Source organism: Ylistrum balloti, unplaced genomic scaffold (genome assembly GCF_031769215.1).
Source record: "Ylistrum balloti isolate Yb309-2 unplaced genomic scaffold, AGI_CSIRO_Ybal_v1 Utg370690, whole genome shotgun sequence".
NCBI lineage: Eukaryota > Metazoa > Mollusca > Bivalvia > Pectinida > Pectinidae > Ylistrum > Ylistrum balloti.
Window position 1 is genome coordinate 32,158 of NW_026782415.1, and position 72,089 is coordinate 104,246.

The 72,089-nt window shown below is 36.0% G+C and overlaps 2 protein-coding genes across 2 annotated transcripts; both read left to right on the top strand.

Annotated features, from left to right (window-relative positions):
• Positions 1 to 25,455: 25,455 nt before the first annotated feature.
• Positions 25,456 to 28,062, top strand: LOC132557541 (uncharacterized). Its single transcript, XM_060222037.1, has 2 exons — positions 25,456 to 26,151; positions 27,646 to 28,062. Exons 1-2 carry the CDS (start codon positions 25,456 to 25,458, stop codon positions 28,060 to 28,062), a joined length of 1,113 nt encoding a protein of 370 aa, XP_060078020.1.
• Positions 28,059 to 28,793, top strand: LOC132557542 (zinc finger CCHC domain-containing protein 10-like). Its single transcript, XM_060222038.1, has one exon. It carries the CDS (start codon positions 28,059 to 28,061, stop codon positions 28,791 to 28,793), a length of 735 nt encoding a protein of 244 aa, XP_060078021.1.
• The last annotated feature ends 43,296 nt before the right edge of the window (positions 28,794 to 72,089 follow it).

Consider the following 72,089-nt stretch of genomic DNA (forward strand, 5'->3'; position numbering starts at 1 on the left):
CCAGTATCCAACTCCATGTTCACCTCTACACCATTTAGCTTTGGCTTTAACATAATCGCGTCATGTTCAGATTTCTCCACTGACATCACTTCCAGGGATGCGATGCAATCCTCATCGTCCTCATCGTCAGTAATCATATGAACCTTACTGTCCTTTTTCTGCTTACAGACTTTCCTACAGTGTCCGGTTCTGTGACAGTTAAAACACTCCTTATCCTTAAAATAACATTGGTTAGGATGGTGCGATGAAGCATTGCAGCGAAAACATTTCTTCTTTTCCTGACTGTTAACCTTGTTTTCCTGACTGTTAACCTTAGGATTTCGTTTCACATATTTCGTAGAAACTTTATGGACAGTTGCTGCACCTCCTGAGCGTAATTCGCTAGCGTCCCGTGCGGCTGTCTCCATTGCCAACGATATTTCACAGGCAGTATCTAATGTCAATGTGGCCTCTGATAATAGCCGTTTCTGTATTTGTTCAGAACGCAAGCCACATACCAAACGATCTCGTAATGCGTCGTTCAGGTTGTCAGCGAATTCACAATATTCAGCTAATTTCCTAATTGCTGCCAAATATTCACGGATATTTTCACCTTCTCGTTGTTCCCGTTTATGGAACCAAAAACGTTCTGCTATGACTAATGGCTTCAGGTTCAAATGGTTCTTAAGAGTTCCTACTAACACGTCATAGGTTTTTGTAGCGGGCTTCTCTGGTGCTGTCAATCCACGCAACAGCGAATATGTTGACCCACCCACCAAACTCAGTAATGCCGGTACTTTCTGTTCGTTTTTTATGCCGTTACAAATAAAATATTGCTCTAGGCGTTCACTGTAGCTATCCCATGTTTCAATGAAACTGTCGAACATGTCCATATGACCGATTTTTCCTTTTCCTGCCATGATTGAACTATAGAGTAAAATGGTGCACAGAAGTAAATTTTCCCATGGCCACGAGGTTTTACAGTGAGGGGGGAATATATCAACGACACTGCTTCAAACACTTTAGCTCACCGCTTGACAGTTTTTTTTCTGACGTCCTGGCGTTGTTCACACAGCGTTGATACAGTCATTCATTCATCGCGTGGGTTCGAATATTCCTCGTCGCCAGATATGTTGTGTATTTACAACATGAACATGACAGCATGACACGGAGACCGCCATTACTTCGAAACCATTTATTCAACAACCCACAATGCTTTGCGCGGCATAGACTAATACTCAAACAAAAGGATCCGGAACGCGGTCCGGAAATTATTAAACAGTTACAATTATAACAAAATTAGTGCAATATAGACTTTCGTTTCCAGAAAGTCAAATGATCCATAGAGACTGTTATTGAAAGTCAAAACAGACTGATAAGCTTATGAGAACAGGAAAGTCTAATGTATTATCATAATCCGTATTAATATCATTAGAATAATGGAAAAGTGTTGTATTTTATGCAATAGATTGAACATATGAATGCATAATGTTTCCAGAAATACATTACTTTTACTATACAAAATATATCAAGATGGTTATTAATGCAGTAAATGGTACAATGTATCGAAAAAATCATTGAAAGAATAGCATATACACATGTTTGATTGTGATTAATTATATGGAAAATAACACAACCCAATAATGAAATGCAACCATAAAATGGCAAAAATGTGATTATAATTGTGCTTGATACATTTGTTTAAATTAGCAAACCATAGTTATTACTTGTACATAAAACGTATTGATTTTCAGTTTCACTGAAGCAACACAATTGACTTGAAACTTGTATACAGTGTCAAAATAAGCATAGCAAGAAACGCCAAGATAAAAATGTTTTGTTGGAAAACTCAAGCATGATCATGGCAGTATTTTTAGTTATGATCTTTTTGTTCCATGTAGGAGCGTCGAGCACACCGCACTCTATCAGCAATTTTTTTGTGGTCCAGTTTCAGGAGATCTGGGACGCCATCGATTCCGCTTCTGCTAATTTTCTTGATACAGTCCTTCATGCGAATAGGATTGTCACTTTCAATGATATCTTTACATGCTATGGTGATTATTTCCACTTGTGCAGAAGTAAAATACCTTCTCCCATGGGAACCCAATGGTTTAGTGATAGACGTAGATGTGGTGTGCCTGTCTTCCGACGATGATGTCACCTGTTTTGAACAAGCCCCCTCGCTTTTTTTCCGTGAAATGATAATGTCGGACAGTGATAACAGCGAGTGTGAGTGGTTCGAAGACTCAAACAATTCGGAAGAATGCAGCCTGAATTTAAGCTTTGAATCTTCTGATTACGACACGGAGGTTATAGAGAGACAAGCTGGTATTCAACCATACCAATTTGAACCCGAGGTAGATGGTGAAAGCAGTCCATCTTCACCTGCGTCGTTTACACGTAGCGATGATAATGCTGATCGCCTGGGATCCTTAAGACTGGTATGTTCAGAGATGTTAGCTATCGAATAATTATTTTTTCCCTTTTCAAAATGCATCGTGCATGTTAACAAATGCGGATTTTCATGAAATTTTTCTCCACCTGCTCAACTTCACAAGTCCGACTTTGTCGAGATAACAACAGCCAATGCCTTTTTTTGCATTTACAAATATTTGACTTTTACATATATTTGACTTTTACATATATTTGACTTTTACATAATACCCACCCCTAAATATTTTGTGTTACATAAATTAATGTGCATGTCTAAAATACTGCAAAAGAACCAATAACCAGACAAGATCAAATAGATTTTCAATACGAAGTCAACATTTCTGAAAATCTGGTTTGGAATTGTTAAACATATGTATTGTAGAGTAACTGGTGTTTACCAGAATTCACTATTGCTTGCATCCTCCACAGATTAATGGCAAACTTGGCATTAACAAGGATTACAGAATATATCATTCTTGTTTTATCAGGAGATACCGCTATACAGACAATTTGTGAGATGGTGTTGAGGGTACTTGGGGGGAAAAAGCATAAGAGTGCCATTACCTGCGTGTGCTGTGAAGATTACTAGAGACATTTCCTGCACCAAATGGAAATTTTATAGGTTTTAATTTTGTGCATTAAAAATACGTGTCGAAAACATTGAAAGAACGACATGAAACAAAATTATAATTAATATCTGATTGTTGTTTTTTATTCATATATACACTTGAAACTGTAATAGGATCTGTAAGTCTCGTCATGTGACCTACTAGAAAATACCACTTAACTTGAACAATCATAACTATGAAAACGGAGGATTACCAGTAGGTACGTTTTTAAAAACTCCTTGGGAAATGTGCATTTTGTCGAAATTGAAAATACTTTTCTTCTAGAAGACTACTATCTAAAACGTCAGTTGGTACACAGAAGTAAAGTAAAACAGACTTGCAGACCATGTTAAAACAGATGAAAATTCATGTACATGTATGGTATTTTAAATGTTCACGTTAAATCTTGATTCCATCAATGCAACAGCTTCCATTTTTACAGGTCTGACAAAAGCACTACAGAGTGGTGGGGGTTGGTCTTTAAGTAGCATATCCTCCACTTGCATCGTACTTTTTTTCTGCCACTTGTAGCACTTCTGCCATCAGTTCATGTACATAGTCTGTAAGATAAAAAGTACATATACAAGTACACTGGTTTTATTATTTTTTCCAATCACTATTACACAAAATATGACACTATTGCTAGTAAAGACTTTAAAAGTTCTGTATACATGGACATATTTTCTTGCAACTAAAATGCAAGTTGTTAATTGAAAAATCATGTACTGCAATATATAGAATACTGAACCTAACCTAAAAGATTAAACTCGTCTTCATATGCAACATAATACTTACCAAATGTTTGTTTTGTTTTGACTTTTCTGACAGTGTATCCACCTTTCTTCTGTTAACGGTAGATTATCTTAAACATTTTCTCCCTAGCAGATGTCATGGCTTGTTCTCTTCTCACATTTTCATTGTGGTGAAGTGCAGCTAGAATCACCCTATTCAAAGAGATGCAACAACATATAAACTTTCTTGATTAAGTATCATCAATATCTTAAGAATTAAGACTGGCTGCCTAAATCTTTTACATAATCATTTTAACATATCTTACATCTAGCTACGACACTAAATCTCTTTTAACATTGCAATATTCACCACAGGAGGTTTGAGACTGGTAGACTACTAGTGACTAATGATATTTCCACAACATGTTCATGTTAGATCTTGAGACAGATATACATATACGATCAACTTGTCTGTACAAATTGATGTCTAAATAAATAATAGTCTTATGAGAATCATGTGATAATATACCTGCACAACATTCCATTGAATGAAAAGCCATGCATTTTAGGGGCAAATTGGTTAACTGTTGAGTGGTACCCTTCTAGTTCTGAAGTTTGGTGATTTGTGGTGACGTCAACATCAGTTCTAGCTTCTCCATTACTTTACTCTCTGAAAAGTGAAAGTGAGGATTTCAAATGATGAAGTAAAAATATAATATGGGATCATAAGTAATTTAGAACACGAATATTAATTCCATGCTAAGAACAAGAAACTAAAGATACCATTTTCCTGGATGTGCTTTTCATTCTGGTGAAAAATGTCATTGCTAAAGAAATTAGGCACTTTAAATGTTTTTTAAGCAAGTGATAAATGTCATTCGTAATTTAGTTATGGTTTGAATTATTGATACGTCGCCAATTTCGAGCCAAATGAATAAGTAAGCAAGTTAAAGGTAGGATACACAATAATTGTTGTCATCTCGAGTCAATGCCATAACAGGAAAAATACCTGGTTTTATCCATTTCTTCTTCCTTTCCAGCAAGGAAACAGATCACCATGACCATCATGGATATTTTGGACATGGTTTACCACAGAAACCCACTTCTGGTACATCAAAGCGCCATCTGCTGAGGGTGTTGATGCAGGAACCCAGTATAAGTGATTGGTTATACTTCTTATCCAGCTTTCAAGTTCACCTCTTTCTTTTGACAGTGCCAATAGCTTCTTCTTCAAACCTTAAGAATATTTCATATGCATTTTAATACAAAACCTATTATATTTTAACATAAAAAAATATTCTAGACTTTAAATTAAGTTGTGTCTTCATACATTTAATATTATTTGATATTTATTTAGTCCCTAGGACATGGTCTACAAAGTATCTGAAGTAAAGCCCTTAGCAAAACAAAACAAACTGAAATCAAACTATTTACTACGGTTAATACTGATTGGGCTTCTTGTTTTGTTATGCACAAACACAAACACTTAAAGAAAATGCAATACCTTTCGCAACATGCCATACATCAACGCAGTGATTGGTCTTTGTCATGTTCTCCCTCACCCACTTTCTGATCTGGATATGTCGGTCGATGACTAGGGTATCTATGTTGATCCCATGGCGTTTTAGATTGTCCACGCTCCGTATTAACCCTTCCTTTTCCATGTTGACACTATGTTTGACTTCATTGCTCTGAAATTGATCAAAATCTTAACATTACACAATGTACCAAAAGTAACATAACTCATGTTCTGGAAAGTACATGTAGATTGTAGATATATATATATATTGAAATTGTTTCTGTATGTATTCATGACCACATTTTCTATCAGCAGTTTCAACATATAAATTTACATAAAATTAACGGGGGCCACAGTCGTCCAGTGGTTAAGCCTGGTCTCAGAAATTGTGGAATTATAACAAGTGGCATTTTTTTTTCAATACCAACCTGAACCAACTGTATATCTACGACTGAATAACTGCAAAACTTAGCACAGTGTCCCAGAGTATCGTATCGGCCATCTCCTATATAAATGTCATTGTCACTTTCGCACATTTCTGCAAAATATTTTACTTGTTTTTCTGTCCACATCCTTAGAATTGTAGGCTGTAAATAATGTCGCTGATGCTTGAAAAACGTGTCATGGCATATTACCGGGATGTCCCTAAAGTTAAAAATTCTCAGAGTCTTTGAGGGAAACGATCCAGAAAATAAAATGCTGGCAGACAGCTGGACATTTCCTCTTGGAAGGGATCCCACCATTGACTGGCTTCTCCATTTAAAGGTCCTACCACACATGTCACATTCTTGATGCACACAACACATGGTACCGATCATTCGTGTCATTTCTCCTTGGCATGGTGATAAACAGTGTCTACATTTATCAAAAAGTTCAAGCAGTTTGCTTTCTTCAATTATGAGGAGTCTGTCTCTGCTCTGTCCACTGTGTAGCACATCTCTGCAATACATAAATGTTCATGACATTCTACATACATAATTGCTATAATATGAATAAGGGCACTATGACATGATATTATTATAGAGAAATGATATAAGCAAGACTGAGGTTAGGGTTCTATTCCATCTTGGGACAACACCGTTGGATCAAAGTGCCACCCAAAAAGGCAATGCAATGATGTTTTAGTACACAATGGATTGATATGACTGAGAAAGCATGCCATATCAAAGTCCTGAAACACAAGCCAGAAAGTATCAAAATAAATTATTTTTCTCTGCAAAATGTCAGGCATGTTACAACACATACTCATTTTCTTCCATATCTAACTCTGTGTTCGAGTCGTCTGGACCAGAATCCGGATGATAGGAGTCGTCTAGATCTTTACTGTTGGTCTTGAAAAGGTCTAGATGATCTTCGTGCTCACTATCACTTTCCAAGTTGGTTTCTTCATCTTTATCCACCACTGGCTTTAGAAGATTACATTGAACTTCTGCATGTCTTACCTTTGGTCTTGGAGCATGTGTTTGACATCCTATAAGATAAAACAAAATCACAATGCATTAATGCAAGTGTTCAGCGACAAATCTCTTTCTTCATACTGACGAATTAAGTGAAACTGTAAACAAACAATGAAATACATCAGCTCAAGTATGACTGACGCAAAATGCGTTATTTTGCAAACTGAGATGTACAAAACACATAAAACATGATATACTCAGTAAATAGGCATAAAGCTTAACCGATTATATTACAAAACTTACAGTGTATGGGGCCACAAACCACATTGAACGGAATGTATGCATTCGAAGCATGGAAATGTGCTTCATAGCACAACGTACTAGCAACGTTTTTATATAACTGAAGAGCAAACTAAGGGGAGTAACTCTAATCGACACTCGTTATATTAAGGCTGCACGATCCGTGACAGCACACTCCACGCCTGATATTCTAAAATATCACAATATCAAAAGGAATTACAGTGTCATTATTATCTAAAATGTTCAGATGTAACACTAATGAAAACACAAGTTGAGGAAAAAAGTTAGTTCGCCTCTACGAGTTTCACGAGATCGACCACTGGACAGATAAAATATGAAAGTTCTACGTTTTTGCTGATTCTCACTTCCACTTTCCTGACCAAGTCATCATCACTTAGGAAGATGCGGGAGATTACACCTAATGGCCACTCATTTCTACACAGACCTTTGTCTTGCAACAAGACGACGTCGCCTTCCTTGATGTTCGGTTGTTCATTGTACCATTTACAACGCTGTTTAATGGTGGGTAGAAACTCTTGTTTCCAAAGTCATTCTAAGTGGTTGGAGTGCGTGTTTATGTCAACCACTACGTCTGCAAAGACCATCGATGTCTTGCGTTCGCTATTTGGATCGTACGGTCTTCCTGAGGAGATCGTGTCTGATAACGGACCTCAGTTCGCATCACCCGAGTTTGAACAGTTCTTAAGGAACATTGGCGTGAAACATACATTGGTGCCTCCATACCACCCAGCCTCTAATGGGGCTGCCGAACGAAGTGTACACATCCTAAGACGAACATTACTGAAACAAGTCTTGGATGGAGACCAGTCACTCTCCGTGAAGCACCGAATGGCAAATTTCTTATTGAAATATCGTGCAACACCCCATACTGTGACAGGAGTGTCACCAGCCGAGTTATTCCTTAAAAGACAAATTCGTACTAAACTCAGTCTTCTGAAACCTGATCTAGGGAAACGAGTTGGTCATCAGCAGGAATCTCAGAAACGGCATCACGACAAAGGCCGTGTGCATGCTCGAACTTTCTCTCGTAATCAGTCAGTGCGCGTTCGTAACTTTCGGGGAGGAAAGGAAAAATGGATCGCTGGGTCAGTGGTAAAGCAACTTGGACCACTGACATACTTGATACGCGTCGGTAGAACTTTGAGGTATGTGCACATTGACCACATACTTTCGACAGGTGAGGAGTACCTTGTACCTTGTGTTGATGAATCACCGACTGCAAGTATTCCAACACTGGACCCAGAGTTGGTCGAACCGCAGCATCGGACAATATCGACCGAGCTCTCAGATTCTTTGGTTCCGTATGAACCATTTGTCGCGTCTCCGAAACCCATTGAGGAACAAACGCATACACCTAAACCTAAGTCTGTTTCCCAGGAAAGTCCAACTGTGGTACCGAGGCTCCACAGCCAGTGAGGCGCTACCCAGCCAGGGAACATCGTGCACCCAGGAAACTTGATTTGTGACTTGATCTTATGTTGCAACTTAACTCTTCGGAGTAATGTGTTCAGTGATTTAGTTAATTTGTTTTTGGTTTAAAATTTGAAGTTAAAGGCTGCGAAAGACAGAACTAGTGAAATAATGGACAAGGCTCAAATTTTATTCATTTTCCAAAATCTGAAATCCAGGTGAAATTTAGACATGTTCAAGATATCAGTTATAATATTTCAAGTGTTGAATTGTCAATCTAAACAAGAGGCCCATGGGCCTTAACGGTCATCTGACAAAAAGCAAGCCAAACCTAGAAAGTGGGTTGAGGTCATTCATTTGAACAAACTTGGTAGCCTCTCCTCCAAGCATCTTACAGGCCCAATATCAGCACTCATGGACGTTTGCTTGTTGAGAAGAAGTCGTTTGTATATTTTAACATATTTGACCCCTGTGACCTTGAAAGTGGGTTGAGGTCATTCATTTGAATAAACTTGGTAGCCTTTCCTCCCAGCATGCTACAGACCCAATATCGGCACTCATAGACTTTTGCTTATTGAGATGAAGTCCTTTGTATATTTTAACATATTTGACCCCTGTGACCTTGAAAGTGGGCCAAGGTCATTCATTTGAACAAACTTTGTAGGGCTCCATGCCAGCATGCTATGGGCCAAGTATTAGCCCCCTAGGCCTTCTAGTATTTGAGAAGAAGTTATTTAAAGGTTTTGACATATTTGACCCCTGCGACCTTGAAAGTTGTTCAAGGTCATTCATTTAAATAAACTTGGTAACCTTTCCTCCCAGCATGCTACAGACCCAATATCGGCACTCATAGACTTTTGCTTATTGAGATGAAGTCCTTTGTATATTTTAACATATTTGACCCCTGTGACCTTGAAAGTGGGCCAAGGTCATTCATTTGAACAAACTTTGTAGGGCTCCATCCCAGCATGCTATGGGCCAAGTATTAGCCCCCTAGGCCTTCTAGTATTTGAGAATAAGTTATTTAAAGATTTTGACATATTTGACCCCTGTGACCTTGAAAGTTGTTCAAGGTCATTCATTTAAACAAACTTGATAGCCCTTCATCCCAGCATGCCACAGGCACAATATCTACACTCTGAGCCTTTTGGTTAATGAGAAGAAGTTGTTTAAAGATTTAACATATTTGACCCCTGTGACCTTGAAAGTGGGTTGAGGTTATTCATTTGAATAAACCTGGTAGCCTTTCCTCCCAGCATGCTACAGACCCAATATCGGCACTCATAGACTTTTGCTTATTGAGATGAAGTCCTTTGTATATTTTAACATATTTGACCCCTGTGACCTTGAAAGTGGTTCAAGGTCATTCATTTGAACAAACTTGGTAGTCCTTCATCCCAGCATGTCACAGGCCCAATATCTACACTCTGAGCCTTTTGGCTAATGAGAAGAAGTTGTTTAAAGATTTTAACATATTTGACCCCTGTGACCTTTAAAGTGGGTCAAGGTCATTTATTTGAATAAACTTGGTAGCCTTTCCTCCCAGCATGCTACAGACCCAATATCGGCACTCATAGACTTTTGCTTATTGAGATGAAGTCCTTTGTATATTTTAACATATTTGACCCCTGTGACCTTGAAAGTGGGCCAAGGTCATTCATTTGAACAAACTTTGTAGGGCTCCATGCCAGCATGCTATGGGCCAAGTATTAGCCCCCTAGGCCTTCTAGTATTTGAGAAGAAGTTATTTAAAGATTTTGACATATTTGACCCCTGCTACCTTGAAAGTTGTTCAAGGTCATTCATTTAAATAAACTTGGTAGCCTTTCCTCCCAGCATGCTACAGACCCAATATCGGCACTCATAGACTTTTGCTTATTGAGATGAAGTCCTTTGTATATTTTAACATATTTGACCCCTGTGACCTTGAAAGTGGGCCAAGGTCATTCATTTGAACAAACTTTGTAGGGCTCCATGCCAGCATGCTATGGGCCAAGTATTAGCCCCCTAGGCCTTCTAGTATTTGAGAAGAAGTTATTTAAAGATTTTGACATATTTGACCCCTGTGACCTTGAAAGTTGTTCAAGGTCATTCATTTAAACAAACTTGATAGCCCTTCATCCCAGCATGCCACAGGCACAATATCAGCAATCTGAGCCTTTTGGTTATTGAGAAGTTGTTTAAAGATTTTAACATATTTGACCCCTGTGACCTTTAAAGTGGTTCAAGGTCATTCATTTGAACAAACTTGGTAGTCCTTCATCCCAGCATGTCACAGGCCCAATATCTACACTCTGAGCCTTTTGGTTAATGAGAAGAAGTTGTTTAAAGATTTTAACATATTTGACCCCTGTGACCTTTAAAGTGGGTCAAGGTCATTTATTTGAACAAACTTGGTAGCCTTTCCTCCCAGCATGCTACAGACCCAATATCGGCACTCATAGACTTTTGCTTATTGAGATGAAGTCCTTTGTATATTTTAACATATTTGACCCCTGTGACCTTGAAAGTGGGCCAAGGTCATTCATTTGAACAAACTTTGTAGGGCTCCATGCCAGCATGCTATGGGCCAAGTATTAGCCCCCTAGGCCTTCTAGTATTTGAGAAGTTATTTAAAGATTTTGACATATTTGACCCCTGCGACCTTGAAAGTTGTTCAAGGTCATTCATTTAAATAAACTTGGTAGCCTTTCCTCCCAGCATGCTACAGACCCAATATCGGCACTCATAGACTTTTGCTTATTGAGATGAAGTCCTTTGTATATTTTAACATATTTGACCCCTGTGACCTTGAAAGTGGGCCAAGGTCATTCATTTGAACTAACTTTGTAGGGCTCCATGCCAGCATGCTATGGGCCAAGTATTAGCCCCCTAGGCCTTCTAGTATTTGAGAAGTTATTTAAAGATTTTGACATATTTGACCCCTGTGACCTTGAAAGTTGTTCAAGGTCATTCATTTAAACAAACTTGATAGCCCTTCATCCCAGCATGCCACAGGCACAATATCAGCAATCTGAGCCTTTTGGTTATTGAGAAGAAGTTGTTTAAAGATTTTAACATATTTGACCCCTGTGACCTTTAAAGTGGTTCAAGGTCATTCATTTGAACAAACTTGGTAGTCCTTCATCCCAGCATGTCACAGGCCCAATATCTACACTCTGAGCCTTTTGGTTAATGAGAAGAAGTTGTTTAAAGATTTTAACATATTTGACCCCTGTGACCTTTAAAGTGGGTCAAGGTCATTTATTTGAACAAACTTGGTAGAGCTCCATGCCAGTATCCTCTGTGCCAAGTATTAGACCCCTAGACCTTCTAGTATTTGAGAAGAAGTCGTTTGAATGAAAAGTTTACGGACGGCGCACGGCGGACGACGACGGACGAAGCATGATGACTATAGGTCATCGGACCCTTCGGGTCCAGATGACCTAAAAAGGAGGAGTGTAGTGTATTAAGACAGTCAGTAATCATGGGGACAGTATCCTTAATATAAACCGTCTTCGGAACTCCTCTGTTGTGTACTTCGTAATGCTATGTACTATGCTGTGTGTTCGGAATAAAAGAGTTTTGAGATGGGTAGCCATTTTCTTAGTCCATGTGGTTTTTCGGCAGCACGGTAGTCGAGCCAAATATATTACAGTAAGCTACTGAGTAGGATTTATATAAATTAGGGGTGTTTGTGCGTATATTGACAATTCTGTATCCGATATTAATATGGAGTTGATTGATTACATATACGCTAATGTTATGTCATATAAACATGCGATGCTTCACTGATTTATATGTATTGTGTACACGTAGTCAGCAGACGACGGTTATATTTATGGGTCGTTGTACTTAACAAGGAGAAGTGCTGGACAATTTCGGTTATAAGGTTTTTAGTTAAATTGTATTTGTGTGGAATATACAGTCGAGATATGATACATCGCGAAACTGGGAGAAAATACAGGACCAGTTTTTCGTTGCCACAAATGAAATATTTTTACAAAAAATAAATTTGACATATATACTACTCATATAGTATTTAATTTGAATCGGTATTGTGACTCTTCAAATTCAATGAAGAGTAATAACTCTGAATGGTATAGTACTTAAATGCTTAAATTAATTTGCAAGCTTTTTTAATAAACATGCATTAAGCCGTATTGTTCATTATCATTTATCATTTTGTATTCAACAAGATAAATTGGTCTTGGTAAACTCTTTTTGTCATCATAAGGTTTTTTTACCTGTCAGTTCCTCAATATTTTGGTTTTCCTGAACAATTAATGGATTCTTTTCACTTGGTATCTTTTCCACTTGGAAAATATGCATGACACCAATTAATGGACTGTACACACAACTGGGTATGTTGAAATAATAGTGCCAATTACATGTATAAACGTGAACGTCTGTCACATATTAGCTTTAATTTGTGTGGCAATTTTCATTTTCAGAAAGTTGATTTTAATAAAAGAAAATCAGGTTAAACATGGTAATGCAAAGCGTGACATTATCCCCTGTCTTGCAGTTTAAAAGAAAGACACACATGACATTCAACTGAATATGCTCCATAAAAATGAAAGTATTCTGAGTGGCCTATCTGTTTCACTGTTATTACAAAAAAGTTAGATGGTGAACTTCAAAGCAAAAAGGACCACTAGTGTACTAGCTTGATAAGTGGTACTAGTTCTGAGTATAATCTTGAACATTTTCAGAGCAGTCTGGTAAAATTGAAATTTGTAATTCTGCCTTTGGGTTTTCATGGTAACAAAAAAATGTTAAAATGAAAAACCTCTCCATAGCAAAAGACACTACTAGGGCACTAGCATAACTGTACAAAGTTTTGAGTAGTTATCTTGAATGGTTTTATAGTTTGGAAAAGATTTGTGCATGGACGGTGCTCAATTTAATATCCCTTGCAAACATGGTTTGCGGGAAATGATAATGAGTGAATCCCACAGGAATTTTTTAAAATTTTTTCAGAACTGATTTTTTTTCTGAAACATATAAGACAAAAACATAGGATGATGATGCATTTCTTTTCTGTTATCCAAACTGTATATCTGCAGAAATGTTATAATCTTTGTTTCTATCAGTCTACATGTATAATGATTTAGGATTTATCCATTTAGGATGATACCACTAGTACTCTGTACAGAAACCAAATTTTTTCTTTCATTTTAGAGTGTCTTGTGATGTCATACTACTGATCAAGATATTGTTACATACGCCTATTGAACTGTCCATTGATCCATTAACTTTTCCTTGTTAGCCTTTTTAAATCTTGATTTGTAGACAGATTTTAATGAACTTAGTTATATGTAATTCATGCCTGATTTGTAGACAGATTTATCATTTTAATGAACTTAATGTAATTCATGCCACAATAGCTTGAACAAATTTGTGGGTTCATTATTTTGCAATTATTTTTAGCAGCGTTTATGGCCATACCATATGGGCATTTAAGACGAATGCGCTGTTTTACTTTCATTTACATCAATTTTGATGAAATTTAGATCCAACAAGTTTGTATTACAGAATTATATTTTACTAGTTATATTTACAACCAATTTCAATATTGCTTTATATCTGGTTGGATGTTACTGGTGTATCTATTCATACTCCTACTTGCAGTGCTGTTGTTTTCAATGGTACCACGGTACATATTTTGTTGAAGCCAACCTTTGGGAAATGTTTTAATTATTCAATTGCTCTTCAGAACTTATTTATCATTCTATTTGTATTACAGTATACAACAAAAAATATGTCTTGTTTGTTGTATGCAGCTGGAAATAACTTTTTGTCTTTAATTATATTTAAATCAGACCTGTGGTGCTTGGATAGATGCCTTTTTATACGCCCGTCCAAAAATTGGTATGGCGTTGTCCGTCCGACCGTCGTAAACTTTTGTTTGTTCGGAGTTGAGATCTACTAGTTTTCAACAGATGTTCTTTCAAACTTTGTAGGCTTAATCATCATGACATGAAGTTGTGTTTTCCTGAAAAGCAGTTTGATTTGACCAAATTTACTAGAGTTATGGCCCTTTATGACTTCATAAGGGCAATATATTGAAAACGTCAGAACTTTTTAGCCCACCATCATCAGATGGTGGGTAAACAATTCTTGTTATCGCTATTTGTCACAAACTTCTGGAGGGATCTTTCTGAAATTTTATATGCAGGTTCCCCATGAGCCTTAGTTATGCATATCATGTTTTGAAACTGATCTGACAACAACATGGCCGACAGACGGCCATCTTGGATTTTGATATTTAAAGTTTGTTATTGCTATTTCTCAGAAACTACTGGATGGATCTTTCTGAAATTTCATATTTGTTTCCCCATAGGCCCTAGTTGTGAATTGTACCTTTTTTCAGTGGATTCCAAAAACAATATAGCCGTCAGGTGGCCATCTTGGATTTTGACAGTAATAGTTTATCGCTATTTCTCAGAAAGTACTGAATAGATCTTTCTCAGATTTCATATGTAGGTGGTTCCCCTTGGTCCCTAGTAGTGCATTGTATCATTCTTTGGCGAGTCCCAAAAGCAATATGGTTGCCAGACTGACCTTACTCAGATTTCCTGTTCCCTATAGGTTCCTTAGGTGTGTGTTAAACCATGTCAAAAAGATCCAGGAAAAAAAGGATGACAGGTGGCCATTTTTGAATTTTACTGTCAAAATCTTATAATTTGAAAGATAGGAAAAATAGAGAAAAGAGGGGAAAAGTAGTCTACAAAAGATCATATATTGATCATTTAACGGTGGGCGCCAAGATCCCTCTGAGATCTCTTGTTATTTATCTATTACAATTGTAATTGTTAGAATAAAAGTACATGATTATGTACAGGATGTGATTTCATTTTTCTTCTTTTTTATTCGGTCGCTCTCGATGCAGGCATAAAATCGCTCCCACAGCAAACCAACGCCATTGTCATTCTTCGGTGATGCTAAATATAGAATTTCCATGTAGCCTCGTTTTCAAAATGAAACTAGAGAGTCAGGCTATCGTCTGCAGAACTAATAATCATAATCTAATCCTAATATTTTCGTAATCAATTTGAAATCATTTAAAGTAAATACTATTGTACCATTTACAAAAAGAAAATAAAGAAAAGAAGCTAAGATATAATAAATAACGGTGCTATTTAAAGAACACGCTCACTCAATGACCGTGTACATAGGAAGCAGTTATTATTTCGAATTTTATCTAAAATATTTGCTTGTTCTGACCTTAAAAAAACGCATTGGGCGTTTGAATTGTTTATAAAGACAATCATATGAAACACTATTATACTACTGTTATAATGGAGTACTTCGTCAGCTAGGACTCCCCCTAAAGTGAAAGTAGACACCAGAGACAAAAAAAAAACCTGTGGTATGGATTTTATTCTAAAAACACATAATTTGTTCCAAACGCATGTCTGGCCTCTGAAAATCGGCAAACCTGAATGAAATATATTGAATTCATCCCAAATATATTTACATTCGCCATATTTACTTAGAAAGGCAACTTTATAGAGTGTACGAAATCACGTCCCTCGCTAAACCCGGATGTAACTGATGATTAAAGGAAATATCCATTGTGCATATGACGATACATCACATTACCAGAAATAGCGCAGATAAATCCGATCTTTTAAAAAACGCGATTTAAATACGTGTCAAAAGTGTACAAAATCAGGTACCATCACTCTACAGTATGTAGTTTATAAATATATCTATGTACAGTAACTTACATGGGTGTATTTTTCATAACCAATCTACTAAGCTTATACCTGTACTGTTAAACATGTCCATTTATTAAAAAATATAACTGTTTACTGCTACCAGAATAGAAATTCCTACCCTAGTGCATTATTTTGATGTGACTACCATTTCCGTTGAAAATACGTGGTTCAATGAAGCAGTGTGTAGGCTAGTTGCAGCTGATTGCGATGGGGTAATTCCCAGTTTAAATTTAGCAAATCGTGCGTCACCGGATATCAAACCTGACCAATGGAAATTTGAACATGGTTACCTGCTACCGGAGCGCGTCCCTGGTGGAGAGTAGAGAACTAAGGGAAGGAACCAGTCTAAATAATTGAAGCGTTAAGTTGATTTAGACTAGAAATGCACTGTGGGATTGTTAAAGGACCCGCCAAAACGTAGGAAAAGCCATACGCATCATTGCAGGCCGACCGTAAGTTGTGAATGGGGAAAACGGCGTGGCCGAAAAAAATTTAAATCAGACGACGCTGACAGTCGGTATGGGGATGAAATCATTGGCTACTTGTCATCTGTGTCTCCGGTGAAAACCTCCAACGATGGAAAATCAAAATATTTTTCAGCAAACATTCAAACGTCAAAAGACGACAAGAAGAAAGTGGTGGTTTTCGTACCAGAAAGACATGGAAAATTCGAACACATGTCGAATTTAGAAGAACCAGTCCGCATAACTAATGCAAAGTTGAGTCCGTCATCTACTGGCCTGGACATACTGGTAGGAAAACATGCAAGTGTATCGGTGTGTTCCAAAAAGTTGGATTTTAAAAAATGTCAACAAATTTCGGAGGTGCTCAGCCAGGAACAAAAAGAACGAACGTGTATAGCGATTAGTTGTGTGGAACGGACAATGGAAGATAAAACAGGAAGTAACTTTTACACTAAACATAGGCCTAGTTTCTTTTTTATGGCTCACACTTTCGGTCGGTAACAATGCAGGTCGGATTTTATGTTTAAGTTGTTTACAAGCGTATTTTACCACATACAAGACCGTCCGACCCGGCCCCCACCCCCTAAAATGTAACCGCGCGAACAAATAAAGCACAGGTACCTAGGAGTCCGAAAATAACCAAAAAAATACCATCGCCTACACTGTGTATACATACAACAGTTTAGTTGCCTACAATAGGAAAAGTAGTAGTGAAAGCACATGCAACTGAAGACGTCAAATGAGAAACATATGAAGACTTGTAAACAGTAAACAGCTATGAGGGGGACCCGAAGAAACTTAAAGAGTGGGTAGGATCGATAGAAAAATATGCTTCGTTAACAATTCAAGGGGTACAAGTGTCTTATCGGGTAGCAGCCGGAAAAAAATACCGGTTTCATCGGCATTGTAAATATCACAGGGCTGATATTCTTGAAGAATAGACTTCAATTTAGTCTGCCAATCAAGCATTTGATTGGATTGGGAGTCAACAGATTTTGATTCCCCACAGACTTTCTTAAATGAAAGATTATTTCTTTCTTTAAAGCGGTCTAACCAGCCTGTAGATGATTCAAAGTCTTTTGCTTTAAGTTTTACTACTTCCCCAGATAGTGGAATATTCTGAGATCGTACCTGGGCGAACCATTTAATGGGTGCGTTTTCTAATTCTGGAAATTTTGCTTTTTTATCTCTTTTTCTAGATGACCCGATATCAGCGGCAAGAAATTTTTCTTTTATTGAAACCTTATTCTTAACCCAGGTAGATAGTGTGTTTTGTGGTACCCCGTACTTGTTGGCAACAGCTTTATTTTTAATCCCATTCTCAATGTCAATAATGGCTTGGTACTTAATTTCGTAGGTCTGCAGATTCATTTTTCTTTTTTGGCCCCTGCCTGATCCAGCCGATCTAGTTATACCCCCGTTAAAAACGGGTCCTTCACCAGATTGCTCAGCTGAGTTAAAATGGCTAGCTATCCCCCCGGATTGGTTACCGGGTCCTTCACTAGACACTTTGTGATCAGTAGGAGATTCCATGATTAATGTTTTACCGGTTACACATGATAATTTATACGGAAATCAACTCAAACATTGAGTATGAGCAATGCAACCAACCCATCTCTCTAGAGAGTAAGGTGCGTTCCGCATGTTTTTACAGTACGGTAATTAGTACAACCATAACATCTCAAAATGGCGTCATGTGATTTGACAGGTGTGAATTTGTTTCGGTCGACTTTCGGTCGACTGACCATCGAGCACAGTGACCACAGGTAAATTTTGATCAATTTATTCATGGTGATTTTGAACGAATTTATATGACTTGTACTGTAGAAAATTATCGAAACACCGAGAATATCGAAACATAAATGATCGATTCATGAGTAGTGAGTTAAGTAGAAATATATAAGGAAAATAGTCGGGACCAAGTAAAAATATCGACACAGCGAGAATATCGAATCATCGAAGATCGATTCATCGAAGTTTGACTGTATGTATAAAAATCTCATTTTAATATGTGAGGTGGAAATTCTTGGGTGGCGGCCATATTGGCTCAGGGAGGAGGCTGCTGTAGCAACCAAAGATGCTACAGGAAGTGAGTAGCAAACATGGCTGCAGGGGTCAATGAGTTAATAACACTACTGTTGGAATCACTATTTGTGAGTCTGAACATAAACAAAACTGTCACTAAGTGTAAACGCCATGAAATGCCATTAAAACAACTGGATTTAGTTATTTTTATTATTTTGATAGTGGAGGAGTGTTCAGCTCATCGCAAGGACTGCTCGTAGCATTACGGCTACCACTAGAATGGTTCAGCACTCCTGACAGTCCTGAGATGTTGCTTATGCTGCTGTTATCTAGGGCGCTCGGGCTCTGGTTCAATATCTGGGCAGCCGAACCCAGAGCAGCCGGTCTGAGCAGGAGGTTGAAAACCTTGCTGAGGATGTTGAGGCGCTATCTGCTGATGTTGCATATACTGGTTGTTGTAGTCCGCTGTCCGTGAACCCCAGAAAGACACAGCTGGCATCTGATGTGTCCAAATGTGCGGTGGTGGCTGATTCTGATTTATCTCTGATACAATGGGGGTGAAGGTCGCTGATGCCGAAGTGAGTCCAACATTTGCTTGAGTAACAGTGTTTGAGATTTGGGGAGGTTCTTCTTCATCACTATCCTCGTCCATCAGTTCGCTGAGGATGGTGTTGATACGGGTCCTTGCCTTTCGAAACTTGCGTTTCGACATAGTAACCAGACTGTCACGCACATAGTTGGCAAATGCTGAACTGGCTGTGATAGGCTGAGGCTGTGTAAGACTTTTGAGGAGTTCGCCAGACTCATGGATCCTCTGCTGGAGTGAGTTAAGCAGCAACTCATCTTCTTGGTCATGCTTCCGAGATGACGGCGTTTTATCATCAATGATGATGTTTGCACTCGTAGCCTCCGCATCCTCAAGGTTGACGTCGTCTCCACAATGTTTTGCCATTTTTGCCTTCACCTGTAATATATAAGCACATAAAATAAAGGTATGTGTAGATAAAACAATACTATTATGTAAACAAGCAAAAGCATAAGAAGCATACAATGGTTTAAAATTAAGTTGATTTTCCGCCCTTGAATAAAAAAACTACCAGTTACTTCTGTCAGGTGGTTCAAACAAGGCCGTAGGTGCATCATGAGCTGCACTTACAACAAAACTCTACGATTCCATTCCTTCGGTTTTTAAAATCTTTAACAGGTATACACGAAGAGCATATGTGCATAAATATAACACTTGTTTATACTCACACTACGAACAGGTTCAGGGCGATAGCGAACTTTTGATCTAAGGAAATCGAAATTGTTCTTTATCTAGATTTCTCTCTCTGTGAGCTCTACTGCGCCGTCGCCGCTCTTTTTCTTGTTCAGACGTGTCTCGCAGTGATTTGAACCACCCTTAAATATGCTGGACTGACCTGTTCATAATTTTAGCTTGGTCATCCCAGATTTTGGTCTTTTTGTCTACCCTACGGTAGTCAGTCAACTTAACGTCCCAAAGCATTGCATTCTCACGTATAAAATCGCACATGAGCTGCTCCTCTTCAGCTGGCAGAGAAAACTGCGACCTTTTTGACCTCTTTTTCTTAGCAAGGGTTGACCCGAGTTGAGGATGTAGAGGCTACTGATGATTCCCAAGAAACGTCAGAACCTGCAACGGAGCGAGTTGGTGACGGGGAGGACATCCTGGCGGCTTCACCTTCCGCGTCTTTCTGAGACGTTGATGATGGCAATGGGGATTCTGGATTATCCCGTCTTCCACCACGCCCACGTCCACGACCAGTACATGTTTTTGCGTCGTTCTTCTTCGGCATGTTGTGTTTTTGATTGATTTGAAACGGCAGGCGAGAACCTTTTTTATAGTCAAAATCACGTGATAATTTATAAAACGCTGCAGTGCGTTATGCATACGCCAAACTATCGTCAAACATACGTTGCGAACGCTGCCGATACGTTTTGCATTTGTTTTCAATACGGTATGTTTTATCTCGACGTATGTGTAACGACCATATAACGTTTGTGAACGATCACATAATGTAACCCCAACATACTTCAGCGAACACAGAAAGAATTGTGCATGCACAAAATTTTCGAAAACCTCGACGAACTACAACTTACGTCAGCATATCTCGGCGATCTCCTAACATATGTATAGCGTACTCATAACGAATCCGACGAACGTCGACGTTTTAGCCTTTTTTGCTATTCGTCGAGATATTCGTCTAGGTGTGACAGGGGTATAACATTTTGCTTCTTAATTTTGAAAAATAAAATATTCATTTGTGCACGATTGTTAAATGAGGAAATCGTTTTACCAGATATCTATTTAACATCCCAACATTTCTGAGGGTTATTTATTGACATCACTTTATTCTATTTAATTCAATTAACATTTTGTTACTTATTTAATAAGCCAAGAATAGTACTGAAATAACACCAACCGGAAGTTAAAATAGAAAGGTGCGTATGACCATCATGAAATGAAAGGTATGCATCTTGTTTTGATCCATTAACATCTAAATATTTTTGACTTTTTAAAAAGTTTTGTTAATGTAGAAACACAAAAATCGGAAAATTTCTAAATTTTGGCCAAATTCTGACCACAGCTGACCGGTCATTTGACAAATTATAAAAAAATTAATTGCCCTGCCCTATGCCTAGTATGTATGAACATGTGTGTAATGTTTTGTTTGAATACATGCAATGCTCTTTGAGAAACGCGTCGAAAACCTCGCTGGCAGAAGAAAGTGGAAGAAACTGAGCAAAAGCAATATGTCCCCCACTTCCTTTGGGGGACATAATTACTGATAAGCTTCATGGGCTACATCATATGATGATGCTATAATTTATCACACATGCATTATACCATTCAACAAGTGTGATGAAATGAATGAATGAATGAATGCATGAATGAATGAATGAATTTTCTATATTATGTTGAAAATATTCTGCATTTTGAACTGAATTATTTTACTAATCTAGAACCTTTTTGTGGTTTTTTTTAACCATTTGGATTTCTTTTAGAAATACAGGTTATTAAGTAACAAAATTTCAGGAAAAGCCAGAACTGTTTATTTATTGACCCTTTTTTTGAAAATATGCCACTGTGAGAACTGATTTAGGTAATCTTGAGTGTATTTGGATTGAAATTTTCTATCGAGGGCTAAATACTCTTCGGAACCTTTTATAGGCCGCCAAACTCTGACATAAACGACTGGGACTTGATTGAGCACTCTATCGACTTAGCGTTTAATACTGGTATTGATGATATTGTTATCACTGACGACTTTAATTCTAACATATTACGTCCTAATCCACATCGTACTAGACTAGCGAATATTATACAGCTCTATAACATGTCACAGATAATAACTGAACCTACTTTGTATTCTGAAACCAACTCTAGTCTTCTTGATATTATTTTAGTAAGTATGATTATATTGCTACGCGTTCATACGTAGGTGAGCATTTTCTTGAACAAAATACCCGATTTCATTGTCCGATATTCGCTTTTCTTCGTTTCAAGAAGCCCTCTGTTAATTGTAGCACGGACTTATATACACAGGGATAGGCAACTTGCCTTCAGCTCCGCATGTGTATTGTCCACCTTTTATATTTGCGCAGCGGAGCGTAACGACTGTCTGCCTCTCAATTTACCTTTAATCCTTCCTATCACGCTTGCACTGACCGCTTCTTTCGATTTCCGGCATTTTGTTTACATCAGCGACCGATGATTCTAAAATATGAAAGGATATCTATCATACTGATATTTTACCTTTTTATAACTTACATAACAAAATGATTTTAAAAAAAAGTATAACATTTTGCTTCTTAATTTTGAAAAATAAAATATTCATTTGTGCACGATTGTTAAATGAGGAAATCGTTTTACCAGATATCTATTTAACATCCCAACATTTCTGAGGGTTATTTATTGACATCACTTTATTCTATTTAATTCAATTAACATTTTGTTACTTATTTAATAAGCCAAGAATAGTACTGAAATAACACCAACCGGAAGTTAAAATAGAAAGGTGCGTATGACCATCATGAAATGAAAGGTATGCATCTTGTTTTGATCCATTAACATCTAAATATTTTTGACTTTTTAAAAAGTTTTGTTAATGTAGAAACACAAAAATCGGAAAATTTCTAAATTTTGGCCAAATTCTGACCACAGCTGACCGGTCATTTGACAAATTATAAAAAAATTAATTGCCCTGCCCTATGCCTAGCATGTATGAACATGTGTGTAATGTTTTGTTTGAATACATGCAATGCTCTTTGAGAAACGCGTCGAAAACCTCGCTGGCAGAAGAAAGTGGAAGAAACTGAGCAAAAGCAATATGTCCCCCACTTCCTTTGGGGGACATAATTACTGATAAGCTTCATGGGCTACATCATATGATGATGCTATAATTTATCACACATGCATTATACCATTCAACAAGTGTGATGAAATGAATGAATGAATGAATGCATGAATGAATGAATGAATTTTCTATATTATGTTGAAAATATTCTGCATTTTGAACTGAATTATTTTACTAATCTAGAACCTTTTTGTGGTTTTTTTTAACCATTTGGATTTCTTTTAGAAATACAGGTTATTAAGTAACAAAATTTCAGGAAAAGCCAGAACTGTTTATTTATTGACCCTTTTTTTGAAAATATGCCACTGTGAGAACTGATTTAGGTAATCTTGAGTGTATTTGGATTGAAATTTTCTATCGAGGGCTAAATACTCTTCGGAACCTTTTATAGGCCGCCAAACTCTGACATAAACGACTGGGACTTGATTGAGCACTCTATCGACTTAGCGTTTAATACTGGTATTGATGATATTGTTATCACTGACGACTTTAATTCTAACATATTACGTCCTAATCCACATCGTACTAGACTAGCGAATATTATACAGCTCTATAACATGTCACAGATAATAACTGAACCTACTTTGTATTCTGAAACCAACTCTAGTCTTCTTGATATTATTTTAGTAAGTATGATTATATTGCTACGCGTTCATACGTAGGTGAGCATTTTCTTGAACAAAATACCCGATTTCATTGTCCGATATTCGCTTTTCTTCGTTTCAAGAAGCCCTCTGTTAATTGTAGCACGGACTTATATACACAGGGATAGGCAACTTGCCTTCAGCTCCGCATGTGTATTGTCCACCTTTTATATTTGCGCAGCGGAGCGTAACGACTGTCTGCCTCCCAATTTACCTTTAATCCTTCCTATCACGCTTGCACTGACCGCTTCTTTCGATTTCCGGCATTTTGTTTACATCAGCGACCGATGATTCTAAAATATGAAAGGATATCTATCATACTGATATTTTACCTTTTTATAACTTACATAACAAAATGATTTTAAAAAAAAGTATAACATTTTGCTTCTTAATTTTGAAAAATAAAATATTCATTTGTGCACGATTGTTAAATGAGGAAATCGTTTTACCAGATATCTATTTAACATCCCAACATTTCTGAGGGTTATTTATTGACATCACTTTATTCTATTTAATTCAATTAACATTTTGTTACTTATTTAATAAGCCAAGAATAGTACTGAAATAACACCAACCGGAAGTTAAAATAGAAAGGTGCGTATGACCATCATGAAATGAAAGGTATGCATCTTGTTTTGATCCATTAACATCTAAATACTTTTGACTTTTTAAAAAGTTTTGTTAATGTAGAAACACAAAAATCGGAAAATTTCTAAATTTTGGCCAAATTCTGACCACAGCTGACCGGTCATTTGACAAATTATAAAAAAATTAATTGCCCTGCCCTATGCCTAGCATGTATGAACATGTGTGTAATGTTTTGTTTGAATACATGCAATGCTCTTTGAGAAACGCGTCGAAAACCTCGCTGGCAGAAGAAAGTGGAAGAAACTGAGCAAAAGCAATATGTCCCCCACTTCCTTTGGGGGACATAATTACTGATAAGCTTCATGGGCTACATCATATGATGATGCTATAATTTATCACACATGCATTATACCATTCAACAAGTGTGATGAAATGAATGAATGAATTTTCTATATTATGTTGAAAATATTCTGCATTTTGAACTGAATTATTTTACTAATCTAGAACCTTTTTGTGGTTTTTTTTAACCATTTGGATTTCTTTTAGAAATACAGGTTATTAAGTAACAAAATTTCAGGAAAAGCCAGAACTGTTTATTTATTGACCCTTTTTTTGAAAATATGCCACTGTGAGAACTGATTTAGGTAATCTTGAGTGTATTTGGATTGAAATTTTCTATCGAGGGCTAAATACTCTTCGGAACCTTTTATAGGCCGCCAAACTCTGACATAAACGACTGGGACTTGATTGAGCACTCTATCGACCTAGCGTTCAATACTGGTATTGATGATATTGTTATCACTGGCGACTTTAATTCTAACATGTTACGTCCTAATCCACATCGTATTAGACTAGCGAATATTATACAGCTCTATAACATGTCACAGATAATAACTGAACCTACTTTGTATTCTGAAACCAACTCTAGTCTTCTTGATATTATTTTAGTAAGTATGATTATATTGCTACGCGTTCATACGTAGGTGAGCATTTTCTTGAACAAAATCCCCGATATCATTGTCCGATATTCGCTTTTCTTTGTTTCAAGAAGCCCTCTGTTACAGCGCGGGACGTCATACCGTTGACAAACGCACTTGTCAAGCTGTGTCGTGATCTGTGCGATTAACACGGGTAACTTGTACACCAACTTCTGCAGTTGCGCTATATTTAGATGGCCCAGCGTGTGTTATGTGAGCATGCGCAGTTACCGGAAACGGCAGTGACAGTGACTGCCGCCAATAATCTCTGATGATGGACACTGAAAGAACTCCAGAGGAATTTGTTCGGAGCATTGACCCTGGACTCCTTCCATACAAGGAAGAATTGTTTTGTCTTTCTGTTACCAGCAAAGAGACCCTTAAATACCTTAGGCCGAGCGAAGTGCAGACAATGAACATTCCCGTCGTGTTTAAACGCATGTTGATTGAGCGCATATGTAACATGCAGACTCCGGACACCAAGAAAAAATTTAAAGCTGAATCTGAAGGCCACGAGGTTGTTTCCACTGAAAATATAATTGATGTTGCATCTACAAGTAAGTTCAAAAGGTATCCTAAAAGATTATTCGGTGTTGAAGACGAAAACAGCATCAATGATAGTAAGCCTGCTAACCATGCCCATGATGTTTTCGCTGAAAAATACGAAGATCAGAAGCCGTTTCTCGAGAAGGAGATGGAGAAATTAAAAGACGAACGGGATTCATTAACAATCTTGATGTTACACAAAAAGAATGAACTTGAAGATATGAGAATGGTACCTGAACCATTACAACCTATGGCCATACCTGGTGGAGTTATTTTGAAAACAGTCTGTGACAAGTGTCATCGCCGCGGACACAAGGCACATGGAAATCGCGGCAATCAGGCGTGTCCATTTGACAAGTGTGAGGGATACATTAATTGCGGCAACTTAACAAAGCATAAAGACTACAAACAGTCCATTATGGAGGTACGTGTATACTATCCTCACGAACTAATAAAGTCCATGCTGTCACATATCTATACAGAACTTTGTCAGTTGTTCATATTTCGCGCGCTCATCTCTACGAAACTTTTACCTGAGAGGATGTGACGTGTACGCATGCTTTTATGCATGACAGAGACAGCTACCGTGTCAACATTGCCATTGTTTGAACCATGATATAATATTCACCGTTCACGCAAACCACAGCTTGCGGTGAGTACCCAAAACCCATGAATTATGATTTTTATGTTTTATGCATTCTGTAATTGTTGTAAATATGGTTTATTCAGTGCTGTGTAGATAAACAGCAATATATTTACCTGTGCCGGTATGTTTGTTATGAGCACGGTTTGTGTACACACGCACAGGTGCGCGATAGTGTTACTATACCATGTGTTTAATTAGGGTGTGTATGATGTGATTTTTACCGGTTAAATGTATAGAATACATGCATAATTATCGTTTAATTACCAATTACTCGTGATTTGATACATGCACGTGAAATACAGTTGTTTACTTATGTATCGTAATAACCATTGTGCGACGGTCTATTAAGGCGTCGTGCACCGTACCTTTACCTGTAAATATGTTCATAATTGAAATGACAATTATCTATTTCTTGTATCATTGATCATTAAGTGGAGTCAAATGTGGTAAATATATGTTATAGCATTGAGTATTAATGCGATTATTATCAGAATTAATAAGGTTGTGTTAATTCAATTATTAGTTAAACTAGTACAGTATGGCAGGTGTTATATAGGGAATATCTATTATTGTAGTTACACCCTGTCTTGCTGATGGGCTACTATACTTTGCCTTGTTGACGGCTCATGTGGAATGGTCCAGTGAGACACCATTCATGGCTTGATGGTTGTCCCGCACATTCTGGCAGGGGGTCACTTGGTGATGGATGATGGTGGACAAAGGTATTGCCTGTTGTGCCCGACCGAGGTTCCAGAGGATGGCGGATGGTTACCCCCTTGTAGTTTTGGAGCTGTATGGACTTTCCTTGGATCATTGATGTGACCATGTGACATTGTTGTCACTACAAGTAGATATCAGCCTACTTTGTGACATTCTGACACTTCCATCGTAGATAGCTGCCTACTCTATAAGTGTATCTAGTATTTGATTAGTGTACCTGTATAGTGGAGGAACACAGCCCTCCGTTGTCATTGTTAATATTGTCTAGGTTGGATCCTGTGTTAATTGTAAAGAGAGTAAGAGAGTGAGCTTGTCGACATTTTGTTAACCATGGCTTTGTATGTCCTTTGTGTTTTGTATATAAATTTGTGTTTAGTGTAAAACAGCTTGTGTCTCTTATTCTTCCGAGAATCAGCAATTGCTCTTCACGTTACAAAATTTTGGTGGCAGCGGTGGGATGCATTGTTGGGTTCCTGAAGAGTTCGAGCTACATTTTGATTTACTTTATTATTGCCAGAACTATAATACTTTGTGATCATGGCTACATTAAAGGAGTTAATAGAGATAGGTACTGATATGGGTCTTACGGGTGCGTCACTCGCGGAGTTTGTTCGTGAAGAGCAGGCGCGGGAACGTGATCAGAGACAGCGAGAACGCGAGGAAGCGCGGGCTGAAGCAGATCGAGCCCACGAACTTATGATTCTCAAGGAAAACAGGCAACTGGAAATGGAACGCGAGGCGAGAGCGGTACAGGAACATTTAAGGAAATGCGAGTTATTGAGTCTACAGGAAAAGCAGTTAGGTAAGGTAGATTCATCTAGTCAGTTGTCATTGACCACGCGTGGACCGAAACTTCCTTCGTTTGATGAGGAGAAAGATAACATGGATTCACTAGAGGGAATTCGGTTAGGATACATGCGAGCAATCCAAGCTTTCCTTCATATGGCGAAGAAAACAACACCACAATGATTAGAGTTAAAAATGTCCCACTTTCGGCAGAAGATGGCCAGATAAAGCGGGCAATATCACTTTTTGGTTGTGAAATTATCAAAATGTACCGGGAGAGGCTGCGAGTAGATAGCTTCCTCACGAACTGTGAGACTGGTGACCGGTTATTGACTGTCAAAGATCTAAAATCTCCAATACCATCTGTCATAGAGATTGGTAAATATAGAGCGACGGTGAAACATAAAGGCCAGCCAAATGAGAACGCTACATGTAGCAACTGTTTGGAGAAGGGCCACTACGCCAAGGAATGCACAAAGGAAAAAGTGTTCAGGGAATGTAAACTCCCTGGTCACATCAAGTCCGAGTGTCCTAAACTGTGGGTTGATCAGGATCAGTATGGCGATGCTGATGATGAGGACTGTAAAACTGAAGACGACATGTGCTCCACGGACAGTAGCAGTACTGGTAATGATCAAGAGGACGATGATGCATACACCAGTACTACTGCTGATGCTCCAGACAATAAAGAGATTTTCGTGGAGGCCTCTGAGAGCAAATCGCGTTCGCGAAAACGTAAAGAATCAAAAACCGCGAAAAACAAAGAAGGGAAAAAGGATACACAAACTATGCTAGATAAATTCATGAAGAACACTCCTTCCAGGAAATCATCTCAATTGAGTGCAGACCTACGCTCTCCTCCTGAGGACATAGGTCAAACAGCAAAGAAAAAATGTGAAAAAAAGAAAGACTAACTTATTCACCTTTATTCAATTTATTCAATATAAATGTATGTACAACTGTGAAAAGCAGGAATATGTTGACTATAATCATTGCTATCCACTTATGTATGTACGATTTAGGTTTTATTTTCTTTTCCAATATAAAAAATGGACAATGTAGTATACAGTCTACATAATTTAGATGAAAAAGATATGTATGCTAAACAATACAGAATGAGTCTGGAAAAATATACATGTATGCATGTAAAGTACCAACAAATACACACTGAGATGTATAGTATATATCAATATTATAACAGGTGTTTATAATATACAATTTACATTCCACAATGGAAAATATACCAATATATGAAAATATATATAAAGTACCAACAAATAATATATAGTGTACCATTGCTATAATATGGCACAGTACAAATGTATGTGCATAAAAAAAAAAAAAAAAACCAAAAAACCAAAACACTATACAATCTTATCTATAAATATACACTCTATGATTTGTCAATTTTATCTAACAAGAGTACAATATGTACTTCGAGAAAGAATAAATAATTAGAAAAAATAAGACAATGAAATGTACATGTGATATTGTTATTTTGTGCAATCTGTATATAGAAGGTGAAAATATGTATACTAAACAATACAGAATGTATGTGTATAAAATGTAAAAATATACAGTACCATCAGTCACAATATTATGTGTTCACAATATACTGTAATTACCTTGATTCTAAAGTATACTGAATGAGCAATAGAACTTGTAGCAAGTGCAGTACGGTCAGTACTTTGATATAAGTACTATAATGTAACGCAAGTGTAGTACGATCAGTACTTTGATATAAGCACTATAACACAAAGGAAGAGTACATGTATTATTTTTTGGGTAAAAGCAAGTGTATATATACATTTATTTAAAAAAAAATTTTGTTTGTATGTATATACCTTAATATATGGAAGTAACCTCATTTCACTATAATGCTTATATGTATGTATTTACTAGATATGTTCAGTATAAAAATACATATAAAATGTATATACCTTAATATATGGAAGTAACCTCATTTCACTATAATGCTTATATGTATGCATTTACTAGATATGTTCAGTATAAAAATACATATAAAATGTATATACCTTAATATATGGAAGTAACCTCATTTCACTATAATGCTTATATGTATGCATTTACTAGATATGTTCAGTATAAAAATACATATAAAATGTATATACCTTAATATATGGAAGTAACCTCATTTCACTATAATGCTTATATGTATGTATTTACTAGATATGTTCAATATAAAAATACATATAAAATGTACTATTAATTTTAAAATATATCTATATTACTATTACCAAATTGATCATATTTTTTAATTATTATATACAGCAATATTATTTGCATGTATCGTATGAAATTTTCTAATCTGTATATACGGTACTAACTATTATTTGTTGTGTAATTAGATTATAATTTCAAATCCATGACTAGTAAACTACATATTCTTACAATAAACTCCCAAGGTTTAGGAGAAAAGCAAAAAAGAGATAGATTTTATGCCTGGGTTAAGCAACAGAAAGGCAATATTATCCTAACACAAGAAACACATTTTAAACAAACAATGGTACCATATATAAAAACAGAGTGGCAAGGGGAGGTAATTCATAGTTTTGGCACAACACAGAGTAGAGGAGTTAGTATTTTCATAAGTAAAAAGATAAATCCAGAAATAATTGACATACACAAGGATAAAGAAGGAAGACTATTACTTGTTAATGTGAAAATTAATGACAATATATACACTATTGTAAATATATACGGACCTAATGACAGGAAAGGCAGAAACACATTCTATAAACGGGTGAAATCATTTATATCAAACCATAGCCTAGGTTTCATTATTATAGGTGGTGATTGGAACGAAATTCAACAAGCAGATGATAGATTATCAAAAAAATACCAACAAAACCAGTAAATAGCCATAAAATGTTAATAAAAGACTTAAAATTGAAAGATCCATGGAAACTAAAAAATTCCAAGAAAAAACAATTTACCTGGAAAAGGAAAAATTCAACCACAGAAGCAAGTAGAATAGATTACTTTTTGGTACAGGAAGGAATTATACATAAGGTAATTAAATCTGATATTCGACCAGTTCTTATAAAATACACAGACCACCAAGCTGTTTCGCTAATGGTCGACATAAAACTTGTAGCACGAGGCCCTGGTTACTGGAAAATTAATAATAGTTTATTGAATGATACAGAATATCAAAAAATGATAATCAAAATTTTAAATAGATATAAACAAATGGAAGGTAATGATCAGTTATCAGCTCAAACTATATGGGATTTATGTAAAGTAGAAATAAGAGAAACATCTATATATTTTGGGAAGGTAAAAACAAAACTAAGAAAAAATAGGTTGAAAGATCTAGAAGAAAAACTTCAAGAAAAAAATAATAAAAATGCAAACACAGAGGAGATAAAGATAATTGAAGAAGAGATAGAAGTAATTTATGCACATCGAGCAAAGGGAAATCAAATAAGATCTAGATCAGAGTGGGTTCAGAAAGGTGAAAAAAACAACAAATATTTCTTGGGGTTGGAAAAATGTAGACAAATGAAAAAGTCAATAAACAAACTATATGATGAAAATGGGGAAATACTGACTGAGCAAGGTGAAATACTGAACAGACAAAAACAATTTTATGAAAAATTATATACAACAAAAGAACCAAACATTGAAGAAATTAAACATTATATCAATTCTGTTAACTTAGAGAACAGAGTAAGTGAAGAAGATAGTAACAAATGTGAGGGTATGGTAAATGAAGAAGAATGTCTTAAATCTTTAAAAAAATGAAACTAAATAAATCTCCTGGATCTGACGGACTGACCGTTGAATTCTATAGAAAATTTTGGACACATCTTAAAGAGTTATTAGTGAATTGCCTAAATAATGGTTATGAAAATCGAAAACTATCAGAGTCTCAAAGAACTGGAATCCTCTCACTGATTTTTAAAAAAAATGATCCCTGTGATCTAAATAACTGGAGACCCATTACACTCTTAAATGTGGACTATAAGATATTAGCTCATTGTCTAGCAGAAAGAATAAAGAAGATCCTACCAAAAATCATTAACTCAGATCAAAATGGCTTTGTGATGGGAAGAAATATTAGATACAATATTCGACTAATTAATGACATAATTGATTATTCAGAAAAAAATAAATTAGATGGAAGCATATTATTTCTGGACTTTGCAAAAGCGTTCGACTCAATAGAATGGCCCTTTATGTTATCTGTATTAAAACACTTTGGTTTTAAGGAAAATTTTATGAATTGGATATCAACTTTATACAATCAAATAAATTGTTTAGTCTCAAATAATGGATGGTTATCAGAACATGTTAGTATCACATGCGGAATTAGACAGGGATGCCCAATATCGGCACTTCTCTTTGTTATAACAGTAGAAATAATGGCCATTAAAATCAGACAAGATGAAAATGTACAGGGCATAAAAATCAAACAATCACAAAGTAGAGACTTTAAAATTTCACAATTAGCCGATGATACTACATTATTTTTAAAAACTAAATCAGATGTAACCAAAGCTCTTAATATAATTGAAATTTTTGGAAGTTTATCCGGATTAATTTTAAACAGAAACAAGTCGCAAGGAATCAGGTTAGGAAACAACAAAATATTAATAGATGATAATCATGAAAACATAGACTGGACCAATGAAAGTATTAAGGCATTAGGAATATATTTCAGTTTAGACATCAAGAAAATAGAGCAATTAAATTGGGAAACTAAGTTGGAAAAAATGCAGAGGATTGTAAATTTATGGGATAGAAGGAAGTTAACTATGATTGGGAGAATTCAAATATGTAAATCACTTCTAATACCAAAATTAACATATCTAATTTCTGTAATATCAGTACCAAAACATGTAATAAAAAAGGCTGAAAAAATCATGTATAAATATATATGGGATGGGAAAACAGAAAAAATTAAGAGGAAAAACTTATGTCAATCATATGCAGTCGGGGGACTGAAAATGTTAGATTTAACATCTCATGTGATAACTATACAATGTAGCTGGGTCGAAAAACTTAAAACTGATAACAGCTTATGGACATACATACTTAAGTATTATTTAAATAAATATGGAAATAATCTCCTTATTTTTGCAATGAACCCAAAAAATTTAAAAAACATACACGGTTATCTGAATATCCCTCTATTTTACCAAGACATTTTGAAATCCTGGATTGCAATCGGGGGAGGTGAAAGACAATATCCAAAAAAATAGAAGACATAGCAAATGAGTTAATTTGGGGAAATCAATATATAAAAAATGAAAATAAAGTATTAATATATAAAAACTGGATTGACAGTAAACTCTTACGACTACAGGACATTTTAGATCAAGAAGGAAAGATAAGTGAAAATATCATTTTTAATAAGCTTAAAAATAAGAGAGATTGGATCTCACAAGTTTCTGTAGTTAAAAAATCTGTTCCTAAAACATGGAAAGAAAAATTAAAATATTCAGACATACAAAAATTCAAAATAAAAAATGATTATGACGTGCTAACTGTTAAACTTAGGAATAAAGTGAAAAGAGTTTGTGTAGATGAAATTTCGAATAAACAAATATATGACAATTTCCTTAAAATGAATTCAATAAAACCAATTGCATATATTGCTTGGGAGAACGAATTTGACATAGGCACAACAGAGTTGGGAGACAGATTTAAAAAGATGATTAGCTTCACTTTAACAAATATTAGTGATAACAAATTGAAAATGTTTAGATGGAAATTGATACACAGAATACTACCAAATAGTCAACTACTATATAAGTGGAAAATTAAAGATAGTCCGTTATGTAATGTGTGTGGGGTTATAGAAAAATATGATCATTTCTTCACAAATTGTAGATACATTGCAGCATTTAAAGCGAAAATGAACAATCTCTTTGGAAAAATGGGGTACAAAAAAGATATGATAACTTTACGAAACATTGTTCTTGGATACAAAATTACCTATGAGAAATATGATGTAATAAATCTCTTATTAACCTATATAGCCTATGCAATATATAAAGGATATTATGTAAGTGAACAAAAAACAATAAACATCAACATAGACAATATTCTAAAGAGTGAACTGCGTATGACTATAGCTATAAAGAAATATACCGGAACCGGAATTCATCATCTTATCCAAGTAGCTTGTGAACAGTTGGGTATAGACATATAAACCACCTTTTCATATTTTTATGAGAATCACATCTTGTATTTATGTTGCAGGCATATTAATCTCCTTCGATCCGGAAGCACGACATACAATATTGTAATCCATACACTGCATACCTGTAAATAAAAAAGATCATTTATTTACAAACAAACACACCACGTGGTTTAGTAGCGTCTGCCGACCTTGACCCACCGACTCACATTTGCATACTAATAAGGGCATATAGTTATTAACTTGCATTAACAAAACACTATTATTTTAATTTTTTGTCATATAAAGATGTATATTTATATATATAGAAGGTATAAAGATAATATAAACTGATAAACATAACTCGTCTGTATGACTAGGCAGGCCAACTGTACAACCTGTATTTCTGAGTTATCCGATAGTGTTACATATAGCTCGAAAATATTACAATGAAAAAAAAATCTTTTCTGGTTCTTGCACATATGGAAATGATATTATGGATAAAATTAGTATTTACTTACCCTACAGGAGTGTAAATTGTAGGACTGGCTTGCTCCACGTGGTGACAACCTGGCGACTTTCGTGTACACGTGCCAGTGGTAACATAAGAGTTATTCCCCCTGAACGATTTGGGGTTGCGCTAAATTCACGAAATTTCCAATACCAGGCTAATTTTTCTATTTGTAGGTGTGTGTGTTGGTGTGTGTGTGTGTGTGTGTGTGTGTGTGTGTGTGTTTTTTAGTATATTCATTAAGTCCGTGGTGTAAAGTAAAAGAGTGGAAACAATGTAAATATCTATATTTAGTCCGTGGTGTAAAGTAAGAGAGTGAAAACAATGTAAATATCTATATTTAGTCTGTAGTGTAAAGTAAGAGAGTGAAAACAATGTAAATATCTATATTTAGTCCGTAGTGTAAAGAAAGAGAGTGAAAACAATGTAAATATCTACAACTGTATATTTAGTCCGTGGTGTAAAGTTAACAATGTACATGTTTTGTATGTAACACGTAATGTATTGTTATATAACATATGCTTCTTTAAATAAAATGATTGTTTAAAAAAAAAAAAAAAGATAACATGGATTCATATTTGCAACGTTTTGAGAGGTTCGCTATGACCCAACATTGGGCGTCGAATCTTAGTGTGCTCCTTAAAGGACGGGCTCTTGATGTGTTTTCTCGTTTACCGATTGACCAGGCTCTAGACTACGATGTATTGAAAACTGCACTCCTCAAGAGGTTCGAAATGACCGAGGAAGGATTTCGAAACCGATTTAGATCAGGTAGGCCTGAGAAAGGCGAAACTTTCTCACAATTTGCTGTCAGGCTTGAGAGCTATTTCGTACGTTGGCTTGAGATGGCAAGAACGAGTAAGACTTTTGATGACCTCAAGGACTTGATGGTGCGCGACCAATTTCTTCAGGCTTGCGGGCACGATCTTGTGTTGTTTTTGAAGGAGCGTACTCCGTCTTCATTGCCAGAAATGTCGAGATTAGCTGATAAGTATGCTGAAGCTAGGGGAAATCCGTCTAATCTGGTCCGGCCTAAGAGCAATGGTCATAAAGACTCTCATGGTCATGGTAAAAGGCGTGACGACGCTAGTTCTTCTTCATCCTTGCCAAACTCTAAGGAGAAATCTGGTGATAAGTCATCTGTAAGACATTGCTACGTTTGTTGAGCCAGTTGTCCAGAGTGTTGAGCCAGTCATCCTGGGTGCTGAATCAGACGTCCCGAGTGCTGAATCAGACGAGCAAGTCATCCTGAGGGTTGAGCCAGTCGTTCTGAGTGCAGAGCCAAATCAGGCAACGGAACGAATCAGGTACATTTGAAAATGAACAAATCCTTTTAATATTTATAGTATTTTTACAAGACGAAAGCAGGTCATCTCGGCATCTGAAGGGTGCATAGTTTGTTTAATCTGTAACTCCTATGTACATTTCCCAAACTAAATTTAACAGTTTAACCAGGCATTTGGCACACATCCATGATGTGAACCTCCTATTTTAATTGACATTTAGAAGAAATTAATCAGTTCTTCAATATCCATCAACAGCAAACAATGTCCATACCTAGAAAAACAAGTAATTACACAAACTGTGGTTTCTGCAAACAAGAGATTATACAAACTATCTTGCCTTATTGATATTTCAGAGAAGTATATATCCTCATACTATTTCCAGTTGTAACAATGCCTAATTTGTTGAAATTGCTAACACTATAACTTTTGTTTTAATCACTTACTGTTTAATTGTAGAAACAACATGAATAATGAACTTACTGCAAAACAGACGGCTGAGGAAGCTTGTACTCAAAGGTATGCACATCTTTCAAATCTGATTGTTGAAAGTGTTAACAGTTTAATCTATTTAAAAGTGATTTAAAAACTTAGATGCATAATCCAAATCGGAGTATAGATTATACATTGTCAGACCTTTCTTTGTTCTTTAGCAGTTATTTATATATAACTGGAGAAAAATTAATTGTTTTGATTGTAAAAATAATGTATTGTTATGTATTAATGTATAATTTTCTTACATGCTCTTTTCCAAAAAGGAAAAGGAAAGTTGTAGCTGAAATAATTGTACTTGAAAACAGCCAGAGCCACCAATAACACAACACAACAAAAACAAAAAAAAGAACAACACACGATAACACATATAGGGACCACTGATTACAAAATTCCTGACTGTGGACAGGCACCGGACATTATGGAAAAATGGTGTCCAGTGGTGTGGTTTAAGTACTTTTGTAGGGCCCTAACCATCCCACTTATAACTGGAGAAAGTATTAATAACTCAATTTCAATTTTTGTAGAAAAAATTACAAAGTTGGAGATTATGTCCTTGTTGCGCATGGAATAAATAAATACCCAGGAGTTGTAAGCTTATTTTTGGAAGTTTCTTTGTTTTGAAAATATTCAGTTTCTTGACAATTCATGTTATTTTAATTTTTTGTTTTTGCAGTTTTGAAAGTTTTGTTATTTTTAAATGTATGAAGTTTTGACAGTTTTGTTATTTTATATGTTTTGATTGTAAAAATAATGTATTGATATGTATTAATGTATAATTTTCTTAGATGCCCTTTTCTAAAATGAAAAGGAAAGTTATAGCTGAAATAATTGTACTTGAAAACAGCCAGAGCCACCGATAATACAACACAACAAAAACAAGAGAAAGAACAACACACGATAACACATATAGGGACCACTGATTATAAAACTCCTGACTGTGGATATTAACTTTTCTTTGGAAGTTGATTGTTGTAAATTTTTTAATCAACACGAGTTAACATCGGTGAATTATTAAAATATATACACATTTTATTTCCATATTAGTGAAATGGTTAGAACTACGGATAAATAAGCAAAAATGTCAAAATTGATAATCAAATGGTTTATTTTAGTATCAGTATTGCAAAATTGTGAAACCCCTAACATCTTTGCTTGGTGCTGCAAAATAAATATACATCCAGGTTGTCCAAATGGTCTATTTACTCATACCGATAAAATATTCTTGTTTTTAACAGGTTACAGATTGGCCTTTTATTAAGTTCTTCACTCCATGCCATGGAAGATTATGGATGGAAGGTAGCGTTTGCCACACTGTGTTGGAGGAAGATGTCATAGGCCTTTTATCAATTCCAGATATAAAATTAATAGGGTCAAGGCTATTCTACTCATTTAAAGGTAACTATAGTTCTTCTCAACTTCTTATATTAATTGCCATTGTTGAAAACTTGAACATTGATACATTAACAATGTGAAAATTAAAAAGGCTGACAGCCACAAAATCTGCATCACATCATGTACCAATTCCTTGTTTAACATCCATTCCCAATCAGTTTCTGGCTTTTTCATCAGGGAAATATATAGATGGTAATTAAATTTGCTACATGAAAAGCACTCTGTACACATTGAATATTCCAGCGACTAAATAGATGAACATTTCCAATACACTGGAGATAAGCTTTTGAAATGGGTCTGGTTTGCAGATGGTTCAGGTAAATTCTACAGTTTCCTAATCTTTCTATTTTTATTATTTATTTCTAATCTTTTTCTTTCAGATATGAAAGACCAGTAGACCAGTGCCCCAGTTTATAAGATACAGGAGATCAACCAAATAAATGTGATGTGTGTGGTAAACAGTTGATAAGATACAGGAGATAAACCACATAAATGCGATGCACAGTTTGCACGCTGAAATCGATTGAAATGTATTGGGATATATTCCAAAAAGTTTAAATAATTCATTCTAAATGTTTACAACTGTTTTGTTTTTTGTTGATTGTTTTGGATTGGTAAATCTTATTATCTATACTTATTGACACAAGTAAAAAATCAAGAATCAAAAGCCATGAAATTGACTGGATAGTATGGACCTCCAACAGTTGCCTAAAAGTGGTTGTGATATCAGGCTCTGTAAGTAAAAGAAGGTCTATGGATTGATTGATTGATTGAATGGGGTTTTACGTCCCAGTCAAGAATATTCCACTTATATCGAGACGTCACCAGCTATAGGTGAAGTGACAAAAATTTATACCTTTGCAGTGCGCTTAGGGCAATGTGCAGTGAGGGTTCTTTAGCATGCCACGTCTACCGTGACACGGGACATCGTTTTTTTAAGATCTAATCCGAAGGATCCATGACTTTCATTTCTAAATGCCAAGTGCTTGGTGAAAGAACAGTCACTACCACTTTTCAAGTCTTTGGTCTGACCCGGCCGGGAATCGAACCCCGCACCTCCCACATACGAAGCGAGCACTCTACCGACTGAGCTACCGTAGTGGTATTTGAAGTCTATGGACATGACCAAATAAAGTGATTTATAGAAAACATGAACCACTATGTGGAGATGAGATCAGGCGCTCCAGTATGGTAAGCATCTCCACTCTCACATCTAGAGTTGTCAATTTGTCAAATAAACGTCCGCAACAAAAAAAAAAAAATGGGAAACCCACTTAAAAACTTGTTTGGAGTCCTAATTTCTATTGATTCTATATTAATTAAACAATTTCAGTTGTTGTACATTGATATCTTCAAACTTGATTTGTCAAAAACTAACAGACAAAAACAATATGACATGAACTCGAGGTAATGTCCGCAACAGAATTATTTCTCAATAATGTTGCGGACGTTTTATGACGTCTAGAAATGTCAATTTGTCAAATAAACGTCCGCAACAAAAAAAATGGGGGAAAAAAGACAAAAACTTGTGTTGAGTCCTAATTTCTATTGATGCTATATTAATTAAACAATTTCAGTTGTTTTGTTGACATCTTCAAACCTTAAATGGTCAAAAACTAACTAAAACAAAAACAACATGACATGAATTCAAGGTGACGTCCGCAACAGTAGAAACTTTAGCCTACTGCTCGACAATACTTGAACATTATTTACTTTTCTTTTCAGAAAATCAATGAATGACACAACATACATATTTTAAATGTAGATGGACACTGACATTATGCTTCTTAATGTAGAAAAACACAATTTGAAAAATGTCAAAGTAACATACGCAACAGCTGTATCCCTCATCAAAAAATGTTTTTATGGAAAATTTGGAGACTAAACTATCTTTTCACATGTGAAAATGTATTTGAAAATGGCTTATTGTTCACCATAACTTCCAAGTTCAGGCCAAAGATCATATTTAAAATTTATGAATTTGTCCGGTAGACATGACACTTTAGCTTGGAATGACCCATATTTTTTTTTAAGGATGTTACAAGAAAAAGAAATGATACCTAATCACCATGAAAAACATATGTACATATTACATGAAGAACACAAATATGTTAAAGCATATCAATGCATTTATCATAAGGAAAATGGAACACAACTTTATTAAAATGTCATTAATGCTGATCATTTGCTATTATCACCAATGAGGAAAACATGATTACAAATATGGACTTGCAAAGCCCTCTTGGTAAAAGTGACCACTGTGTACTGGTAATGGATTTCAATTGTTATACTATCATGAAAAGCAAGAAGAGAACAGTGGTTATGTATAACAAAGCTAACTATGGAGCGATAAATGAGGACATCAGAAATACTGATTGGAATGCTGCACTCTTGAACACGAACCCAATTGATGAGAACTGGGATATCTTTTATAACATGATCAAGGATATAGAAAGCAAACACATACCCACAAAGACCGTTAACAATAATAGAAAAGTAAAAGGATTCATACCATTAGACAATGCAACACAGGATATCATAAAAAGGAAGCATTCACTTGCAAAAAAAGCAATAGCAAACAAAGACCCCCTAGCTCAAAAGGAATATAGAAGGGCAAGGAACCAGGCAAAAAAGGCCACAAGAAAATTAAGAAAGAAATTTGAAAGAGACCTGTCTTTAAAGGCCAAAGAGAATCCAAAGGCAATCTGGAAATATATAAAGTCAAAATCAAAAACTAAAGTGCGTATTGGAGATTTGTATACGGTTGATACTGTCCCCCATAATAGACTATTGAGTAAACTTAAGGCATACAAATTCTCAAACCAAATTTTAAACTGGATCAATAGCTTCCTGAACAACCGAATGCAAAGGGTAACTGTAAATGGTGAACATTCAGAATGGACTAGAGTGTCATCGGGTATACCACAAGGATCCGTCCTAGGACCAATCCTCTTTGTCATGTTTGTAAATGATCTACCGGACTCGGTCAATTCGTGCATGTTTCTATTTGCGGATGATACCAAAATATTTAGGATCATAGAAAATGAAGAAGATAAGGCAATTCTCCAAAAAGACTTACAGAGCATGGAAGAATGGAGCAAAAGATGGCTTTTGCAAGTACATCCACAAAAATGTAAACATATGCGCATTGGAACTATGGATAAGGAAGAATAAACATCATATACATCAACAACCAGGAATTAATACAAACAAATAAAGAAAAAGACATCGGTATCACAGTAGATCATAAGCTCACATTTGAAGATCATTTAAGTGAAAAAGTAAACAAGGCCAATTCCATGTTCGCCATGCTTAGGAGAACTTTTGAATACATGAACAGACATTCATACCATTATACAAGTCATTAGTAAGGATTCATTTGGACTTTGCCAGTTCTGTTTGGTCGCCTTACAAAATGAAGGATATTGAAAAGCTGGAAAGTGTCCAGAGAAGATCAACTAAGCAACTGCCAGGAATGAAGGATATATCCTACCCGGAAAGGCTAGTTAAATTAAACCTTCCAACGCTTGCATATCGACGCATAAGAGGAGATATGATCGAGGCTTACAAGATTATTAGCGGAATATATGATCAGGATACCAACAGCATCTTAAAACCATGGAACAGCGCAGCAGCGAAAAACAGCAGCAGAGGAAACTCTAGAAAGATATTCCCAGAGAGATCCAGAACAAACGTTAGAAAGAACTTCTTCTCCCAACGAGTGGTCAATGTATGGAACAATTTACCTGAGAATATAGTATCAGCACCAAATATTAACACTTTTAAAAATAGACTGGATAAACATTGGGCTTCTCAAGAACTTGTTTATAATTATAAAGCTTCAATTATTTAGGAAAAAAAAATGTTGCTTCATTGTACTTGGAACCGATAAAACAAACGCAATATAACAATTATGATAATCTAACTAACATTTATTGATGAGATGTGGAAACACATATTTATGAACATTGTATTCAAATGTATATATTTGTGTATACATGTATATATATGTATTATGGTTGGAGTCTGGTGTAGAGGGTCGAAAAATCGAGCCTGTACCAGAAATAAACTTAACTTAACTTAACTTAACTTAAGCGTCCCATTATCCCGGGCGAGCAGGTATATATTTCGGTACTTTGACATAGTATGCACAATGAAGTAGAAAAAAATCAATATACATCAAGACTTTGTTTGCTATTTTGTGATATGTTTTGCTCGAATTGTCTGATTGAAACTTTCCAATAAACCGACTATTAATGTAAAAATATTAGCGAGATATCGGGGCAAAATGTCTGGATTGCTTCAAGACTCCCCCACCTATCTCGTGTAATGTTTGTATTTAAAGTAATTAAAATTGTAGAGAAGACCAGCACACATCACATTTAACCACGTGCTCCATTTTATTTTTCACCGGAAGTTTTTACAAATTTTCACAGGTGTCACCTAATACTCATAAAGGACCCGGAGACGGGCATATGTTCCGGAATTCGACTTGCCTACATTTCATCACCAGTATACAGCCATATACACTACATCCCGCCCCCAACTGAAAAATTTGAGGAATACAAATTTTATGACTGGCGATGAAATGCAGGAAAGAAGAAACATCATTCAAATCAATAATGAACAATCTACATGAGGAAGCAAAAATAGGAAAAATACCACAAGATCAACTTAGATAATACATTTGATGCATGATAACAATTTCTTCAAGTATCCATTAAGAATTATAAGCAGGAACCAGCTGTAACAGCTGCATGGTTATCCTACAAACCAGTAGAAAGTACAAATAATGCACTCACTATGTTTTAAGTTATCAAGATATAGATGGGGAAAATTGAGAAATTATGCAAAACCATCATTTCATTCAAAACACTTACAAAATTACCCCAGCGCTGAAGGTATACATACTCTCACACATACGCTGCCTGGACAATTAGTCAGCTTTACTCAACATCTTTGATGTCATATTCATTTTCTGGCATAAATCATAATGGTATACAAGAAGTATAATTCACTAAGCAAGCCTGATCTCACAACTGGTATATAAAGAATACTGTATTATATCATCATGGTAAACATCCTCCTACCAAGCAACAGCTTATTCTGAAATTTCCACTTCTACTCTACCACATGCTAAGATTAACATTTGATTTGAAGTATTATATATGCATCACAATGGATTCTCGGTGAACAATAAAAGTTTGTAAACAGCATGACATCATTAAAGATTACAAAATGGTTCACTATGCTAATTTTTTTTTTTTCAAAAAAAACTTCATTCATGTAACAAAAGAACACTTATTACTCTAAAATGATACCCATGCAATGCATCTAAATGTTTGAGTAGAATGCATAAGCATGTGAAATTGAAAATAATCAATATTGTAGTGGGATCATACTAGCAAGACATCTAAATTGCATGTTGCTTATAAAGGCATTAAGATTATATAATAAAGAAATTATACAAAAATTTTGGAAATCTTGGTAGGAACATTATAGCTCTGTGGAAACATACATTATTTGCCATCAGATGAATTCTTTAGAAAAACTCAGTAGCGATGACAATTTACGTGGAGAGAAAAAAAAACCCACAAATGATAATGCATTCTTGTACATGGTAGGAAAAAAAATAAAAAAAAAGAATTATTCATTCCTTAAGCACATATTCCATTCATGAAAATGAAGGTATGCATGTCATCATAAAATGTAGGGGTAATCCTAGTGTAACAATATCAAAATAGTTGTAGCACATATCAAAATTCAGTACCTATCAAAATTCAATATCAATGAATAATGAAACATTGTTAATAGACACATCCTATATATTGTCATAAAATCGAATGTCACTGAACAACCTTTGGTGGTTTCTTAGACATTGCTCGAATAGCGGCCGGGTTCAAATCTGCCAATCGGACCCAACGAGCATTTTGCGAGGGCTCTCCAACGAAGTGAACAAGGTATTTTATGTCAAGTCCAGTCCCTCTCTGAGCTAAAACTCGTTTAATCTTGTAGTAATGATGGTCACTGGAGGAAGATGATGATGAACAAAGATCCACATTGCTGGAATCACGAAACCGTGCAGGTTTCTTTATGACACGACGAGCGCGTGGTAATACACCAACAGGCGGACCAGAATGGTCAACAGTTTCAGATTTCATTCCCTGATCCAATTCTGAAAACTCAGGAGGAAGTTGAGAATCTTTGGTGTGCGAGGAATCGGCCAAAGAAAATTCCGCAATAGTTGAAAGATGCGAGTCACTTTCATGCTTGTCAGGAAGATCCAGCACAACATCCTCAGTTTGGACGGCAGAGTCAACTTTGACAGTGGATGTGATATGGAAATAGTCTGTTGGGGTGGGAGCACGCACATAAGCACATTTTAGTCTGTCTACATGTACAGGTTTTGATCCAACCTTGTTGGTCTGAGGATCACGAATCATTACCATGTGCTCAGAAAGTTTTTCATGAATAACATAAACTCCTTTATAAAGGTTTTGTAGCTTTTGTCCTGTTCCTGTTGGTTGTTTGTACAGATACACATAATCACCAACATCGAGTTGAAGAGGTCGAGCCTTTGTATTAGCTTGATCCATCATCCTGGTTTGAGACTTGGTGACATTATCGAGCATAATTGTACGAATGACCTCCATCTTCTTGCAAACCATATCAACATATGTATGGATGTCGATAGGAATGTTGTCCAAAGTAGCTGTGATATTGTTGAGAGGAAATGCAGGACGCTGGCCAAAGATGATCTCAAATGGTGAGTATCCGGATGTTGAGTTGACTGCACTGTTCATTGAAAATACAATGGCAGGCAATATTTCTTCCCAGTTATCTTTGGCAGTGTTCATGAAAGGTGTCAGTTTGGTGGCAAGAACGCGATGTGTGCGCTCACAAGCTCCCAAACAATGGTGCACATAACTGGGAGTGAAGTCTTGATGGATTTGCAGTAGACGACAAATTTCTTTGGTAACTTTAGCGGTAAATTCAGATCCCTGATCGGAGACAAAGGTATCACAGACGCCAAAATTTGAAACTAATTGAAAAATAGCACTTCCAACAGTTAGAGCATCAGAATTAGCAATAGCAACAGTGAATAAGTATTTGGAGAACATGTCAACGGCTGTGAAAATGTAGGATTTCCCTGATGATGAAACGGGGAGGGGTCCATATAGATCAATTTCCCAAACCTGGAATGGTTTGTTAGGGGTAGGGTAGGCAGTAATGCTGTTCCTTGTAGCTGAAGGTCCTAATTTCCTTTGTTGGCACGCAACACATGAACGTACATAGTCGCTCACAAGTACAGAAAGTCTTGGGAAATAGTAATGTTCTCTGACACGGTCCAACATGTCTTGTATTCCACCGTGGCAAACTAAGGTAGAATCATGATACAACTGGAGAATAGTAGGTATCAACGGTTCTGGTAGTACCAGTTGGTAATGACACATATTCTTGGTTCGTTTAGATTTAGCCACACGAGAATGGAATAGTAATGAGTCTATGAGCACATAATCTGAGCTTTCCAAGAGGATACGACGGGCATCTTTCTGCGACGCGGGAAGGTCACCACTGAGTAAATATGTGATAAGAGGCTGAAAGTGTGGATCGGCTCGTTGCAAACTGGAAATGTGCTCAACACTAAAATCAGTCACTTTGAAAAACTCAGCCTGTTTAACATCCGATACTAATGGTGGATTTTCTGTCGGATCACTGGCAGTATCCTGTATATAAGGGTTGTCTGGTAAATCATTTTTACACTTGTCAGCATCGGTATTCTGTACATAGGGGTTGTCAGATAAATCATCCCTAGACTTGTCAACATCGGTGTCCTGTATATAGGGGTTGTCAGATAAATCATCCCTAGACTTGTCAACATCGGTGTCCTGTATATAGGGGTTGTCTTCTGCACAAACACTAGATTCATCACTAGCAGTGTACTGTTGTAAGTCCAGTGTAGAATTGTCTCTAGGAACATGTTCTTGATCAGACACATTGCTGGAACTCGAGGCAAGATCCTGATGTTGCCTGACAATGCATAATGTATCTTGTCGGGTACAAGATTCGGAACTGTCATAAATGGGCTTAGCATTTTCAACCGATGTGTCTAACACTTTGGCCTTAAACGTCTGCGATAAATATTTCCGGGAAACGATCTTCCTTCGACGATGTGTGAGTTTGACGTTTGAAAATACATTATCCTCAGTATCAGCATCGTAATCCTTGTTAGGGTCCAACTGAATGGTAGAAGGTAACACTGTGACATTATTCACTTGAGCATCTGTCTTTTCTCCCTGTAGTAGTGATGCAAGTGTTTGGCCAGAAGGTAACGTAATTGGTTTAGGGATGGTATCATCAACAAAGGGAAAGTTCAGGTCATCTTCTGCTGGACTCGAATCCATAGTGCCTACTAATGGGAATGGGTGGCAACGTGAAAAGGCATCAGGAACAACCATCTTAGCTGCAGGTTTGTACACAATGTTGAAGGTAAACTCCTGAAGAATAGCAATCCATCTCTCGTAGATAGCACCTTTTAGCTGTTTCTGGAAAAGAGGCTGGAGCGCCTGATGATCACATTCCACTAAAGTGTCGGCCGCGGAGGTAGGTGACGTTGTCCAAAACACTGTATACTAGTCCAAGCAGTTCCAATTTTGTAGGACCGTAACTTTCTTGGTGCCTGTTTAATCCTTTAGACCCAAACCGCACAACACGATGAGTACCATCCTGGTGTATCTGATATAACATATACCCAATACCTTTGCTGGACGTATCGACAGCAAGCCGAAACTCTAAGTCGTAATTTGGAAAAGCTAATGCCTCTGAATTTAACAGAAGAGATTTCAGTTTGTCAAAAGCATCTGTGTGTACGGAAGTCCATACAAACCTAGAATCTTTCTTGAGAAGCTGATTCAAAGGATGAGCTACACTGCTAAAATTTGGGATGAATTTCCGAAACCAGTTAAATAGGCCTATAGCTCTACGTAGTTGCTTCTGAGATGTAGGAACTGGATATTGACGAATAACATCAACTTTATCCACTGGAGGTCGAATGCCGTCCTTCGAAATTTCGTGACCGAGAAAAGTACACCGAGGTCTGGCGAAGGAACACTTTTTTGGATTCAATTTTAAACCAGCCTGGGCTAGCCGTGAGAAAACATCATCCAGGTCCTTCAAATGTTCCTTAAAGGTAGGGGAACAAATGAGAACGTCATCCAAATAACAAAGCACAGACTTGAAAGTAAGACCTCTCAAAACAGTATCCATCAATAATTGAAAGCTGTTGGGGGCTGTACAAAGTCCCATGGGTAGGCGTAAAAACTTAAAGGTCCCAAAGCACGTATTGAAAGCGGTGTATTTTGATGATTCCTCAGTGATGCCCATCTGGAAAAACCCAGAGCTCATATCAATGGATGTGATGTAATTAGGAGAACTGTTAACAAATGACTCTGTGAGCTCCTGTATGTTGGGTATGGTATAGCGGAAAGGCTGTGTTTGGGAGTTGAGATAACGGAAATCGCAGCAGAATCGGTATGAGGATAATGGTGATGTGTTGATTCCTTTTCCAGGAGGCTTCTTCTTTGATACTAAAACGATGGGGCTTGAAATAGGAATGTCTTCGTCAATGCTGACAGGGGAGATAACACCTTGTTTAAGAAGTTCCTCCAACTGGGAACGCAATACCTCTCTCTTGTCTGGCGACAGGCGGTACGGCTGATGATGTTTTGAAACAAAATTTGGGGACAAATGTATACAATGCTTAACAACATTAGTATAACCCAATGAAGGATTTTCTTCAGTTACAAAAACATTTCTATGACTATAAATACACTCTTGTAACTCAACTCTCTGTTGAGGTGATAAAACATCAGTATTAAAATCAAAATATGAAACAAATTTCTGAAAATCTTTGTCTGGTTTGGTAGTACTACAAATGTCACTTTGACTAGCTTGACTATCATTGACCATTTTACTATCAATTGTACCATCACTCACAATCTGAATATCAGTCCTACTATCACTCACTGCCTGACTATCAATATTACTATCACTAACTGTGTGACTAGTAATCTTACTATCATTCAATGTCTGACTAACATCTGGACTATCAATTCTACTTTCACTAACTGCATGACTAGTAATCCTACTATCATACAATGTCTGACTAACATCTGGACTATCAATTCTACTATCAGTGATTATCTGGCCATCATTTTGAATAGCTGTTTTTCTATCACTCTCTGTTTTACTTTCATAATTAATATTACAACAATATGGTGTGTGACTGTCGTCCACAGGTATCACTTGAAATGAACCATCAAGTAGGTCAAAATTTGCTAAAACAGTGTTCTTTCTGATGACTACTGGGGTTGAACATGGGTTGAGAATTTTAACAGGAACCAATCTAGAATTATGAACGGTGGTCACAGATCTAGCTATAAGCAACCCAACTTTCTCTGTCTGCTTGCTGGCTGTACACAATCCCTGTGTCCCCATTACTGAACCTTTTGGTAATTTACCCAATACCACACATTCTGACAATGGATTTACAATAAACTCTTGTTTACACTTCACCTTTAACCTTTTTGTACCAAATTGACCTGAGCTGAAATCTAGTACAATTTTGTGAGCAGCCATAAATGCAGACCCAAGAATGAGAGGGTGTGAAGTTTGACGCATGATATGCACTTTAAATCTACATGGACCATGGGGTAAGTGCGCCATGACACTAGCTGTACCCAAAACATGGACTTGTTTAGAATCAGCAAGTAACACATTACAAGCACTGGAATCATCCATTGTAGATTTACAAGATTTGGGCAAAGAATGATAAAATGAATCAGACATAACATTTATGCTACAGCCTGTGTCAAGTAAAGCAGCTATCCGCTGGTGTACAAAAGTAATTGGCATAAACATAAATTTGGTATTCTTAGTGTCTGTATCACTATCTGTATCAATACATGTATCGGCAGTGTCAATATTATCGCTTTCAGACTCCTGACCAGTCGAACTACTATTTTCAGTCACTGACATCCTCAATGGTGGTGGGCTACGGTGTCTGTTTTTGTTTACCACCCTCCCGAGAGGCCGCGATATATGCCCCCCGGGGTTATCCCGTTTCCCTGGGCATTGTTAGAAAGTGGATAATGTGTATAGGGTCCATGCTGAGTGTTCTGAACATAGGGTATTCCTGGAGACAAAGCTGGAGGGGGTTTGGAGGTATCTGCTGCTGGAAATCGTTGACAGTGTATTGCAGGGTGGCCATACTGTCCACAAAGCTGGCATTGCAATTCACACACAGGGTCACCTTGACCTGTCCACAGACAATCTCTCTTACGATGACCTTGACCTTTACAACGATAGCAGATCAGTGTCCTTGATCCATGTCCATTATCATGGGAATGACTCATTACTTGTGGTGAAGAACTGGTAATATGACGTTGAAGGTTGTCAACAACAATGGTCAAGTTCTTTACCTGTTCCTTCAGATCTTGTATACAACTGTCCTTTTTAAAATCTGGTGTTTGTTTAACAGCAGCCACATATGCCTGTGGGTCTATGGGTGGGTGGGAGGGGAGACCCGGCCCTCCTGGAAATGATTGAGTTCTATACCCAGCTGCTGCTCCACACTGTGCTGAGTGCAAGGCTTCTGTAAGAGTGTGACACATACCAGCTCGGACGAAAAATGCCAATGCTGGAGGAAGGCCTTCAATAAATTGGTAAATTAAGTCTCTCTCAGGCTTGTCTAGTCTACGGCCTTTCTCAACAATCTGTCCATGGTAATCCTCTAATGGTTGACCTGGATGTAAACACAGTTTATGGAATGCAGCCGATTCTGCCATTATTGTAGGGTCAAGATGATCTTTCACCAGGTATTGTTTACGGAAAACTGTCTCTAAAGTAGCCCAATCCTGTTTTTGATTAGAGCCAAGTGAGTGGAACCATGTGAGAGCTGGTCCATTTAAATGTATATGAAACGCAGCCACTTTTCTGGCCGGGGAGGGGTCTAAATGTAGACCACTGAAAGTTATATAACTGTCGAATTCCGATAGGAACTTGTCTGCATCTTCGTGACTGTACCCGCTGAACTTTCGTAACGAAACTTTTTCTGATGACATTGCAGGGACAAGTATCACAGGGGCTGGCTGTACAAGTGGTGGGGGATAATGAATGCTCCCCTCGCGATCGGTGCTTTCAGTTTTGCGAGCTGTGTCCTCAACCTGGGGATGATTAGTATTAAATTGGGGTTCACAGTCTGCTTGCATATCATTCCGATTCGGTGGGATAAGTGTGGGACTTGGTGGTACAGTGATATCGTGCAACAGTAAACTGGTATTCATGATAGTTAATGTTCGATAAAACACCTTTCGTAGATAACGTTCATACAAATGGACGGGAATCTGACTTTTTAGTTTACAGTAAAGCTGATGTGACACGAGAATCAAGTTACGTGATGCCCCTGTATGTCCAAGATGTTTTGATTTTCATATCATTCAAATTGGTCGTGAACTATTGTTGTTTGTGAAAAGGTCTAAAGTGTAATATTTAAATGTTTTCAATAGTCCCTTTTTTTCCATTATTATTATTATTTGCAATTTAAACTATAGTTTTTGAAATATGAATATAGCCCATTTGATTATAGTTATCTTTAATAGTCTATTCCGACAAGCTGTTTGGGGATTGATCCACCACCGGTCCATTTTATAACTTAGAGTATACTTGAGAGTATATTGTTGGTGATGATTTTTTGCTGTTTCGTATTGTTTGATGTTATTAGCATTGTAGATAAGTGCTGTAGTACATGATGCCATTCAGTATACGATGCTATTTATTGTTGATATATTTTAAAACCAAATTATTTTCTTGAAGTTCGTCATGCGAAATGCTGTAAGAAATCCTTTCCGTGTTGTAATTTTAATCACAAGCATTCATGTCAATATTTATTTTAACTGTAATGTTTGAACACAGTTTGTAAATTCCTGATAATGTATTTTTTCTTTTTCAGCAAACGCTTATACCAGGGCATATGATTGTTTGAAATCTGTGTGCAGCCAACTTCATCTTCAGGCACCTCACCACATTACCTCGGTATTGATGAGAAAATATACGGCAACACTTACCCAGGTAAGACCCGCTGTGTCCCGACATATGGAACAACAAGAGTGATTATCAATATTATAATATCAGATCTGTTTCATAATTGTTGTACCATAACAATCCAAGTCAAAGGGTATACTTTAATGATTAACATACATGTATTGTTTTAGAGCTGTAATGTGTAACTGAATAAGTGGTTGCATTTTTCGTTTTATATCATAATCTGTTTTCCCACAAAAAATCACAAAATTTAGATCCACCTTCATAACTGATACTCCCCTCTGAAATGACATGGTTTGTTATGGAATGTAGAACTACATGCGATAAAGAGTCCACCTGAATAAATTTCATTAATTTTGAAAAGAAAATGCACTTTAAGAAGTTGCATATATTGCAGTGCATAGTATGTACAACAGCAAATTCCATAGTCTTAAAGTTGAAATAACAAATTCATTAATCTTGAGATAATTTGTTGTCTTTTTAGGCAAAAGAATAACTTTTTTTTGATATGTCTAATCAACTAATGACTCATTTGGTAATTTTTTTTATTGATAGCTATATTTTGTTACAAAAAAAAAAATTTGCTGTTTTTGGTTCAGCTAAGCACTCATGGTCACTCAGTATATAGTCGGTGTTTATCATCAGTCCTTGCGTACCATGCATAACCTTTCCACATTTTAAATTTGCCACCCATAGAATTTAGCTGAAACTTGCCCAAATTGACCAGAGTTGGTTTTGGTCGGGAATCTGTTTCATCCATAATCCGACATTGCTACCATTACGAAAAACAAACCTTTGAAAAATAAATAGATCCAAGATTCTGTGACACAATTTAGCCATCATGAGATGGTAAGCTTATCAATTCACCTTTCTTCTGTGGTCCATACATCAGTAAACAAATCTTGTTACCACTTATTCTCAAAAAGGATCTTTCTCAAAATCAAATATGCAAATATGGGTTCCCTTGGTATCTAGTTGTTCTTCGTACATTTTTTGGTTGAATTTGAAAGACCACATTGCTGCAGATGGTCATCTTGCAATTTGACATTGATAGTTTGTTACCAAATAATTAAGTCTCTTGAAATATCTTTGTTTTCACCGTTACTCACCATTTTGGGGTACTGCTTGAAAAAATATTATTACTTGAAGTGTATTTTCTTTTTCAAAAAGATGCTGAACTTGAATAGAAATCAGCTGGATTGGGTGTGTCAACACTTGGGACACACAAAAGCTGTTCACAAAGAACACTACAGACAGATGTCTGGTTTAGTGGAACGAACTGAAATAAGCAAACTATTTTTGATACAGGACCTAAACCTTACATCTAGGTTCAAGGGGAAGCGACTGGATGAAGTGGATATCAAAGGTGAATAATGTTTTGTAATATAGTTACTTTGATTGGCAACAAACTGTTAAATCATTAATTTTCTTGGGGGGTTTAATTTTGTCAATTTTCATGGGTACTCTCAATCCACGAATTCATCTCTCAACGAATATTAGAAAATGCATTGGCAGATAAAGTAACTTGTGTATATTCAGGAAAGTAAGTGTCCATGAAAATGCATAATTCTGATAAACCACGAAAATTGAACCCCACAAAAATGTGATTTTACAGTCTACAATATCAAAAACCTTTGGATGTGAAGTTTGAGGAGAGCCTTCCCCAGTTAACTGGAATTGCAAGCATGTATAATGAATGGCTTTCTCCCTACTTCATTTTAAAGGTTTGAAAAGTAAAAGAACATCAAAAACTCAAATGAAAAAAAGCTAATTTTGAATAATTTATGTTGTGATTCAGGGTTTTTGAAACTGAAAAATAACATTTGTACCTGGTCCCTACCAAATGAGGTTAGATTGATTGGTGTAATAGTTGAATGAAAAGTACATGTTTAAACTACATCACCGATAATCATATGGTTAGTTGACTGGTAAGGGCCATTGGTCTCTTACTGTTAGGCTTCAAATACATATTTCTCATTTTTATTGCAGATATTGTCTTTCCTGAGGACCTAGAAGCTGACTATGTTGGTGCCTGTCGTTCAGATCAACTGTATGTTTAAACATATTGCACAATTTTTTACCTTTGTCATATATCATCCTCTCTAAAATGGGGATGGGAGATATTGTTACCTAACTACGGTATCAGTTCTGTTACATGTTTTGGTGTTTCTGTCAATTTATCTGAATTTACTAAAGGCCAAGGTCTACTTGATTCCTGAACAAACTCTTTATAGTGTCAGTCCTTTGTTTTTTTTTTTTTTTTTTTTTTTTTAAGATTCCCTGAGATCAAAGATTGGATAGAGACATACTGCTTCAGACTGGTCTATTTTCAGTCGGATTATTCAATCTCTTTCCCAGATTTTAATAAAATTTTATATTATATATTATATTACACCTTGGATGAGTTAAATAGGAGTCAAAATCCATTAATAAATAGTTGTGGCCACCACAATTTTTTGACATTGAAACATATTAAGGCAAAAAAAATCAGTTTAAGCTATTCAGTTAGTTTCCTCTATGGGGATTATTATTATTATTTTTTCAAACATTTTTTTATGTATAGCCAGATGATTTGAATCCATGTCTCTTACTTTTTTGTAGTTCAGTCCCTGAGAACCAGGTCAGTCCAGAAGAAGTAATGTTATTGGAATCAGGCTATTGTGATGAAGAAGATAAGGCTGATGACGATGATGATGATGAGGAGGAGGAGTGTGATGAAGAAAAGGAAAAAAACAAAAACAAAAACCACCGAAGACAAAAATGGTCTGACAAAGAAGTTTCGGAATTGAGAAAATATTTCCCAACATATCTTGAAACCAAAACAACACCCAAAAGAGCTGACATCGACAAAATATTAGGAGAAAAGGAGGCATTTTGCATCAGCGGGCAAACCATTTGATAATCAAAAAAATATCAAACATGAACCATTCAAAGCACTGAAAGGTTTTAACATGATGCCAATGTACTCTTAAGTGTTAGTACTGATTACTGTGTGTGTGTATACTTAAACAATACTCTTGCAGCAACATCGATTTTGATTTTTAGTTTGATATTTGTTTTTCAACTTCTTTTATTGACAGTTAATTGGTAATTTACCGTGTTTATATGATTGACAACTACTTCGTATTAATATTTTAGTCACACAAGTCAAGTTCTTGGTGACCTATTGCAGAATCCTTTTTGCCCCGTGTCGTGCATCGTTCGCCTGTAAAAGACTTCAATTTCAAACTTCTTTGAAACACCTAAACTAATTTTGATAAAGTCTTTCGGAAGCATTTCATGGCCAAAGTTGAAAAACATTGTGAATTATATTGTTTTCTATCCCTTGAGTTCTCCAGGGCACCTGGGGTGATAGGGGTCAGTGTAGCTAAAATTTTGAAAAGCTTCTTCCTAAGACCCACATATGCTAAAATCAAACACTGTTTATGTACATGTATGTACATGGAAAGGTCTATAAGAGGTTTACAAGAATTATGAATTTCCTGATCCTTGGGTCTCCAATGTTCACTTGGGAAGGGGGTAAATTTTACTGTTTTTTTTTTTACAGGAAACACTGTTTATGGATGGAAGTGTCTTAATTTTCATAACTTAAGATGTGAATTGCTTGTCCCGATTAATCAGTAATCTCTTGAGGGGAAGAGATTATTTCACTTTGTGTAAAAAAAAAAAGAAAGAAAAAAGAAAAAAGATTTTTAGGAAGTATACTTCAATATTTTCCAAATTGGGGGGGGGGAATAGCATTCTGTTCGTATGTACGCAAGTACTTAACCTCTTGTCATCACTCTAGCGACTTTATTTCTCAATGGATTTTGAAACTTCATCTATCATCTATTGCTTGAGTATCAGAATACTTTGAAAGAGTTCATGTTTCAATATGCCAAGATCAATGGCAAGGTCACTGTTGCTATTTATAGAAAATATTTGTCATTGCTGTAGCGAGTTCATTTTTCAATGATCTTTGATCAAACTTCATATATTGTGTAAGCATCATATAGGGATTGACTTTCATTTTGACTGCGTATACGGTAGTATGAACGCAGTTGGCAACGAACATATTCTATGGTGCGCGTTAGCACTCCATAAAGAATATGTTTGTTGCCAACTGTGTTCATACTACGTATACGCAGTCAAAATGAAGGTCAATCCTTATATTTACATCCAAAAACTGTTAAAATGTCATAATTTTGCAAAAAACAAGTCGAAGCGGGTTGCTAAGATGGTAACTACGGTAGCCGTCGTTTCCAGGATAATGTTGTTCTCATGGATGGACAATAATGAGTAATTAGAAAATTTAAAATCCGCATAAAACAACATTATTTCATCAAGTTTTAGAGCATTCGAATTTCAAATTAAGTAATTTGAAGAATTTTGAACAAGTAGTTCCCTTTTCAACGGTCGTCATGTACGCGCATTGAATAGACCCTTGAGTTAGTGACGCGGTCAAACGTTTCAGAATGTAGCCGCCATTGTTGCGATTCCATCAAAGTAAATCGAATGCATATTCGGAAAACAAGAGTTTTATCAAATTTTATTTGGTTTATAATGATAAATGAAGTGTCCCGGTTATGCTTTAAGCATCAAAATCATGAAACTTATAACCAGTGGATATTACTGGACAGTTATCTTTCCGAAGCGTGAACGGCGCCATATTTCAAAGAATATCAATCCGCCGAGCCTTTTTACACTGCGTTTACGCTATAATGTTCACAGTCAAAGCCTACTAAGCGGAAGAAGGGGGATATGTAAATATATTGCCTTGAACAAGTTCATGTGTCAACATGCCAGGGTCAACCTCAAGGTCACTGTTACTATTTATAGAAACTATTTACCATGGCTCTTGCGACTTTATTTCTCAGTAGATTTTGATCAATTTCATATATTTGTTAGGTATCAGAAACCTTTAAGGAGTTTGTGTTTCAACCTCCAAAGGTCAACCTGAGAGTCACTTACTATTTTTATGAAATATTTACTGTTGCGCTTGCAACTTCATTTCCTCAATGGCTTTTGATCAAACTTCATACCAATCAATGAGTTTGTGTATGTGACCTAACAAGACACTTATTTGCAACATAAGGGATGTGTTAAACATACTTTTTATGAATTATCGCTAGTGCGATGCCTTGCTTTCATTTGGCATTGTTTAAAAATAAAATCCTATATCACTATCACTATATCATATATTATTGGATTTACACTTTGAATGATGTTAAAGAAAGTTTCCACAAATGGTTTTAATTAGACCAATAATGAACTTTTCACTTTAAAAGTTGAAGGATGATAAAGTTGACAAACATGTTTTGTCCAAGTGAAGTAAATATAGTACTTTCCATTAACAACAAAATTTTTGGTTTGAGATTAAAACACTTTTTCCAAATTGTATCACACTTGGTTTAAGCCAACAGTCTGTGTGTAGCAACAGTCTGACCAAAGGAAAATTAGGCAGATTCAGTATAACAGTTGCAGGGATAAAGTACATGTTTCTTTGCTCTTATTTTTTCTATGTTTTTAAGCAAATTCTAAAATAAGCAGGAGACTATTAGCAACATTTAAAACATGCAAATTACCTTCCAGGCTGATGGGCCTCTTGTTGAACTCGTTAAAAATTGAAAAGTTAATATGTATGTTTTTGAAATTTTGGAAATATTATAAATTGTATAGCATTTCTACTGTTTAGGTTACCCTGGAATCAAAATAAAAAACAATTGATAGTGAATACATTTTATAGGAGTATAATGCTACTATAGACTAAGAACTAGCAATTCTGGCCATTGTGAAGATAATGCACTTTTTAACGGTTAACGTTTTATGATAAATTGAGATAACTATGTGTTTTATGTGCTGGAATGGTTAAAAGTTCATGGTATAGCTATACTGAAAGAGTGTTGATATTGATTTTCCAAACATTTTGATATAACTGTGCATCATTATGTTTTCAATGTTTGTGAAAAAAGAAGCAGTGAAATACTTTGGCACTATATTTTGTTATCCTCAGTGTGAAATACTTTGGCACTATATTTTGTTATCCTCAGTGTGAAATACTTTGGCACTATATTTTGTTATCCTCAGTGTGAAATACTTTGGCACTATATTTTGTTATCCTCAGTGTGAAATACTTTGGCACTATATTTTGTTATCCTCAGTGTGAAATAACACAATAAAATACCTACCAAATGTAATTATTTTGTCTTGTCTTTATCAAGAGACCTAAGTTTTGGATTTCGCAACCCGATATCAGTGACTAACACATTTTTTCACATTTCCTCAATTATGAGATTTAAACATAAAGTATTGTCAATTATTTTATCACATGATTCCCTTTATCATTCTGGACCCATGCATTATTTTGGTGTATTACGCATGTGTAAAATTGTGATGTCACTTTAGATGTTGAAAGACATTCAACTTACACAGACTGTATGATGAAAAAACGAAAGGGACAGGATATTGAGCCGGAGGTAGAAATGTCAGTTTTCAGCATTATTTCCTGTAGTATTTCAGCATGTGATAAAAGATTGATTTTAGCATTTATATGGACAATATTTGTGACACTTTGTAAGTCCATATTTAGAGTGACGTTTGCATGGACAATGTTTATGTGACACTTTGTAAGTCCATATTTAGAGTGACATTTGTATACGACGTTTATGTGACACTTAAAGTGACATTTGCATGGATGATTTTATGTGACACTTTGTAAGTCCATATTTAAATGGACATTTGCATGGACAATGTTTATGTGACACTTTGTAAGTCCATATTTAAAGTGACATTTGTATACGACATTTATGTGACACTTAAAGTGACATTTGCAGGGATGATTTTATGTGACATTTAGTGTGTCCATATTTAAAGTGACATTTGTATGGACAATATTTATGTGACACTTTGTAAGTCCATATTTAAAGTGACATTTGTATGGACAATATTTATGTGACACTTTGTAAGTCCATATTTAAAGTGACGTGTATACAATGCTTATGTGACACTTTGTAAGTCCATATTTAAAGTGACATTTGAATGGACAAGTTTTATGTGACACTTTGTAAGTCCATATTTAAAGTGACATTTGTATGGAAGATGTTAATGTGGCATTTTGTAAGTCCATATTTAAAGTGACATTTGTATGGACAATATTTATGTGACACTTTGTAAGTCCATATTTAAAGTGACGTGTATACAATGCTTATGTGACACTTTGTAAGTCCATTTTTATAAGTGACGTGTATACAATGCTTATGTGACACTTTGTAAGTCCATATTTAAAGTGACATTTGCATGGACAAGTTTTATGTGACACTTTGTAAGTCCATATTTAAAGTGACATGTATACGACGTTTATGTGACACTTTGTAAGTCCATATTTAAAGTGACATTTGCATGGACAAGTTTTATGTGACACTTTGTAAGTCCATATTTAAAGTGACGTGTATACAATGTTTATGTGACACTTTGTAAGTCCATATTTAAAGTGACATTTGTATGGAAGATGTTAATGTGGCATTTTGTAAGTCCATCTTTAAAGTGACATTTGTATGGAAAATATTTATGTGACACTTTATGTGTCCATATTTAAAGTGACATTTGCATGGACAATATTTATGTGACACTTTGTAAGTCCATATTTAAAGTGACATGTGTATACAATGTTTATGTGACACTTTGTAAGTCCATATTTAAAGTGACATTTGTATGGAAGATGTTAATGTGGCATTTTGTAAGTCCATCTTTAAAGTGACATTTGTATGGAAAATATTTATGTGACACTTTATGTGTCCATATTTAAAGTGACATTTGCATGGACAATATTTATGTGACACTTTGTAAGTCCATATTTAAAGTGACATTTGTATGGACAATATTTATGGGACACTTAAGTCCATATTTAAAGTGACATGTGTATACAATGTTTATGTGACACTTTGTAAGTCCATATTTAAAGTGACATTTGTATGAACAATGTTTATGTGACACTTTGTAAGTCCATATTTAAAGTGACATTTGTATGGACAATATTTATGGGACACTTACGTCCATATTTAAAGTGACATGTGTATACAATGTTTATGGGACACTTTGTAAGTCCATATTTAAAGTGACATTTGTATGAACAATGTTTATGTGACACTTTGTAAGTCCATATTTAAAGTGACATTTGTATGGACAATGTTTATGTGACACTTTGTAAGTCCATATTTAAAGTGACATTTGTATGGACAATGTTTATGTGACACTTTGTAAGTCCATATTTAAAGTGACATTTGCATGGACAATTTTATGTGACATTTAGTGTGTCCTTATTTAAAGTGACATCTGTATGGACGATTTGTATGCGACACTTTGTGAGAGACCATATTTAGTGATATTTGTATGAACATAATTATGTAAAAGGTTAGCTGTATCTGACATTTTCACAGAGAATGTTTTGTGTGGACAATTTCATGTGACTAATACTTATTTAGAATGACAAACATAGCTGAGTCGGTTAGAGCATTGGTCACATTACCTCAGGTGAAGATCCAAGGTGTGTGTTCGACGCGCCTTGCCGGTGTCGGTTTGTGTTTATCGGGAAGCCGGCAAGGACTGACCGTTCTGTGATGTTGTTGATTGTGTCCTTAGGCAAAACACTTGATCCTTATAGCTTTGGATGACATGCGACGGGCCTCCCGCATGTTGTTCAGTGAGGTAGTCACCAACTTCTTCAAGAAGACCCCGCCTCAAAATGACCCTGGCTATTCATGGGGCAACAAACAAATGGATGAATGGAAACTTTTCATACAATACATTTGTGTGTTTATTTGTAACAGTTCTTTGCACATTCACCATGTGACACTGCAAACCATGATGACAAGTGAATTTGAAAGGAAAACCCCTGAAATGACTTTTTGTGGGTCCTTGTTTTCTTCATAAGGCATACCATAGGGCAATATAGGAGTCCTATTGTATCTTACATCCGAATTGATAATGTTACTTCATTTGGATGAGAATTCATTTTAAGTGACATAATTATGTTTGGATAATATTTATGTGACACTTCGGACTATGGTAACATAAGTATCATTTTGTGAGAACACCTTGTAAAGTCACATAAAAATTTAGGGAAGTGTCACATAAATAACTGTCACTTTATCACCATTTGGTGGGTCCGTCCGTCAGTTCGTCCGTCAACATTTATCTTGTACGCAGTTTTTCTCCAGAACCAATGAAGGGATAACAATGAAACTTGCCAATAATATATAAAGGATAAAGGTCTAGAGCCGAGTCGATTTTAAAGTTCATCTGGTCAGTAGTTGCGGAGTTATGGCCCTTTATCCTTTAAATACAGTAACATTTATCTTGTCCGCAGTTTTTCTCCAGAACCATTGAAGGGATATTAATGAAACTTCCCAATAATATATAAAGGATAAAGGTCTAGAGCCGAGTTGATTTTAAAGTTCATCTGATTAGTAGTTGCGGAGTTACGACCCTTTATCATTTAAATACAGTAACATTCATCTTGTCCGCAGTTTTTCTCAAGAACCACTGAAGGGATAACAATGAAACTTGCCAATAATATATAAAGGATAAAGGTCTAGAGCCGAGTCGATTTTAAAGTTCATCTGGTCAGTAGTTGCGGAGTTATGGCCCTTTATCCTTTAAATACAGTAACATTTATCTTGTCCGCAGTTTTTCTCCAGAACCAATGAAGGGATATTAATGAAACTTCCCAATAATATATAAAGGATAAAGGTCTAGAGCCGAGTTGATTTTAAAGTTCATCTGATCAGTAGTTGCGGAGTTACGACCCTTTATCATTTAAATACAGTAACATTCATCTTGTCCGCAGTTTTTCTCAAGAACCACTGAAGGGATATTAATGAAACTTCCCAATAATATATAAAGGATAAAGGTCTAGAGCCGAGTCAATTTTAAAGTTCATCTGATCAGTAGATGCGGAGTTATGGCCCTTGATCTTAAAGAATTTCTTTAAATACAGTAATACATTAGTCAGATGGCCATTACTTTAAGATATCATTGTCAAACAAGTATTCCTATTGGTATGGAGTTTTAAGGGATCACCTATTCATCCATATTGGTTTTGTATTCAACGGACCATAATGAAGGCTTCTGATTGGTTGAAATTTCGATAGTGGTGGCTTCTGATTGCGTGAAATTTAGATATTGTCTAATGTTGATGAAAATTGGCATGTAGCAGTTTTAAAGGATCACAAATTCAACTATACATTGTATAATGGTTCTGTGCAATATTTATTTATATACCGCAACTAATTATTATGATTTCTTGCACTTTCAATCTCCATGCATAAGGAATACAAATATAGCTGTACAGTGCTACTGTTACATGCGAAATTCCCTTTACATCACTACCAGTACATGCACATACTACTATACTGCTTGCTGCATGCTTAGAATATCGCTACTGCTTGCCTTTTGTACTTGTAAATTCCTAGACAGTTCACATGTAATAATTTACATTTATCTCGTCAATGACTCCATCTGCCAAATTCTTGTTTTGTGAATGTTGACTCGAAATATCAGGTGGGCGTATCATGTACCGTACTTGGTACTCTTGTTCTTCTTCAAATAGATTTTTGTCTAGGCCATAACTTCTAAACTATTAAAAATACTTGAACAGATTTGGTAGGTATATGCATCATGTAAATGAGAAGTGCAGTGCAAGGTCAAAAGGTCAATGTGACCTTGACCTTGAGGTCAAATAAGTGGGTTTTTTTGTCTGATCCATAACTTCTAAACTATTGAATATACCTTATCCAAAAGTTTTATATGATCTTCCTAGTGATAAGATCTCACAAGAGTATGATTTTGTGTTAAAAATCATTTACTAGATTTACATGGCTTAAAATTGTTAAAATAGATCATTTATTCAAATAGACTATCCCTTGGGGCGCATCATATTTTTCAAAGTCACATCTTGATGATTCTGAAATGATATTTTCATTACAATACCGGAATTCTGTAGTTTGATTTCTGTCTTCTATCCATGAGCAGCTAACTTCAATTTTAAAGGATAAATCTTGATTGATATGCTACTTGTATTATATATCCCAGAGTAAATTGCTCTCAGTCATTAGTTTGAAATATATGTTACAAGTAGTGTCAATATTATAGATGGTGACTTTTTGAAAGAAAATCTTCTAAAATTAAAGATTTAAATTAATAAGTTAAACACAATTATTCTTTTGTTGAAGACTGGGAGAGGAGTTCCTGTAATCTTACCAGAGGACACAAAGGCGGCTATGGAATATCTAACTAATACAGAAATTCGCAAGTCAGCAGGGATTGACCCGAAGAATCCATATGTATTTGCATCTCAAGGTATATTTGAGCCTTAGGGTCACAATGTTGTAAACATTCACAAAGAAGAAGGGTGCTAGCAATTTAATTGTATCATCAACATACTGTGCTGTAGACAGGGTTTGAAATGATATGTTTATCACCCCTTCAAAGTCTGAAGAATGAATAATAAATTCCTGATGATTTGAATCACACCAGTATATATAGTGCCTGAAGCACTAGGAGGTGTCAAATGAAATATTGATGTAGTCTTTGCTCTGTCATATGGAATTGAATGTTAGATTTCCTCTTAATCCATTTATGATATTGACATTAACTCCATACATTTACAAATGCGTTGTACGGGCTTATGATTCCCTTTCAAAAGCATGCAGAGAATCAAACTTAGAAGCTCCAGAGAGGGTTACCAGTACAAATCTCAGGAAGTATATGGCCACAATTACGCAGGTAAGTAATTTCAATAGGACATTTTAGAAGAAAATTAACGAGTTTGTCAGAGGTCGTGTATGAAAATTAATGACCATGCCCAATATATATCTAATCCCCAAGATATACATGTAAAAACATAATCGAATCAGCTTCCTTCTAAAGAAATTTCTTTATGTTGATTTTATTTTGATTTCAGGTTTTAGATCTGAAAGACAGCGAGATGAAATGGGTGATCAATCATTTGGGGCACACGTTGGATGTACACAATATACATTACAGGTATTAAAGCAGAAAAAATATGAAATTATGATTTTCATGCCTCCAAGATCGGTGATCATTGTGTGTCATCAGTCCATAAACAATTTACATTTTCATCTTCTTCTACCTCTTGGAACAGTTTTGATGCCAATCCCATAACCATTTATGCTATTGCTAGGCACGAGTTAACTCAAATGTGATGTCATAATTGGCCCTGAGGTAAGCCAAAACCCCTCAGGACTGAGCTGTAATTTGGAAATAGTTGAAATACCGATCTTATAGGCTTAGGCATGTATACCATTACTTGAGTAAAGATCCAGGTGAGCAATACAGGATTTCTTGGCCTCCTGTCTATATTTATCACCACTTGATTAAGTCATCCACATTTCGAGAAATAAATTTCACACTTAGATCAGTGAAGGATCTTAAAATTGCTGCTGTTGAAATTGGTTATCGATACAAGATATAGCCAAATTTATTGCTTAAGATATCATTTAAATCTTTCCTTACAGAGCAACAAGTGAGGCAATAGAAACAACACAGATAGCTAAAATCCTGCTATTACAGGATTCAAATAAAGTGGGACAGTTTTGTGGCAAAACTCTGCAAGAAATTCAGTTAGATAGTAAGTTGTAATGCAATATCAATTGGGTAAAAAGCTGTCATTACATTGAAAATTTATTATGCTGTGGTGCAGTGTCCGTCTTCTGTCCAGTGTCAACTTTTTTACTTTAAAGGACTATTTTCTTAATAACCAATAGGTTAAGGGCAGTGATATGTGGCTAGTAGATACCTTGCATGAAGTACTACAAAAACTTAATAAATAAATGACCTTAATCCACATTCAACAGGGGTCAGATGTGTTGAAAAAAAATCTCAATAACCAAAAGACCCAAAGCAGTGATATTTTGCCAGTAGGCACCTGGTATGAAGTGCTTTAAATTTTTTCTCAAATAAATGTCTTTAACCCTCATTCAAGGTCACATGATTCAAATATGTAAAAATCCTTTAAAAATCTTCTCTATAAACAGAAGGCCCTGAGGACTGGTACTTTGCTAGTAGGTAACTGGTATGAATTTCTCAAAGCTTCCTTGAATGAATGACCATAACCTACATTCAAGGTCACAGGAGTCAAATATCCTTTCAAAATATTGTCTAAATAACCAAAAGGCTTAAAGTACTAGTAATTAGACAGAAGGTATCTTGCATTAAGTGCTGTAATGTTTCCTGAAGTATATGACCTTGACCTACATTCAAGGTCATACGGGTGAAATGTGTTTATAACAATTAATATCTTCTAAATAGCCAGAGGGCCCAGAGTACTGATAAATATCCTGTAGGTACAGTTACATGTTACATGATGTTCAATTTTACGCATGACAGAGGTGTAGTGATACAGCTATAAAATGATATATTTGATCATGAGAGTGGCGATACGATTTATCAATACGCTGAACCCATATAAATACACACTTATTTTTAGCTCACCTGGCCCAAAGGGCCGATGAGCTTATGGGATGGCGCAGCGTCCGTTGTCTGTCAAGTTTCCCTTTAAATCGCTACTAGTCATAAAGGAGTCATCAGATTTTGACCAAATTTGGTCAGAAGCATCCTTATGGGGAGGGGCACAAATTTTGTATAAATGAGTGGTCTAGGCCCCCAGGGGCCTGAGGGGCGGGGCCCAAAAGGGGAAATTTTGTGAGTTCTTTAAAATTCTACTCCTCCTTTAGGAATGATTGGATTTTGTCCAAATTTAGTTTGAAGGATGTTTGCCTGAAAGGGAATCACATTTTTTTTTTTTTTTTATGAATGGTGTGTTCATACCCTGGAGTGGGAGGGGTGGAGCTCAAAGTATTATGGATTATATCTTTAAAACTGTTGAGATCCCCACCCCATAACCATATATAGTATTGTTGAGCATAAAGAGACGATCAGAATCAGGATGTAAGAATTAGACCCCGGGTCTGGCCCCACCCCAGGGGCTTAGTTTCTCGGCTATGTCTCTGAAGCCATTGAGATCCCCACCCCATAACCATATATAAGCTTGTTGGGCATAATGAGATGAATACAATTATAATGTAAGAATTAGCCTGGGGGTCTGGCCCCACCCCAAGGGCTTCATTTCTAGGCCATATCTCTGAAACCGTTGAGATCCCCATAAACATATATAGTCTTGTTGGGCATAAAGAGAGGATCACAATTATTATGTAAGAATTGGCCCTGGGGTCTGGCCCCTCCCCAGGGGCTTAGTTTCTTGGTTTTATCTCTGAAACTGTTGAGATCCCTACCCCATAACCATATATAGTATTGTTGGGCATAAAGAGATGAACACAATTATAATGTAAGAATAGGTCCCGGTGTCTGGCCCCTCCCCAGGGGCTTAATTTCTGGGCTATATATCTGGAACTGTTGAGATTCCCACCCCATAACCATATATAATCTTGTTTGGGCATAAAGAGATTATCATATATTTAGCCCACCATCATCAGATGGTGGGCTATTCAAATCGCCCTTCGTCCATGGTCCGTGGTCCGTCATCTGTCCCTAAACAATTCTTGTTACCGCTATTTCTCAACAAGTACTGGATGGATTTTTTTTCAAATTACATATGTAGGTTCCCTTCCCTCCCTAGTTGTGCATTGTACTTTTTTTAGGTGGATTTCAAGAACAATATGGCCGCCAGGCAGCAATCTTGGATTTTGACAGTTATAGTTTGTTACCGCTATTTCTCAAGAAGTACATGATGGATCTTTCCAAAATTTCATGTGTAAGTTCCCCCTGGTCCCTAGTTGTGCATTGTACCTTTTTTGGTTGATTCCTTAAATAGCATGGCCGCTAGGCAGCCATCTTGGATTTTGGCGGGAAAGTTTGTTATCGCTATTTCTGGACAACTAACAGATAGATATTTTTCAAATCTCATATGTAGGTTCCTCTCCCTCCCTAGTTGTGCATTGTACCTTTTTTTTTTTTTTTTTTTTTTTGTGGATTTCAAGAACAAAATGGCCGCCAGGCTGCCATCTTGGATTTTGACAGTTATAGTTTGTTACCGCTATTTCTCAAGAAGTACATGATGGATCTTTCCAAAATTTCATGTGTAAGTTCCCCTTGGTCTCTAATTGTGCATTGTACCTTTTTTTGGTTGATTTACCCTTAAACAACATGACCGCCAGGCAGCCATCTTGGATTTTGGCAGGAATGTTTGTTACCGCTATTTCTGGACAACTGACACAATGATATTTTTCAAATCTCATATGTAGGTTCCTCTCCCTCCCTAGTTGTGCATTGTACCTTTTTTTTGGTTGATTCCTTAAATAACATGGCCTCCAGTCAGCCATCTTGGATTTTGGCGGGAAAGTTTTTTGCCGCTATTTCTGGACAACTAACAGATGGATATTTTTCAAATCTCATATGTTACAAGGTTCCCCTCCCTCCCTAGTTGTGCATTGTACCTTTTGGGAGTGGATCCCGTCAACAATATTACCACCAGGCGGCCATCTTGGATTTTGACAGTTATAGTTTGTTACCGCTATTTCTCAGGAAATACTTGATGGATCTTTCTCAGATTTCATACATAGGTACCTCTGAAACCCTAATTGTGCATTGTACCTTTTTTGGGTGGATCCCGTCAACAATATGGGCACCGAATGGCCATCTTAGATTTTGGCAGTAATAGTTTGTTATTGCCCGTTGGTCCCTACTATTGGATTATACCATTTTGGGTTGATTCCACAAAGAAAATAAAAACACACAAAAAGTTTATCTTTGGAGCTGACCAGATGAACAAAACAGCTGACTTGTGGTTGTCTTGGATTTTGACAGTTGAGATTTGTTGTAGAATTTCATGTGCAGATTCCCTCTGGTCGTCAATTGTTCAAGTGGAATTTTTAAACAAGTCAGAATTAAAATACTTTTGCATGTGACCTGTTTAAAGTTTGACAAGATATAGATTAGTTGTGTTTGATGATCTTACTAGATTCTGATATCAGAAGAGTTTTTTGACATACATGTATTTAAGAAGTTCTTCGCTTACTAGTTCTTTCATAGACAATAGACAGGATTCTGATGTTATCAAATGATTAAAAGAAAGAGGAAAGAAGGGTAAAGATCAGTCTTTCATAGGACTGACATAGATGGTTCAATGGTGGGCGCCAAGATCCCTCTGGGATCTCTTGTTTGATGCAGTGGAGATCCCAATCGGATAATAATACAAACTCTTCTTGGCCATCAAAAGTGAAAGACAGTCATAATATAAGAATTTACCAATTGATCTTGCCCAACCAAAGAGGTTAAGTGGCTCAGCTGTAATTTTGAAATAGTTGAAATACCCAGCCTAAAAGCATGTTAACAATTGCTGGGCTTCTAAGTCCTGTTGAGCGTTATCTCAAAACTGACAATGTTATTTTGGGTAACAATTGCAAACATCACTGAACTAGATAAGTAATTAATATAAGTCATGCGATGATGAACTGATCATGAATAATGATGTTATGAATGATAATTATTGAGCAGCAGATAATTGAACATACATACAAGTGATAATAAAACATATACTGCCTGAAGTAATGGAAGTGTTTCTCTGTATCTTTATACAGGGAGTTTCTCTTATTGACCATAAAGGTGAGGTCGCTATAACTCAGTCGGTTAGAGCGTTGGTTATGTTTACTCAGGTGAAGATCAGAGGTGCGTGTTCGACGCTCGCTGCTGGTGTCGGTGTGTGTTTCTCGGGAAGCCGAGGACTGACCAGTCTGTGCTGTTGTTGGTTATGCCCTTGGGCAAGACACTTTACCCTAATTTCTTTGAATGAATTGCGACAGGCCTCCCGCATGTTGTCCAGTGAGGTAGTCTCCAACTACTACAAGGAGACCCAGCCTTAAAATGACCCTGGCTGCTCATTGGGCGATAAACACAAAGCAAAATGACCATAAAGCTACTTTTTTCATCATAGTTGTTGCTCTTATTCATGAAGAAATTGAAAAATATACATGTATATCTGGCCAGAGGTTATAAGGGACAGATGTTTTCCTATAGAGAATATGTGACATGTACTAACCTTTAACAATCTATGGTTCATTTGAAGACTGTCCGAGGAAAACCTATTTTTAAGTAAATGCATGCTGTATTGTGATACATATCGTGTAGCATCATATCTTGTGATACACACCCCTAGCGCACAATGTCTGCATGGTGTGCACACCATAGGGAAACTGAGCGAAATTTGTTATCGCACATTTGTGCAATTCTATCATGCAGATGTGCAATTCTATCGTGATTTGCTAGGAAAGGGAGACATATGTTTTTGATCACCAAAACAATTTTGTAATTGAAAATATTTTCCCATAATTGCACAATGCTAAGGTGAGCAATACAGGCCCTCTGGGCCTCTTGTATCAATTTTCAATTTTCTGATGCAATATGCCCATTTGAAAGAATCATATGTTTTTCTTGAATTCATTAAAAAAAATGTGCAAACAATTAAACGATCAACTATTTGTGAAAATTTGTAAAATAAAACCTTTGTCTCCAATAGTGATTTACATTAATGGCTCATACACATTTAAAAAAAAAAAAAATCAGGAAACAGGGAACAATATAGATCCCAGTTACGAAATATATGTTTATTTCATTTTAAAGGACAATTTAGTCAAATATGTTTATATTTTCTTCATGCTAAGAATTCTCTTATGGAATGGTAGTTCTATACTCCTTATGAACTATGCATGTCCTTAAAATATGGCACACTTAATTACGCTTTCCATACGTTTTTCACATTAGCTGTAAGGAATTCTTAAAGGTACAACCAAGATTTTTTATGCAAATACAAGGGCACTTCGACATAAAGGGCATGCGCAAACCTGTCTCAAGAATGTCAACAAAACATGGATTCCAAACCGAAGCGGGAGCAAGTAAAACAAGATACAGGGTCTCACACTAAATGTACTCACAGTAAATGGACATGGGCATGTAGCGTTGCCCATGTCTGTCCATCCCGTCCCGTCGCATCCCAAATCAGTATATACAAATGCACCACCTAACAACTTCATTCTGAAGACAATTTTCATGAAACTTCATACAAATATCAAGTATGGAAAGACCTTATGCAGTGTTCATTTTTTCAGCATTCTGAAAAAGATGGCCACCAGGGGGAGATAACTCAAAAAAAGATGAACATCATCTGATTTCTACATAATTTGGTACTTGTGGGTTTTAAGACATAAGGAAGACAATGGTTACCTCTGTTTTTCAAAAAGACAAAATGTCCACCATGGGAAGATAACCCTCTATCATGGGGAGATAACTCTTACACCAACTCTTATGGACTTTTCACTATTATTTCAGATGGGGTGGGGGGCATTCATGTCTTATAGACATTTTCTAGTTATGTTTTTATCACACCAAATAATGGACTATTTATGGGTTGTGAAAGCATAACAAAGTGCCATTGGTGTGATGAGGGATTATGGCTGTTGAATCTTGAGGTATTACTCCCTCCAATAACCTAATTTCACTCTGTATTAGGACATATACAGAAAACAAATTTCCTTACAGATTTATAATTTAGAAAAAAGTCATGAAGTGTAAATATAGGGATTGGATTTCCTTTTTACACCATGCTTGTGTGGAGCAATTCCTCTCAGAATATATTCCAAATGTAAATTGGTTTACATAAAAGGGAATTCCAATCCCTATATGATAAAGATATTTTGCTGTCAATTTATCAATTCCAAAACTTTACATCAGTGACTGATTTGCCCTGTAACCTGGAAGATGATGTAACTTCTCTTTAAGAGTAGTTTTGATGACATTTTTAATTATATTATTAGCACACACCAAGAACAGGCATTATATTAGACATATTTTTTAGAATTCCATCCCTTATGTCCTCCTTATACCGGAGCTAATCTATTTTAATTAAACAGACATGACCAAATGTTTTGTGTAAAACTTGCTCTTGATTTTTTGTGTCACCTGAACGGACAGGAAAACTAACAGTAGTAACAGTTTTGTCTATTTCATGCAATAACTTCAGTTTGCTTTGTTCAATTGAACTCGGCCATCACAAAATACTTCCTTTCCACATGTGCTTGTTCGGGATTGCTTTTCGGGTCAAAATACCAAGGGTCACTTTTACTCTAAATAGAAAATCAGTTTTCATGTGTGACATCCTTGTTTACAATGACAATGCTTTTTTAAAGAAATTTCAGTAGTAATGGATGCTTGCATTAGATATGGTTTGATGTTGTTGATTTGTATCACATGTCATGATGTGTTTTTTGTTTTCAGATTTAGTTTTGGATTCACACCAAATGACTGCAGATGAGGAACAAGAGAATGGTTTAAGTGAGGTGATAGAAAATGTGCAGTTTCTCCCAGAGGACACAGATATGGATGACGAAGCCTTAGAAATATCTTCACATATAGATGAAGATAAGGTACCTCAAAAAAAGAGATGTGTTCAATCCCGTAATGCACAAGGGAAGTGGACTCATGAGGAAGAGGAAGAAATCAGAAAACTTTTTAGGAAAAAATTTGAGAATAAAGCAAGACCTACACCCAAAGAATGTGCCAAAATGATTTCAAAAAGTCAAGAAATGGGTAGGGTAATATACAAACGGAAGAAAGATGTACTCAAAAAGAAATTAATTAGGATGATTGACAAGCATAGCAAAATGTGAATTACATGTAGTAGAGCTTAGTGCTGACATTGCAGTGTACATCAGAATTACCTCTGTTGACTGTGTTTATACCTTACGCCAGAAATGATCTGTAACTGGCATCTTTCAATTAGCGAAAAGTTGTTACAAAGGGTCATATTGTACTTTAAAAAGTTTTCCAGTTTTCAGTTTTGAATGATTGTAAATTTCAAAATCTTTCTCTTTTGTGAAGGATATGTATTATGATGTTGAATGAGAATAAAACTTTGTGAAATAATTTGTCAAATTGCAATGTACTCCAAACTCGATTGGACTAATTCTGAAGACAGTAATTTGATGTTATGTTTACACAGGGTTCATAGCTACGTATACCTCAGAGACTCAGATGAAATTACCAAACAGTAATAAAAAATGAGTTGATAAATCAGTTGCTAGCAATATAGGAGTACTAGTTTGAGATTTTTTTTTCAAGACTTATACATTAAGGAGGAACTGTAGCAAACTTTTTAAGTTTTCACCAGAAGGTCATGTGTACCATATGGGAAAGATTTAAAGTAAACTGATGTCTATGAAAATAACATATTAATATGTAGATGTATTTTCCATTTTTAGCATGAAAGAATTTCAAATTTGTTACAAAAAACATGTTGGTAGTTTTTGTTTCACCCAAGCTGTTGATAAGGTTTGGCTGAAATGCAGTACATACTACTTAGCTGAAATGAAAAAGCCCATCTGTTCTCAAATACAGTTAGTAAGTGATATTACTTTGGTGATGACCAATATCCATCATGCTTTGTCTTGTCATGCCCAGTGCATGAATTTTTGGTTTAATGTGATTCTGAAAATGGCTGTCATTTATGCAATATTGGAAAAAAAACATATTTTAACCGGATCAAGTTTCACCAGTGGCCATTTTCACTGTCAGTCTACTTGATCTTCTTTCAAGAGATATTTTTTCCAGTGTTGGGTGGATGACTGTTAAAACCCTGTGACCTCTGGATTTTATTAATTCATTTAGATATATTATAAATTAAATAACTGTACTATTTCATATCTGAACAATGACCAACCTGTGTTACAACTGTTGATCTTTTGCATCACTAGGATATCAAATCATGTTTTTTCAGAAGCAGTACTATATAATATTAAATGAAATTACTAGGTTAAAATCTTTGATGGAGACATACTTGGACATATATCTCCAAATCAAAACTAATTATTGTTTTAGTTACTTGTTATTTTTGTCTTGCCATATTTCATTTTGTAGTATCTAATGACCCAGTTGGTTATTCAGTGTCTATTACCTATTAAACTGACTACATACATAGTTTCCCTATCATCATAGGCTATGCAGTTACTGGCATTAGGTCAACTTGGGTTCATACTAAGGATCAGTTGTCTGTATTACATGAATGTTTTACATTGAACTTCTTCAGTTCTACAAGTTAGACTAGCCTGAAATAATCCTGAGATGGTCCTGGCCAAGTGTTGATATTTTTTGTGTCTGTCCAAAATACAAAATAACTGCCATTTGATAAAACATATTCATGCTTCTTCTCATGTTCTACTGGTGTTTCGATGAAACTTGCCTAAAATGGTCCTGAACAAGTATTGTTATTTTTTGGGTT

Excerpts from the sequence above, each read along its gene's own strand:
- LOC132557542 (XM_060222038.1), top strand. The coding sequence starts at position 28,059 with ATGATTAGAGTTAAAAATGTCCCACTTTCGGCAGAAGATGGCCAGATA.
- LOC132557541 (XM_060222037.1), top strand. The coding sequence starts at position 25,456 with ATGGACACTGAAAGAACTCCAGAGGAATTTGTTCGGAGCATTGACCCT. Across the intron at positions 26,152-27,645 it reads ACAAACAGTCCATTATGGAG|GAGTTAATAGAGATAGGTAC; the intron begins GTACGTGTATAC and ends GCTACATTAAAG.